At 41.5% G+C, this 72089-nt stretch overlaps 1 protein-coding gene across 1 annotated transcript; it reads right to left on the reverse strand.

The window, feature by feature from the left end:
- Positions 1–2881: 2881 nt before the first annotated feature.
- Positions 2882–56954, reverse strand: LOC117354831. Its single transcript, XM_033932804.1, has 3 exons — positions 56870–56954; positions 48343–48741; positions 2882–3233 (listed from the first exon to the last, which is right to left on the reverse strand). The coding sequence occupies exons 1-3, from the start codon at positions 56952–56954 to the stop codon at positions 3046–3048; spliced, it is 672 nt and encodes a 223-aa protein (XP_033788695.1). The 3' UTR covers positions 2882–3045.
- Positions 56955–72089: the final 15135 nt, after the last annotated feature.

Genomic DNA, 72089 nt, shown 5'->3' on the forward strand with positions numbered 1-72089 from the left:
AACAGATGCCTTAAATGTAGGCCAGCATTATGTAGGCCTACATTTAAGGTGTCTGTCTCACGTCTACAGACGAATAGGGATGGTCAAGCACGTCCAAGGCTACTTTTGGGCAAAACCACACCCACACCCTGGTCTTTGGCTTGCTTAAGCTTCTCTTCGAGTCTCTGTAGACGTGCGACACAATGTAGGCATCCTACTCCCCCCCCCCTCTTTTTTTTTTAATGTGTGTCCCAATTGGCTGAGATGACAGTAGGAAGACTACCGCCACCTACCTTCGGGATGCATGTTTGCAGAAATCATAATTTTCCCTGGTAAGGTCTCCAGCAAATTCAGAGTAATACCATGCTATACAATGAATTCACATAGTGTTCCAATTGCTGATGAAACGCCAAACTCAAGTCCAAAAAGTTTTTTAAATGGTATAGTTGATATAAGTATTATAATCCCTACATTTCTCAAACTTGAAAAGTCTTAGCTAAAGATCCCAAAGGTAAAGCCCTATTTCCCTGAATAGGTATGAAACACTGTTGGAGATCATTGGTGCAAGTTACAAAGCCACTTCCAAGACTGTTTAGCTGATTTATATGCACCAACAAAAATAAGACAAGGTGGATGTCTAAATCAACCAAGATTAGTTTTTATTGAGACAAATAAACATTAAAATAGTCCCAACAAGGATCCCTGTTATGGCGTAACGAAATAACGCCTTCCTCGGGGGACACTTATTGATAACACACTGTTCAAATAAACACTGAAGCAGAATTGCCACATCCACCTTGTCTTTTTTTTGTTGGTGGTGGTGCATCTTTCTCCTAAGACAAGGGACTTCTCCTTTTTTACTAGCTGATTTACCGTATATAGCATTAGGATGTAGTCATGAAAATGGAGCATGGAGGAAGTAGCCCAGATGATCTGGTACTCTTTCTTCCAGTGGTGTATTAGAAAATTCTGATTTACCTCCATATCAATTGTTAATGAGTCCTAGGCCACCTACATCCCTTGGAGTCATCAGCTTGGAAAGCAAGATTTATGTCTTCCTACCATGCCATATACAGTATAATGGAGTCACATATTTATTAAGTTACTTTTCATCTCTAGTAGTTAAACATAAAGGAAGCATTTGAAAAGTATAGAGCCACTTAGGAATCAAAAATCATATTATATAAATGTATCCTACCCATTAATGACAAAGAGGGGCATTTTCAATAGGATGTCTAAGGGCTCCTTTTACTAAGGTGCGCTAGCGTTTTTAGTGCATGCAGGAAATTACCACATGCTACGCTTCTAGAACTAATGCCAGCTCAATGTAGCGCGTGCTATTTTGCGCTTTAAAGCCCTAACGCGGCTTAGTAAAAGGAGCCCTAAGTCCGAGTTGGATGTTTTGAGAAAGATGTCCAGAAATCCAGTGGAAAAAATTGCTATTTTTGAAACAACAATACATTTCTTTTTTTTTTATGACCTATCTACATGTTATGGCCTTTATTGTATCTTTTTTTTTTTTCAAAAATTATGTCTACTGAGAAGCACCCCACTTCAAACCCGGTCTCAGAAAAAACTTAAGGGAGGAAAAAAAGCCTCAGATTAATGTAGCAGTATGTTACTATTAAAAGCACACTTCAACTGCTCTCAATACTCCCCCATGAAAAAAACTCACCTTTAAAAATAAGGACTTCCACTCAGGTGCACATTTTAAGACTTTTCTGAATGTGACTTCTAAAGCTCCAACGCTGTCTCATTGCTCCCAAACTCCCATCAAGAGCCCTTGTTTCCCAACTTCTTTGGCTATAACAGGGGAAAAGTTTGAAAGATCCTTAGTGCATGTCGCCACTCAAATGGCAGTCTCAAGCCCCAAAGGGTAAGTATGCCATATCCATAATTTTCATCTAGTTCTTCCAACAATGGCTCCATATTTACTACATATAAATTGAACACATTTTGGGAGTTGTTGATCCCTAAATATTTTAGGGAAGTTTTAATTTAGCTTAAAGGAAAAGCTTCCAGCCACGTCTGTCACAGAATCCTGGAAGGGAAGAACTTCAGATTTCAACAAGTTTAACTGAAGGTCGGATTACTTTCTAAAAGCTTTTATATGCTCCAAGGCTCCAGAGCTTTCACTATTGCATTAGATATATCTAAGGTGGCTGAAGCTTGCAATAGCAAGCAAGCTATGCTTTGCTCAGCCCTCATCTTGTCCTTTGTAGGCTTCAGGTGATTAGGCTAGATGAGCTTTGAGGAGCTCAGGGACATGTTCAACATTGCTCATTGCATCACGTGACTTCCACACAATTTATAAAATACTGGCATACATCTTGGTGGTGCCATTTGGGGCCATGGCAAAATACTTGAGTGCCCTTTACAGAGTTGCTCTTCATCTATGCTGCATGTCTTTCTCTCAGAGTCCCAACTTCTTTTTTGGATGAGTTTCGCTTTTTTTTTTTTTTTGCACTTTGTAACTATCAGAAAAAAATAAATCTTTGAAGCAGCAATTAGAAATCACCTTCTTTGTGTCAATGGAGAAGACAAAATGTGTTTTGTTGCTACTTTGATTTTCCTGCTTAAGGGCCTGTTTTACAAAGCCTCGCTAGCAACTGCCGTGTGGCAACAGCCCCGAAGCCCTTTAAATCTCTATGGGCTTCAGGGCCGTTACCGCGCAGCAGCCGCTAGCGCAACTTTGTAAAACAGACCCTAAATGCTGATGACATCATTAGCAATGGGCTTTGGGAGAAAGGAGAGGTTTGTATTATTGTTTGTCAACAGTATTGGAAGTGCTTTGTGTGTTTACCTTCTCCTGCCAAAGTGGGTCTGCTGTGCCTTGTCCTTGCAGTGATGCTGCAAATGATGGATTGAATGATGGAAAATAATGGTTTTATTCCACCTGCTCAGTCACTTGGTTCATTTACAAATGTACAAGGCAAAAATGCCTTCATATGTCATTGTTATCATTAGTCTGAAAATGAATGTGCATTCCTAATAAACAGAGAGAGAAAATGCAAAGAAAGAGAACCCCACCACCACCACCACTGGATGCCAATCTATGATCCTGAATCAAACGAAAGCCAGAAGCTCTTTATTGTTATGTTCTCTTAGGCTTCTGCAGCTGATATCATGATTGTTGCTGTTTTCTGTCTCTTGCTGCATCTGGGTAGGTAGATCTGATGTCTCAGCCATGATGCTGTGGCTTTTTTCAGGATGTGCTTTGAGGCCTTTAAATACTGTACAGTATAGTGGGTCCACTGACAAAAGAACAAAGGTTCATCACTTCTGTTCACTCTGTAGTCTTTCATCAAGTCTAAACTCGAACTATTACATTTTAGTTTAATGGTAGTCAGAAAAATAGCATCTGAACCAAGAATCTTAGTAATATTTTCCATATCTTCATAATAAGGTCTAACTAGCTTCTCTTCACTTTGAAACAATTGTTAGGTTGATTATCAGCTATACCCAATTGTTACAGTTCACACATTCTCTTAGCTTTCATTAGTGAAATGTTATACATTGCACATAATTAACAAAAGTGCAGATTTCTTAAGGAGAGATTTCTCTTCTATGTAAACTCTAATTAATGAGAATGACATTTTAACAACCAAACATTTTCATTAAAACAATGTTAAAAATATTCTAATCCTATAATATGACTCTTCTAAGGAGTTAAATAATCAACAGCTTCACTAAACCTTACATTTTGTTCATAAACCTTTTGTCTAGTTTATAGACCTGCCCAATCAGAGATCTTCAACACATTGTCTACAATCTCACCAGTTAGATTTTTAAAATATCTCTCTTTTCTTCTATTCTTCAGATTCACCAATAATCAATAGGTCTTTGACTCTTATCCTAAAAAGCAGTGGATTCCCCCACATTCATCTTAATATATGGCTTATGGACTTCTCATAAAGGAAGTTAATCAAACCTTTTTAAAACCCTGCTAAGCTAACTGCTTTCACCTCATTCTCTGACAGCTCAGAGTTTAATTACACGTTGAGTGAAGAAATATTTTCTCCTGTTTTAAATCTACTACTTAGTTGCTTCTTTATATGCCCCCTAATCCTAGTATTTTTGGAAAGAGTAAAATGCGACCCACATCTACCCAACTCAATATTTTATAGACCTCTATCATATCTCCCTTGAGCCATCTCTTCTCCAAGCTGAAGAACCCTAGCTGCTTTAGCCTTTCCTCATAGGAAAGCTATCCTATCCCTTTTATCATCATCACCCTTCTCTGTTCCTTTTCAAATTCTGCTATATTTTTTTTGAAATGTGACAACCAGAATTGCACTCAGTATTTGAGGTGTGGCTGTACCATAGAGTGATACAAAGGCAGTTTACTGTTGCAGAGATTAGATTACTACAATGCTCTGTATTTGGGAATATCATCAGTATGTCCAAGGACTGTCTGCTTCTCACCATTCAGACCACTGTAAATACCTTACAAAGTCTGAGTTTCATTATCAACTTCAAAAAAATCCAAGCTACTTCCAGTGCGTACCCTAACTCATCGGAGCACTTTTAGACACCAACTCTGCAAGAGCCTAACTGCCTCAAGAAAGACATCAGGCAATCAGGCAGCTGGCAATCTAAGCAAGGCAGTCAACTCCCTTACCAGCTCAGGAGATTTTATGACTGCTAGGACACATGGCAGCCTCGCTTTCATTGGTGCCACATGCCAGACTCCACATGCGTCCTCTGCAGTGGCACCTCAAGTTACACTGGAACCAGCATCTACACCCACTGTCTCAGCTGATTCCCCTGCTATCCATCATCAAAGATTCCCTTCTATACTTCAGCCAGGGTGTCCATTCCAGCTCCCACTGCCTTCTCTGACCATCACCAGCGATGCTTCCACTCAGGGATGGGGGCGCACCTCAACAATCTTTGCACTCAAGGTCTCTGGACTCCCTCCGAACAGTCCATTCACATCAATCATCTGGAACTCAGAGCAGTGCTTTATGCTCTTCAAGCTTTTCGTCACTGGATAGCAAGAACATTCTCATTCAGACCAACAATCAAGTGACCATGTTCTATATAAAAAAAGAGGGCGGTTCTGGATCCCTCAAACTCTGCAGAGAGACATGTTGCCTCTGGTCCTACGCCCGGATGCTCAAAATAGATCTTTCCCTTATCTACAATATAGTGTTAGTACCTTTGTTGCTGAAATTTCAGACTGAACTGAATGAAACAATGGAAAACCAAATAAAGTGTCCAAAGGACAAATTTTGAAATTGAAAAATGTGGTGGAACACTTGTTATGTATATAATGTGATTTTAAATCAAGGGAAAAAAAGACCTCAAAATACCCCGAGAGTGTGATCAATGAGTCACAATCTTTTTGGGGTTGGGTATCATCACTGGTCAAAAACCCTTGAATATATTATTTTTTAATTCAATTTTAAACTTTTGTGATGCTTTTGTGATTAATTCTCAAATAAATAATATAATTATGAATCAATTTTTTTCTTCTTGTAAATGAGCATTAAATGACCAGCAACTGTATAATCAAAATTTATATAATATTCTTCTGGCTTAATTGTGAAAAACTATTAAATACTTATCTTAGTCACCCGACGGAGGCCCAGTCCGTTTTGCACCATGGGCTTCTTCAAGGGTAATGATAGGGCTTATCGGTTTGCCAGTTAAACTTCAATGTTGCTCATCACATGCTCATGGAACTGATGGCAGAATGAGCAATTAAGCCAGAAGAATATTATATAAATTTTGATTATACAGTTGCTGGTCATTTAATGCTCATTTACAAGAAGAAAAAAATGATTCATAATTATATTATTTATTTGAGAATTAATCACAAAAGCATCACAAAAGTTTAAAATTGAATTAAAAAATAATACATTCAAGGGTTTTTGACCAGTGATGATACCCAACCCCAAAAAGATTGTGACTCATTGATCACACTCTCGGGGTATTTTGAGGTCTTTCTTCCCTTGATTTAAATCACATTATATACATAACAAGTGTTCCACCACATTTTTCAATTTGAAATTTCAGACTAACACAAAAATTATTGGAATGCCGTTTGGTAATAACCTTGTCAAATATTCTGCATAAGCTGATGATGTTTTGATCTACTCCATGCCCAGTTCTATTCCTACTATTTTAGAAACTATTCATTCTTATTCTAAGGGCTCATTTTACTAAGGTGCGCTAGCGTTTTTAGCGCACGCACAAAATTACTGTGCGGTACACTTCTAGAATAACGCCAGCTCAATGCTGGTGTTAAGGTCTAGCGCGTGCAGCAATTTAGCGCGCACTATTCCACACGTTAAGGCCCTAACGCACCTTAATAAAAGGAGCCCTAAGATTGCAGGCTACAAACTCAACATGTCATAGTCTGAATTAATCACAAAAAACACTTTCACCAAAAGGAAAAATTGAAGGTATAGTAAACAAAGGACACAAGCAGAGACCAGTCTTAACGGAGGAAAAAGCCTCAGACAGGGGCCCACCCACCTCCACAATGGTGGAATAAAATAATAGAAGTAGTAGATCAATAAGATAGTATAAATATATCATTCTTCTGAAATTCCAGCAAGTTTTTATCGCCTTTCCTGCATCATTTTAATGGAATTGACAAGCATGAAGCAATCACTACCGGCTTGAAAAAGCCGGCTTGTCACTTCTGGTGTTGACGCAAGTTTACGTCATAACACCGGTATGATTTAATCTGGTTCGCTAACCATGCCGCCATCTTAGGATCTTTTGAGACGCGAGTGGCGTCCGTATGAGAGGTATGTAGCCGGTTTTCTTGATATATGTAGTTACAATATACACCGGTTTTTTTCAAAATTTATCCTGATTTGAGTGTTTTATATCTATATTTTCAGTGTGATCGGACTTGTTTACACCCTGAGGCAGCTTGACAGTGAAACGCTGGCCATCGTTGGTGTTCCGATCCTTAAGGAGAAAGTTAAGTTATTATTATCTTCTTCCATATCACTCAATTCTGAAAGCAATTTTTTGACACATTGCTATGACCATTATAGTAGGAGGTTTTATGCCAGTGAAGTGATCGCCTGAACACCATTATTCCACCATTGTGGAGGTGGGTGGGCCCCTGTCTGAGGCTTTTTCCTCCATTAAGACTGGTCTCTGCTTGTGTCCTTTGTTTACTATACCTTCAATTTTTCCTTTTGGTGAAAGTGTTTTTTGTGATTATTAGTGATATTCACCATATCCGAGTTTTTGTGCTATAGTCTGAATTAATGCCATTAAACTGTTCTGGTATAGAAGTGGAAATATCTCAATATGATTTCAAATGTGTTAAAAATAAATTAAAATACTTAGGCATCTATTTTTGTTCTACTATTGATGAAACAATTCAGAAGAATGAGGAATTTATACTTCAAAAAGTTAAAGACTTATCTAAGCAGTGGTCTCCATTAAGCTTATCATGGTGGGGAAGATTAGATACTATAAAAATGATGATTGTTCCCAAAATAAATTATATCTTGAGTATGGTGCTGATATACTTATTCAACAATTTATATACCGTATAAAACTTCAACATAAAATTCTATCATAAAGTGGAAAGTTTACTCACTGCCTTCCTAAGGAATAAAAAACCACCACGTATTACTCTTAAAAAACTTAAAGCGAAAAAAGAGGCTGGTGGAGTCAATTTCCCTAGTTTTTGGAAATACCATGCTACATATAATGTCAAACTTGTTTCAAGATGTTTTTTTTATAATTCCTCATCTGACCAACCTAGCTGGATGCATGTCATAGTCCATAATTGGAACAATTATCCTCTCAATCTTTTACTATTATTTAATAATAAAGTACTAGTGTGTAAGGACAAACTACTTTGCAGTGCCTCACTTGCAGTTAAATCAATAGATTCTGCACTTCCTGTGGCTTGGCCTACTACATCATCTATGTCTGTTTGGAACAATGTCAGGTATAAGATCGAAGATAAAATGATTAGTTGGAAATTATGGCAAGAGGCTGCTATTTGGACTCTTCAGCAATTAAAATCTGATAATGAATGGATGACTTTCTCTGAAATCTAAGATAAATATCAAGTACCATATAATCAATTGTTTAAACGGATACAACTCCAACACTGTAAAAGGTCCTTTGTCAAAACTTCACAGCTCACTAGCAAGACGCCAAGTTTATTAGAAAGCATTAATAAAATATCTTTTAAGAAAGGAGCTGTATCAGCTTGGTACAAAGTGCTAAGGGACAATAAATTTCATAGATCAGTTGGTACAGAGGGTTTTTTGTTTGTTTGTTTGTTTTTTCAAGATGGTGCCGGGATAGGTAGTTGGAGAAGGTGCCTCCCTCCTTGTTTATCTTAATTTTGATTTTATTTCTAGTTTTTATCCCCATCTTAAGTTAGTTTTTATTCTTTTGTTTCTGTCCTGATTCTGATCTGTCAAGGCTGGATGGGAATTTGTAATTTTATCTCATTTCATCGGTGCCAACCATCGGTTCTAACGTCTTAATGGCAGTGGGCCCTTACCTTTGGCTGCAGGGAAGATCGTGGGCTGCAGCAAGGTGTGCTGGAAGTGGGGCGTTGCTCCCTGCGATCGGCTTGCCAGGAGGATGGCACATCAGAGGGAGCTCGAAGACTGCACTTCTGGAGAGAGGACGGCCCTTGAAGTTGGCTGGTGGGAAGTTAGAGGGCCCTGCAGTGATCGGTAACATCGCACTGCCAGAGATCCCAACGCATCGGCCCTGCTGCTGTTCCTCCTCTGGCAACGATTTGGCAGCTGTCGGTGATTGGTGGGGGGAACGGCCCAGTGGTGATGTCTGCTCATCGGGACAGAGGATGCTGAGCTGGGATGGACTGGAGCTGCGAATTGATGGAAATGAGGTGCTGCTGGCTGATGTTTGATGCCAGGTGAAGATTGGCTCTGGGGTTGCAGTTGTCTTCCTTGTCATCTGCTGCCTTCGGTTGCCTCGGTCCGGGGCTCTTCTTGCCAGTGTCGGGTGTGATGTACTGCTCCCCTGTAGTTAGAGACCTCATCTGTCTTGCTTTGGACTGCTTTGGGACTTTGAGTCTTTTTGATTTACTTTAAATTTATTCTTTTTACATTTTTTTCTCTTTTCTTTTTTAAATTTGAATTATACCCTTTCCTCACCATTTTTGGAAATTTGTTATATCTTTAATTTTTTATTAATTGTCTACTCAGGTACTTTAGCTAGTTTGTGAGCCTTCGAGACAGATAGGGAAGTTCTAAGTACCTAATTTTATTTTATTTTATTGTAACCCATTCTGAGCTTCTGGGGAGAACAAGCAATAAAAATGAATAAATAAATACATGGGCTCACAAGATCAAAATGGAAATATCTGATAAACAATGGGAGCAAGTTTGGCTTTCCATATACAAAACCTTTGAAAAAAGTATGCAGCTACACTATTTCAATAAAAATCTCTCTGCACAAAGTGGTAAATAGGTGTGGGTAGTTTTGTTCAGATAATTTTCAAAGTGAACCTACATTTAATTGTAAAAAACATGTACAGCGGATGTTAGATAAGTCATGGAAGCAGGGATGTAGACATTTATGCAAAAAAAGTGCTGAGCTTGTGACATATTTTACAATACTAGGACTGTGTATACATGCTCATAATAAAATCAATGTACCTCTGCCCCCTCCCCCACTAAAAAGTACAAGACAAAAACATAGGATATATTGTAATGGCCATATTCTATAAATGGTGCTTTATTTATTGTGACCACCTGGTGCCAGCTAAGTTCGGGATCCATTTCAAACTTAATTTCTTAATTTGCTTAATCAGCATGGTAGTTGACCATGCTAGTTTTTCAGCCAATCAAAATAAATATATAAACATTAAGCAATTTAAGAGTTTGGTGCTGAACTCTTAGGACATCCTGCGACACCTAAATGGAGGCCCCATCCGACACCTATGGATGCCTAATGATGCCTATGTTAAAAAGTAGGCGTGGTTATGGGCGGAGAATAGGCATGGTTGACTTAGATGTTGTTAGGCATCCGACATAGGCGCTGCCAAATTAGAAGAGTGAAAAACTGTCCTAATGGAGCAGCGCCTGTGTCTAGGACCCCTACCAATGCCTAAGTCTGCTTAGGTGCTGCTAGATGTGATTCTAGAAACAGCACCATTTTTTTTTTTTTTGACTGACAACCGCGCCAAGCACCCAGGGCAGGATTAACCAATAGGCCAAGTAGGCATCTGCCTAGGGCCTGAAATGGTCAGGGGGGCCCAATGAAGGAGGGCATCAACATTGTTTTTTTCCAAACGGTGATGGGCCCCTTCAGCATCGATTGGCAGCATGGAACCCCCCCCCCTGATCTGCAACACGGGCCCCACCCCAATTGGCAACGTGCCCCCCCCTCCCCATCGACAGAAAGTAAGACAAGCAAGCAACGCGGGTAAGAAAGGCAACAGGAATTGTAAATTGTCCAAGCGGTGCTGCTTGCCCAAAGCTTCCCTCTGATGCAGCTTCCTGTTTCAGCCTGGGCGCATGGTGGGGTGAGGCGGGGGTAGGGAGCCCAGTGTACTTGTGTGCCTAGGGGCCCTCGACGAATTAATCCTGCCCTGCAAGTGCCACCTACAATATAGGCACTGCTTGGTGCCATTTATAGAATCTGGCCCTAAACAGACTCACAGAATAATGCCATGGTAAAGGTTAAAATCCATAACATTATGAAAGTATACTTATGAAGCAGAAAATATTCTATAAAGGCAAATACACTTGTGTCCTAGTGGTAGAGCCACTGTCTCCGCACCCAAAGATTGTGGGATCAAATCCCAGCACTGCTCCTTGTGAATGTGGACAAGTCACCTAATCCTCCATTGTCCCAAGTACAAAATAAGTACTTGTATGTATGTAAATTGCTTTGAGTGTGGTTGTTTAACTACAAAAAGGCAGTAAACAAATCCCAATCCCTATCCCATGCATATGTTATAATTCCCTCATTGTAGAAGCTGACCATACTTGATGGAAGTACATCTGGTGGGGTTCTGGTGGTTGCACTAATCCCCAGATTCTATATATGATGCTGAAATATCGGTGACATGTCAAAACCGCGCGGGACAAAAAACAATGACAATCGCGCACCGACAATCCTACGCAGGACTTATGCACCTTAAAATAATTCCTGTTAGCGCCACTACACTGAAAACTGCCAAATACTCCAAAAAACAAAGGAAAGCGACAGTTTCCACTGTTCCACACATATCTCCAATGGAAGCACACACCCTCAGAGTGCTAAAAGGAACTGTTTTAAGGCCGCGCGCATAAGTCCTGCGCAGCATTGTTGGCACGTGATTGTCGGCACGTGATTGTCGGCACGTTTTTGTCCCACACGTTTTAGTTACTGTACCAAAATATCAGCATGAAAATTTCAGAGTGGATCCAAGATGGGTGCACAAATAAATCAGTTAACAAGCTCTCACATATGAATTAATGGTCCTTAAGAATCCATAACTGTACTTAATTTGCCCTAATTTGGATTTGCATATTCCTCTGTTTGCACGCTATTTCATAACCCTGAGTGCTTAAATTTCATAGCGTGCAGCTCAAAAAGGGGCTTGGCCGGGGAGGGGCATGAGTGGGTCAGGGGCATTCTAAACATTTGCATACAGTTTTATAAAATAGCATCATTGAAACATTGAAATGCTATGAGTTGAACATTGGGATTTACACAAGGATTCAGCTGGCACTCAACTTTAGACACGAGAATCTAAGGTCTCCTTTTACTAAGCCGCGTTAGTGTTTTTAGCGCATGCAGAATTTTAGCGCACTAAACCCACGCTACGTGGCTAGAACTAACGCCAGCTCAATGCTGGCATTAAGGTCTAGCGCGGGTGGCAATTCCGCGCATTAAAGCCCTAACGCGGCTTAGTAAAAGGAGCCCTAAGTGTTATTCTACATAGACCACTCATGGAAGAACGCCCTCTATAGAATGCTGTTTAGCACTGATTTTCTCAGGAACCAATTTTTTTGAATGCCATTTCTTGAATTCCTCCCTAAATTTGCGGCACTAAGGGACCAAGGTGCCTAACTTAATTGTAAAATACCCTTAACAGCCTCAATAATTGGTAAAAAAAAATATATAAATAAAATTAATTGGGTGATAGGTGCCTATCTGACTCTCTAAAACAGGGGTAGGGAACTCCGGTCTTCGAGAGCCGTATTCCAGTCGGGTTTTCAGGATTTCCCCAATGAATATGCATGAGATCTATTTGCATGCACTGCTTTCAATGCATATTCATTGGGGAAATCCTGAAAACCCGACTGGAATACGGCTCTCAAGGACCGGAGTTCCCTACCCCTGCTCTAAAAGATATATAAAGATCATTTTAGAAAAGTAAACATAGAATATAGATGTTTAGAAAGTGGGTACATAAGATTTCAATGATAAATGGATATACAGCATTCTGGAAAGTTACCAGTTATATGCTATCTTATAACCAGTTATCTTTGCAAATTTAGAAACATAACTAGTTATGTTCCCAACACTATCACAATGATCTCTTAATCTTTGCATTTTGGGTTTCAAAACACTGAGGATTTAAGGGGGCAAGCCATCCCCCATCCCTCCTGTGGCATGCTACTCAATAGCAGCTGTTTCCCAAATCCTAAATATGCTTGATAGCAGATGTAACTCCCAATGTGGATCTTTTAGGATTTAGATGTTTACTCCCCTTCTGAAATGGGATCTAAACGTCTATGATTGTCCCTTATCCTTGCCACACCCAAAACACACCACCTTGCCAACTGTGCATGCTCTTGGATCTAATATATGCATATCTCAGTCTTTGCAAAAAGGAGACTTAGATGTTTTTGCAGGATAAACATTTAAGTGCTGTGGTCTGTCTTATCCTACTTTCTAGCTTTCCTCCAATAATACACATATTAAATAAAACCAATACAACACAAAACATACATATTAAATAACTACTACTACTATCCATTCATTCATGTCTGACCTTTGATACTCTGTAGGCCAGTCCTTGCCTTGCTTCCCTGTTTTCCACAGTTTCTTTTATTGCTTGATGTTTATTCCCATGTCATTCTTGATGGTATCTAGCCAACGGGCCTTTGGTCTCTCCCGCTTCCTTTTTTCACTTATCATTCCAAGTAGCACCTCCTTTACTAGAGAATTTGCCCTCTATCACATGTCCAAAATAGGTCAGTTTCTGTCTGGTAATCTTGTCTTCCACGGACTTCCTGACCTTATTAGACTGATAGGCCAGCTACAACAATCTCATAAAGTCCTGAAAACTCTGCTGTTTACACAACATTTAAATGGCTTAACTATAGTATCAAAGAATTTATGATAATCCAGCTTTTTTTCTTTTATGCTCTCTTTCTTATGTGTTCTAGTCTTAATTACATGTGAACCGAGTCGAGCTCCATTGGGAGATGACCCGGTATATAAATTGAAGACTAGATTAGATTAGATTAGACAACTCTGGGTTTATATGATCAAGAACATCTTTCTTTCAAAGCAAACCCTACCACGTTGTATTCACCTTTTCCTTCACTTTCCTCCCTTTTATTACTTTATTTTACTTCAATATATTTATTAACTTACCAGTTCCCTCCTTCCCTTTTTTGTTCCAGTATGTCATGCACTCCTCTGTTATCATTTTTTTAAATAATATTTTTATTGTAAACCATTTAGGTACCTGTTTGATAAATGGTATATCAAAGAATAAAGAAACTTAGAAACTTGTTGCTGGTCCTAGCTCTCCATGGGATTCATAGAAGTCTTCTTCAGCACCACAGCTTGAAGGCATCAATTTTTCTTCTGCTTTCAGAGTTTCCATGTCTCATAGTCATGATGACTGAGACAAACTTGCACTTCCATATTTGGTCCATGCTCACTATGGCTCCAAGCCCAAATGCTAATTATCACTTGATCTCTAGTATCAAAATCACCATTGTGATCAATGAGGGATCCAAGGAAAACAAATCTGTCAACCATTTCTATTTCTTCATTGTTAATCTTTATATGAACTTTCTTATTGGTGGTAGTCATGATTTTGGTCTTCTTGATGTTCAGGTAAAATCCCATATTCTCGCTTTCTTCTTTCAGCTTCAGGCTCAACTTCTTGAGGTACTTCTCACTCTCTGCCAGCAGGATAGTATTATCTACATATCTCAGATTGCTGGTGGTTCTTCTGTCTATTTTTACCTCAAAATGAATCATTTAAATCCAGTTTCCTCATGATTATTTCTGCATAGAGATTGAAAAGAAAAGGAGAGAGCATGCATCCTTGTCATGTACCCTTTTTGATCTTGAACCATTCTGTATCTCCATACCTGGTTCACACTGAAGCTTCTTGATCATAGTAGTATGATCTGATTAACATGATCAGGTGTGCTGGCACTCCTACCTCGCTCAGTGCTTCCCAAAGCTTGCCATGCTCATCACAGTCAAAAGCCTTGATATAACAAATAAAACACAGGTAGAGTTTATTCTTGTACTCCCTAGCCTTTTCTATGATCACGGGTTCCTCTGCCCTTATGGAATCCAGCTTGGGCATCAGGAAGTTTTCGATCAAGGATGTTGCCCAAGCACCTCTGGATGATCTTTAGAAGCACCTTGCAGGTGTGGAGGATCAAGGTGATTATTCTATAGTTGGTACAGTTCCTGGTGTCACCGTTCATCAGCATTGGGATAAAAACTGATCTTTTCCAGTCTTTGGCCATGTCCAGGTCCTCTAGATTTTCTTGCGTAGTGCTATCAGTGTGGCTTTTGGGACTGGTTTGAGCAGCTCTGTGGGGCTTTCATCAATGCTAGGTGCTTTGATGTTTGGCAGCTGCCTCAGCACTCAATCCTCTTCACTTTCCAATAGGTCTGGTTCTGCTTCCTCTTGACCCACAAACTCTTCAAGGTAGTCAGTGCTGGTGCTGATGTATAATTCCTCTGTGTATTCTTTCCATCTCTGCTTGAGGTCCTATTGGTCATTAAATTCATTCCCATCACAGTCTTTGATGGTTGATTGGCATGCTGAGAAAGACTTTTTCACTTGTTTCACCATGACGAATAATTCCCTGGTATGGCCCTTATAGGCTTCTTCGAGGTTGATGCATCAAGCATTCAGGAATTTGTTCTTGTCTTTACTAGCTGTTCTTTAGAAATCAGCATTGAGTCACCTCACCTCACCTGCCCTTAGCCTTTGCCTCTCTCCTCTAATTAGTGATCTGGAGGGTAGTTGCAGTTAACCAGTTCCTACCACTTACTGGCTTCTTGTTTGGCACTTGCTTTTGAGCAGTATCGGTGATGATTCCTTTGATCTCTGCCCATAATTCATTCGGGCCCCCTCCTTCCTGCCTGAGCAAGTTGAACCTGTTATTCACTTCAATTGCATACTGCACAGGCATCTTACCGACATCAAACTTCTTCTGCATGTCTGGATGCATAGTCTGACCTTGACTTTGGCTACAAGGCATTGATGATCATATCCAAAGTCTGGCAGATAATATAGTCAATTTGGTTGCAATACTGCCCATATGGAGATATCTAGGTGTAGAGGTGCCACTTCAGCTGGGTGAAGAAGGTGTTGGTTATTCAAAGCTTGTTCCCTTGGTAGAACTGCACAAGGTGGTCCCCAGCTTCATTCTTCTCCCCTAGGTCATGCCTTCCGACTACTCCTGCATCCTCTCCTTATCCAACTTTGGCATTGAAATCACCCATAATGTAGATGATGTCCTTTCTTAGGGTTCTATCGAGTGAACTTTGGACCTGGGCATAGAAGTCATCAATGTCCTGCTCTGACATGTCTGCTGTTGGTGCATAGACATAGATGATGGGTACATTCAGAAGTTTCCATCTGATGCAGATGGACATGAATTTATTATTGATGTACTGGGGGTTCTATACACACCTTGCAAGCCTTTTGTTGGCCACAATGGCAACTCCCTTTCTCCATTCTGTCTCATTGCCTGAGTAATAAATGGTGTAGTCGTCTGAGTTGAAGTCCCCAGATCGAATCCAGTGCAGTTCAATCAATGCAATTAAAACCAATGCAATCTCCACTTCGCTGAGTAACTGACATGTAGTAGACTGCGGGTGGAGATTACATTGATTTTAATTGCATTTTAATAAACATCACATCAAGATATTGGATTCCATTGTTTCTGCTTCTTTTGTTTCAGATTTCCATTTCTAACTGTGGAACACCTAGGCATCTTCTTATTTGTCCAGCCCGGGGGGGCCCACTTTTAAGCACCATATCTGAAGCATATTGATTCTGATCCATAGAATTTCATGGTGAAAATTTTATGGGGTAGGTCACCAGGTCTTTCCCCAACTCATAGAACTTAGTCACATGACCGCCAAAGTTGACATGTCATGTGTTGCTACTTTCCTGGCCCTTTGAACTGCCTATGGGAAGAGAGGACAAATAACTATACAGTTACACAAAGCAATGCTGATTAGCCTGTAATCCAATATGAGAAGTATCAACTAGAGAATCCTTGTGACAACTACATTATAATTTAGATGCAAAGATTTGCTGAAACAAGTAAGCTCTTATTTGTTTCTATAAAAAGAGTTTGACTCAGGGTACACACATTAAGAGGCAATGAATTCTGCAGAACTGGCCCAGCAATAGAGAATCCTCAATCTCAGATCTCAGCAAGATGCTACATTTTACATTACATTAGTGACTTCTATTCCACCCGTACCTTGCAGTTCTAGGCGGATTATAAAAGAAGCTAACTGGAACATATCCAGGAAAGTTACAATTATGGATTTAGGATTACAAAAAGATAAATGGACATTTCCAGGAGAATTACAATTTAGGGAGCTGTTTACATGGTTGAGACTTTGAAGAGAAAAATTGTAAGAGTAGAAGAGACTTTGAGGGGGAATTTACAAGGGGGGGAATGACAAGGGGAAGCGTTAAGATATCTGGATAAATTTTTTTTGAATAGCAGAGTTTTGATTTCTTTTTGAAAAGATTTGAAGTCGCTCGTTGATGTCAGGAAGTTGGAGATGGAGTGGTCTAGTTTCGCTGCTTGCGTCGCTAGTAGGTGGTCAAACATCTTCTTACACTGAGTGCCTTTGAATGGGGGGTAGGTAAATGGGGTCTGAGTTCTCCTTTGTCTAGTAGTAAGGTTCTGATATAGGCGGTTGTTTAGGTAAGTGGGGGCAGTGCCATTTATTGCTTTGAATAAAAGACAGTATAATTTGAATTGAATTTGTGCTTGTATAGGTAACCAGTGTGAGTCTAGGTGATGTGGTCAAATTTTCTTAGCGAGTAGATCAATCTGAGAGCTGTGTTTTGTACAGTCTGTAATTGTTTTATCATGTTTGCAGGGCATGGTAGGTAGAGGATGTTGCAATAGTCCACTAGACCCAAGATAAGGGATTGGACTATGAGCCTATATTGCTCTTTGTCGAAGAATTTTCTTATTTTTTGTAAGTTGCGCATGATTAAAAATGCTTTCTGGGTAGTCTTGTTGATTTGGATTTGCATTGTGCAACATCTATCTATCATCACTCCTAGGAATTTAAGAGCGGACTGTATAGGGTAATTGGTGGCATTCATTTCTAATTCTGTAATGGATGGGGTTTTGTCCTTTTCGAGTAATAGAAATTTTGTTTTGTCTGAGTTCAGCTTCAATTTGTGGTCTATCATCCATTTTTTCACTGCTTCTAGTGTTTTTTTCAGTTTTTCTGTTGACGTGGGGTCTGGTGAATCAAAGGGGAGGAGTATGGTGATGTCGTCTGCATAGCTGAATGATGTTACATCTAGGTTATCAAGAGTGGTCCCAAGGGAGGATATAAAGAGGATGAAGAGCGTAGGCGACTGTGGTGACCCTTATGGAACTCCACAGAGATTAGACCAGGGTTCTGATTTGAGATCATTTGACTTTACTCTGTATGTTCTTGATTTAAGGAATCCTTGGAACTAGTTGTGAACCCTGCCTGAGATCCCTATGGCTTCGAGTATCTGTAGCAGCTGAGAGATCAAGTTGAATTATCAACATCCTTCTGCCTTTGCTAAGGTGCTGTCGGGCTGTGTCTAGTAGGGTTACTAGTAGTGTCTCCATACTATGGTTGGTTCTGAACCCTGATTGAGAGGGATGAAGTAGGTTATGGTCTTCCAGGTAGTTAGTGAGGTATTGTGCAACTAGTCCTTCTATTAGTTTAACGTATATTGGTATTGAGGCGATGGGTCTGTAATTGGAGGGGGTATCTATTGGGCCTTTATGATCTTTCACAATTGGGGTGATATCCAGAAAGATTCATCTGCTGCGTCTAAAGGAAAGAAAATTAACAGGTAAGAACATAATTTTTCCTTCCTTAGTAACAGCAGCAGATGAATCCAGAGACCAATGGGATGTAGCAAAGCAATCCTCAATCTGGGTGGGAAGCAAATGCTGCCTCCGCAAGAACCAAAGCACCAAATGCATCCTCCGCATGCGCCCCCATATCCAACCGGTAATGCTAAGAGAAACCACTCTCGGAAGACCAAGTAGCCATGTGACAAAACCCCTCCAAGGACAAAACCTCTGGACTGAGACCAAGTAGCCGCCATTGCTCTGGCTGAAGGTATAAGAAGTCCTTCTGTCAACCGCTTCCCTGCCATCAAGTAAGCGTAAAGAATGTCCTCCTGGACTCATCGAGCGATGGAGGCATTGGACGCTGCCCTACGTGGGACGCGTCCCTGGAAGAATACAAAAAGGTGAAGTAAAGCTCGCCTCCCCATTCCCCTTCCCAGGAAGAAGGAAAGAAAAGAGAAAGCGGCATAACAGAAAGGATGACACCACCGAGAAAGAAATCATGGCACTGTCCGAACTGACACCCCAGAATGTTTAAATCAGAAATCAGAACCCCTGCCATACAAGGCCAGCAACTCAGAAAACTGCCGAGCTGAAGCCATAGCCACAAAAAACACCATGCTCAAAGTCTCAGCCTTTTAGAGTCTCAAAAGACAAGTTTGAAACGGAGCCTTCCGTAAACTGCAAAGAAGTACCTTAAGACTGCCCTCCAGACAGGACTTCTCAATAGACGTATGAGTATACTGTACTCCGTTTAGGAACTGAGCTAGAAGTAAGCAAAGAGCGAGATATCCAGCCCTTGTACAAGATAAGATTGCCACTTGAAGCTGAAGGGAATTGAACGCTAAGCCAAAAAAGAAAGAATATAAATCAATGAACTCTGGAAGGGTGACAATGTTGAGAAGTACCCAAGAAAGGAAAAACCTCCAAACGGAATCATAAGCCACAGGTGAAGACGTCTGTATCGCATAGGGAAGGGACGAAATAACCAGCTTCGCATAACCCTTACACGTCAGCCATGACTATTCAAAAGCTCGGTCGTAATACCAAATTAGGATGAATATCCATGTTGATCGGACCCTAGGTGAGTAAATCCAGAGATACCAGGAATCTCAGCAGTTTGGCCGTCGAAAGACTCATCGGATCCGCACAGCAAGGATGGCGCAACCAATCTGGAGATTCTCTAATGACGTGCCGTGAAAGAGAGCTTGAGATGGGAAATCCATCCAATCATCAGCCAGGGGAAAACACTGAAAAAGAGAAACCAGAGGCGAGAAAGAAGCAACGTTGCTATCCCCTGCGTATGCCGAATAAACTAGGAAGCAATGGATTTTGAGACGAAGCCAAGAGGTCTAGTTCTAGGAGAGCTCACCTTAAAACAAAGAGCTGGAACGCCAGAGCAAATAGGACCTAATGTTCAGGATGTAGAAGATTTTACCACAACTACAACGCAATATTTCCAAAGCGCAGAAAGGCATACAGAGCACTGTACATGTGAACATACAATGTCCATGCTCAGAGTTTTGAGGTGAACAAGGCTTTCTAAATCCAATAACTGTCCTGTAAAATGATGCACAGACATAAGAGGAAGACTTGAAGTAGAACCATTACTTTACTCTCCAACTGAGTACGTACTGTAGGGACATCACGAAGTCTCTGCTCTTCAGAATATATTGATACGGCGAGGAGGAGGGAGGAGTAGCTGATAGATCTTCAACTGAACAAATCCTCACTGGGGTCTTCTTAGATATGTGTATGTTGGCTTTGACTGGTTTTAAATAGGATTATGACAGCATATTTATGTAGATTGTCACACAGTTATCTCAAAATGTCAAAAAGCAAAGAAGGTGACAGCCAGTGGCGTACCTAGGGTATGTGGCACCCGGGGCCCATCATTTTTTGACACCCCCCCCCCCCCCTCATGTAAAATTTTTTTTTTTTTTTTTTTGCAATAACCATGAAATGGAATAAATGGTCAGAATAGAAACAGGCAGTGAAAATTTTCTTTTTTTTTTTTTTTTTTTTTTCCAAAGTATTTTTATTGAGAATGGCAAAAGGTCCAGACAAGCAACCATGGTCTGTACAGAAACTTATACATTATCAAAAAGAACACAGAATGAGAGTAACAGCAACAACAAGCATGAACAAGCCTCTCCCAAGAGAAAATTGCCAATGAGAGGCATAGCAATACACAACAAAAGGCCAAAACTTGGGGCAAGCAAACAAATCCCACCCCAGAACCCACAAGAATAATAAGCCGGACTAGACCCTCAGCCATATTTTATAATGAAAAAAACCCCCACAAGCAACAACACCCAGACCGCTCACCAGACACACCAATCCGCACAACAAGCACCCAAGAAACACCCAGCCACCACCCAGACAAAACTACCAGACACACCTACCCCACCAAGCCCAGACCCAACCCCCCCTCCCCAGAGAGTGCAAGCGCAAAGTGGACCGTGAAAAGGGCAGCTGCAGAAGTGGAAAGCCCCAGATAAGTAGGTTAGCTAAAGAAAGCCCACAGAGAGAAGAAATCAGGATAACAGAAGTTCCAACAAATGCTCCCACAGAAAATTTTCTTTTATTGAACCTCATTTATGTAACCATTATTCCAAACATAACATAACATAAATTATGTCTGAATTGTCATGACATCAGAAGTACATATGGAGTAGTTGCAGGTGATGCTTGGGACAGTTCTGATTATGTTAGTTTGGTTTTATGTGTTTTTTTAATAGAAGGGTTTTTATTTCTTTTTTTAAGGTTTTGTAGTTTGTGGTCGAGGTCAATAGGTTGTAGAGTTGGGGGTCAAGTGTTGCAGCTCGAATGGCTAGGAGGTTGTCGAACAGTTTTTTTCTTTTGACGTTTTTGGTTGGAGGGTGTGTGAATGGTGCGTGAGTTCTCCTATGTCTGTTTGAAGTGGATTGAATTATTTAGCTGAAGAAATTAGTTACCCCCCCCCATTCCACACACATTAATTCTCTTCCATTTTTGTTCCCATTATAAAAAAAACACTGATAAGTTCCCAGGAAAAAAATACATTAAAATAAGAAGTGAAAACAAAGGCCCCTACAGATGAGAACATAACATAAGAATAGCCTAACTGGGTCACACCAATGGTCCATCATGCCCAGTAGCCCATTCTCATGGTAGCCAATAGTGCTGCCCGATTCAGAGAAAAATATTTCATTCGATCCGATTCACCCTGTTGAATCGATTTTTCGATTAGATTCACTGTTAATGACACCGCTTTTTAAGTTTAAACAAAGTATAACAATAAATTTCACAACAACAATAAATTTCACAAAGTACTTAAAAAAAAAAAAAATCACATTTTTCCATTAAAGCAGTTCTGGAGACATTTGCTTGAACAGTCTTTTTTCCCAGTCCATAAGCAAGCAATATGAAAAAGATTTCCTTAATTATCTACTCAAACATTTTTGCTATTTACTTTCATTGTACCTATACTATTATTCAGTAGAAAAAATGGACTTAACTGTGCAGGAAATGAATCTCCTCATACACCCACCATATAGTGCAAAAATGTGCAAAGGTCTGTTTTTTTCTTTCGATCACTACATAGCCTAATGCCACACAAGCAGCGCTGTTACAAACATATTCTGAAGGTCAATGCTAAGGTTGACAAAGTTTCCTTCCTTGGACCAGAAGGAGATACTGACAAACCACTGGAAGAGATTCTAAAACAACTACCCAGAAATAACACCCAAAGACCCACTCAGTGTGTGAACCAGTTGAGTGGAGTGGACTAACTGGGGGTGGAAATGGGCCCAGAGTTTGCTCAGCAGAATTTCCCAGACTACCTCTTCCTCTCAACACACTGACATGCTACCACCACCACCAACACTAGGAACACCTCACCGAGTATGCCAGCAATGCTTATAAACTTTATAAAACACATTATTATATTTTCTTATAAAGCATATATTTTAACTGAACTCAGCCTTGCCATTCACAAAAATAGAAAAGTTCCCATTTCAAGCTGTCTCATGTACACTTTTCAAATCTAACATATTGTAATCACAAAACAGAAAATAAAATTATTTTTTCTACCTTTTGTTCTCTGATCAATATTCAAATCTTGTTGGTCCCAGGCTCTTGTTGTCTTGCTTGCCAGGGTCTCCTTTCTCCGTGCTAACCATCCGTCTGCCATCTCTGTTCTCCCCTTCCGTTTCCCTTCCCTCTCCCGGAGATCTGGCATCTTTCCTTTTTTTTGTCTCCATCCACAGATTCACCTTTTCTCAACTCCCCACCACCCCAGGATCCACCATCTCTCCCTTTCTGTTCCCAACTATCCTCCTATCCAGTATCTCTATCCCCCCTCCACACCATCCCCTGTTTCCAAGTTCTCTCCCTTTCTGTTCCTTCCCTCCCTAAATCCCATTATGCACCATCTCTCTCCCACTCCTCTGTTTTTAGACCCATTATTTCTAACCCCCAAAGTCTGGCATATGCATGTATCTTTGAACCCCCCCTTCCCTCTCTCCCTCTGTGTATTTTTACACCAGGACCCCCCTCCCCCGAAGGTCTGTCCCCCCTCCGAAGGGCTACACCCCACCCCTGAAGACCTGCACCCCCCGAAGGACTTTACCTCCCACCCGAAGGTCTGTCCCCCTCTGAAGGCCTAAACCCCACCCCTGAAGGACTGCACCCCCCCCCCCGAAGGCCTGCACTCCCTTGAAGGTCTGCACCCCCCCGAAGGCCTGTCCCCCCCTTGAAGGCCTGTCCCACCCCCTTGTAGGCCTGTCCCCCCTTTAAGGCCTGCCTGCCTGCCTTTCCCCCCCTTGAAGGCCTGTCTCCCCCTTGAAGGCCTGCACCCCCCTTGAAGGCCTGCACCCCCCCTTGAAGGCCTGCACCCCCCCTTGAAGGCCTGTCCCCCCCCTTGTAGGCCTGTCCCCCCCCCTTGTAGGCCTGTCCCCCCCCTTGTAGGCCTGTCCCCCCCTTGAAGGCCTGCCTGCCTTTCCCCCCTTGAAGGCCTGCACCCCCCCTTGAAGGCCTGCACCCCCCCTTGAAGGCCTGTCCCCCCCCTTGTAGGCCTGTCCCCCCCCTTGTAGGCCTGTCCCCCCCCTTGTAGGCCTGTCCCCCCCTTGAAGGCCTGCCTGCCTTTCCCCCCTTGAAGGCCTGCACCCCCTTGAAGGTCTGCACCCCCCCAAAGGCCTACACCCCCCCCCGAAGGTCTGCACCCCCCTGAAGGCCTGCCTGCCCCCCTTGAAGGCCTGCACCCCTTGAATGTCTGCACCCCCCCCCCGAAGGCCTGTCCCCCCTTGAAGGCCTGCCTGCCTGCCTGTCACCCCCTCCCCCTTGAAAGCCTGCTTGCCTGCCCGCCCGCCCCACCCTGAAGGCCTGATGCCTCGACCCACCCCGAAGGACCGCTCGCCCCCCTGGCCTCCCCGCACCACCTATGAACAGCCGCAGCAGGATCGCGAAGTCAGCGTCGGGTACCAGCCCTAAGGGGGTGTTCCCGGCCTTGCCGTTCAGTCCCCCGCCACCCCCGAAGGACCGCTCGCCCCCCTGGCCTCCCCGCACCACCTATGAACAGCCGCAGCAGGATCGCGAAGTCAGCGTCAGCGATCCCTGCTGCTTCCTGCGCCACGGTCCCGCCCCTCCTCTGACGTCAGAGGAGGGGCGGGATCGCGTCGTAGGAAGCAGCGCAGGGATGCTGACGCTGACTTCGCGATCCTGCTGCGGCTGTTCATAGGTGGTGCGGGGAGGCCAGGGGGGCGAGCGGTCCTTCGGGGGTGGCGGGGGACTGAACGGCAAGGCCGGGAACACCCCCTTAGGGCTGGTACCCGGGGCGGCCCGCCCCCCCCGCCCCCCCCTAGGTACGCCACTGGTGACAGCTTCAAAGAAACAGGGAAAAAGAAGTCCTAGGTTCTAAAATTTGGAGTTAAGAAACTGGCATGTTAAAAGAGTATGGATTAATTTGGCCACAGAGCACCCCCACCACCACCACCCCTAAATACACCCAGAAGGAAAATAGTTTCTATATGGCAAATCGAGTACTTTTTCATTCAAAGATTTCTTTCATTTCCAGCAGAGTCATATTCAAAAGAAGGATGAGAGGAATGAAACGGAAGAGATCAGAGACAGCAGACTAGAATGGCCACAGGTTTCCAAAAGCCTCCACTAATCGTCTCTTTTACTTTAGTGCAAAGAGGTTTATGACCTTCTATTGTAACATTGCCCAGAACACTGCCATGAAGCTGATTCATGGGGCAAAGAAATTGGGCAGAGTTACTCCATTTCTAATTTATGAACATTGGCTTCCAACGTTCTTCCATACAAGAGCTTTTAAAATTTTGATTCACCACATCAAATATACTGACATTTTCCCTTTTTTGTTCAACTTTCTTAATTCACATACTCAAACTTGTGCTTTCCATTCAGCTCTATATCCCACATTTTTTTGTTCTTATTATTCTTTGTAAACTGCTTCCCCGACTCCAAACTGTGCAAGAGGTTTTTAGCACCTGCCAGCGAGCTGAATGCTCTGTGCTGCTCTGACCCTCATAGGAACTCTATGATCACAGAGCAGTGCAGAGCATTCAGCATGCCAGCCGGTGCTAAATACCTCTTGTGTGGTTTTGTAAGAGTATATATGTGTGTGTGTGGGGGGGGGGGGTTAGATATTTGTTATTATTTGTGATACATCAAATATAGGTGAGTTATGAATTGTGATGCTACCTGACTCAAATGATTAGTTGAAAGTAAATAAGATTATTCAAACCTGTATTTTAATACAGCACAGTAGTACAGCATTAAGCATTGGAAGGGAGGAATATTCATTCAATTGTCTTGGTGGGGGGGTTTGTTCTTGGCAATTCTTAAGTTCCTAAAATCTATACTTCTGCTAGAAGGAATGCAATGCTTATTTAATGAGAAGGCATCTCTAGATATTCACAAAGCAATATTAAAAAAAAAGAAGTATATTTCAATATAATGAAATTGTATAATAAAGGATTAAAATATTCTGTTTATATTTCTACAGCCCCTGAGATATAGCAGACTACTAATTCAGCTCAAGGGATATGTCGATCAAATTGAAAGACTCGCCCACATCTCATGCCTTCTTGTGAGAAGGTCTTAGGAATTGATTACTTTCAATTGATTGAGCAAGGTTGCTTAATAGCAAATAGAATGTGAATTTTTTCTAGCTGTAGTACCCTGATATGTAATTAGTTTTGACTGGAGAGATTTTATTTATGCTGTTATGGTTAAATGCATATCTTAGTATGCCTGCTATTGTGACCATTCTCTTTGTAGCTGTGTAGGGTACCCTCCTCTTTTGTATCCCTTGATTGCTTGTTTTTATGCTAGAAAGAAAACCATGGGGTCCTTTTATCAAGCTACGGTAGGGGATTTAACGCGCGTTAAACTGCCTGCCGCACCAGCCGCTAGCGCCTGCATTGAGCAGGCATTAGTTTTTAGCCGGTCGTGGGGGTTAGCGCGTGATGAAATGTCCGATGGGCTAACCCCACTAGCGTGGCTTGATAAAAGGACCCCCATATGATGGGACTTAGGGCTCCTTTTACTAAGGTGCGCTAGCGTTTTTAGCGCACGCTAAAGATTAGCGCGCATAACCATGCACTAAACAAAAAATACTAATGCAAGCTCTATGGAGGCGTTAGCACTTAGCGCTTGAGGTATTGTAGTGCGCGCTAAGGGTACACTAAAACCGCTAGCACACCTTAGTAAAAGGAGCCCTTAGGATATTTTGCTGGGAAAAGGGGAAATAATCTAATGAAGGGGTAATGTTACAAAGCTGTGGTAAAGCATTGCACTTTAATACAGCTTAATCTACCAAATGGACTTAGTAATACAGGTTAGCAATTCCAGTAGTAAACGAAAACATTACTTTTGATCAGCCTGTTCTATGCTTCTGATCTTCTCTGTTAGTTCAGAGCAGCGGCATGAAAGAAGTTATTGAGAAAACAATTAATATGATATGAAAGAAATGAATGTGAGAACAACTAATGCCAAACCCTGATGCAGATTTTGTGAAACATGCACCTCATGGGTCAAGATTCAAATAAAGATGTGGTTTTTTTTATGCATTCTAGTAATAAAGTGAAGAAAAGTAGAAGGAAAAACACTATATAAAAATAAGTAAAATTCTTAAGTATTTAAATATGGGTTATGAAAAATCTTAGGGCTTCTCTTACTAAGGTGCGCTAGCGTTTTTAGCGCACGCTGAAGATAAGCACGCACAAACCACGCGCTAAACGAAAAATACTAATGCAAGCTCTATGGAGGCATTAGTGTCTAGCGCGTGCGACATTGTAGTGCGCGCTAAGCATGCGCTAAAGCTGCTAGTGCACCTTAGTAAAAAGAGCCCTTAGTGGTGGAAACTCAAGATATATAATGCTATTATCATGAGTACCGCTTCTGAAGACTGAAAAACTTTTTGAAATTATAGGGAAAATGAGAATAAGTTGTTTCTATAAATAGTGATGTATTGATAATTGCTTTTAGTCATTTATTTCTGGCTTCTTTATGGTTAATGCATTCTTCTGTCCCAGACCTTTCCTAGGGGAGCCCCAGACAGTCAAGTTTTCAGGATATCCAGAATGAATATGCATGACATTGTTCACATATACTGCCTCCTCAGTATGTAAATCTAACTCATGCATATTCATTTTGAATATCCTAAAAACCTGATTGGCTGGGGTTTCCCCAGAACAGGTTGGGGAAATCACTGCCCAAGGGCATAGAGCAGCTGACTGGAGTCCTTATGTTCCCAAGGACATTTCAAAGGGGCAGGTGCATATGTAACTGTAAGACCCTCCAATCCTCAGGAAAGATCGTCACCCCCTTTATATCCTCTACACTCTTGGAGAACACTCCTATAGACCACTACTAAGGAGTGTGTGGCGCAGTGGTTGGATCTACAGCCTCAGCACCCTGGGGTTGTGGGTTCAAACCCCGTGCTGCTCCTTGTGACCCTGGGCAAGTCACTTAATCCTCCATAGCCCCAGGTACATTAGATAGATTGTGAGCCCACCGGGACAGACAGGGAAAATACTTGAGTACCTGATTGTAAAAACCGCTTAGATAACCTTGATAGGCAGTATATAAAATCCTAATAAACTTGAAACTACTACAGATAGGTACAGATCACAGCTCCTTGAAAACACCACTTCAGAACAGACCCCCGACTTCCTAAAGAAATAGAATGGGAACCCCTACCTCTGAAGACCCATATGACCCCAAGGGCTTTTTAAAGTTCAGGGAAATCTGCTTCATTCCTTTTAAATAATGAGTAGTATGCATTACAGTAAAATAAGTCATGATTTTGCTGTTTAAGATGTATTATGAGGTAAATATGTGCTATTCTCTTATCACAGATTAATAAATACTAGTGCTGCCCGATTTGCCGATTTTGAATCGATTCACTGATTCACTTTAGTGAATCAATTCAAATCGATTCATTTTCTTAAAAAATAGGGTTCACTGATTCAGTGACCAACCCTCCTCCCCGCATGCCTACAGGCTTCCTAAAGCAGGAGCAGCAGCGCTCTGACAGTAAAAAGCCTGTCCTAAACTCTGCCTCTTGCTGGCCGTCCACTGCTACTGCTGCTTCTGCTCTAGGAGACCTGATATCAGAGTTCAAAGTGTGTAGGGGGGTATAAGAACATAAAAATTGCCACTTCTGGGTCAGACCAGTGGTCCATCGTGCCCCAGTCTGCTCACGCAGCGGCCCTTAGGTCAAAGACCAGTGCTCTAAATGAGTCCAGTCTCACCTGCGTACGTTCCAGTTTAGCAGGAACTTGTCCAACTTTGTCTTCAATACCTGGAGGGTGTTTCACTCTCAATTCCATGGCTTGCAATTTTCCGAAGTAGTCGTTCACATGGAACCTTGTCAAACGCCCTCTGAAAATCCAGATATACAATATCGACCAGGTAACCCTTGTCTATCCGCTTGTTTGCTCCCTCGAAGAAGTACAGCAAGTTTGTCAAACAAGATCTGCCTTTGCTGAAACTGTGCTGGCTGGTCCTCAGACCAGCCAAGGTGATCAATGATGTGGTCCTTTATCAGCACCTCTACCATCTTTCCCGGTACCAAGGTCAGATTCACCGGTCTGTAAATTCCTGGATCTCCCCTCGAACCTTTTTTGAAGATCGGCGTAACATTCGCTACCTTCCAGTCTTCCGGAATCGTTCCCAATTTGATCGATAGATTGGCTATTAGTTGGAGCAATTCAGCTATGGTTCCTTTCAGTTCCTTGATGGCCCTCGGATGAATGCCATCTGGTCCCGGGGATTTATCGCTCATAAGCCTATCAATCTGCCCGCATACCTCTTCTAGACTGACCGTCAACCCTGGCATTTTCCCGTCTTCGTTTCCAGCATATAGCCTGGTGGGTTCCGGTATGCTGTGTATATCCTCTTCGGTAAATACAAATGCAAAAAATGTGTTCAGTTTGTCGGCGATTGCTTTGTCCTTCTTTAGCACTCCCTTTATTCCATGGTCATCCAACGGTCCCACTGCTTCCTTCGGGGGTCATTTCCTCTTAATATATCGATAAACGACTTGAAGTTTTTCGCCTCCTTGGCTATTTTTTCTCATAGTCTCTTTTGGCCCCTTTTACCACCTTATGGCACCTGTGTTGATGTTGTTTGTGCTTATTCCTGTTTTCGTCCGTTTTTGATCTTTTCCATTCCTTAAACAAATTTTTCTTGTCTCTGATCACTTCTTTCACCTCTACAGGGAGCCACGCCGGTTCTTTGTTCTTTTTCCTCTTGGAACCTTTGTTGATACGTGGTATATAGAGATTTTGCGCCTCGGTGACTGTGTCCTTAAAAAGGGACCAACCTTGCTCTAGCGTTTTTACAGTGCTTATCCTCTTCTTAATCTTCTTCCCTACCATGAGTCTCATCCCTTCGTAATTCCCTTTTCGGAAGTTCATTGCCATGGCCGTCGATCAGGGCCGATGTTTCGCCTCTGCATCCAGGTTGAAGCGGATCATATTGTGATCGCTGTTTCTCAGCATCCTTCTACTTCTACACCTTGTACCGGTCCTCGCAGTCTATTTAAAATTAAGTCCAGAATTGTATTTCCTCTTGTATTTTCCTTGACAAGTTGTTCCAGGAAGCAATCGCCTACAACATCCAGGAACTTGGTCTCCTTAGCGCAGTTGGAGGTGCCTAGGTTCCAGTCTATCCCATAGGGGCATAGGTGCCAGTACTGTGGGTGCCCAAGCACCCCCAATATTTTGGGGACCTCACATGACATGCTACCTTCAGCCCCGCAGCTTTATGGGGCTCACCAAAGGCCAGCATGTTTTCTCCTACTTTCCACCATTGTCTGACTTCCCCCTAGCCAGGGGTATGATGGTGGAGAGAAGGGGGAAACATGCCAACTTTCAAAGGGAGAGGGTCTAAAGAGAGGGATATATACTGGACTGAGGGGGGAGAATGGGAAAAAAATAATGGGTCTGAAAACAGAGGAGAGGGAAAAGAAAGGGAGAGAAGTTGAACTCAAGGGGTGGTGTGGAGGGAGGGGGGATAGGAATACTGGATAGGAGGGTAGTTGGGAAGAGATAGGGAGATATGATGGACCTTGGGGTGGTGGGGAAGGAAGGAGAGATACAGGATGAAAGGGTAGTTGATAAAAGGAGGTGGTTCTGGGGATGGTGGGATCTATCATTGCAGCTGCTCTTTCATTCTTCGGGCCACCGACAGCATAAGTGAATACGCTGCCTTCCGTGGCTGGAAGCTTTCTCTTCTACTGCTTCCTGGTCTCACTTATGCGTGAAGCAGTAGCACTCTGTAGATGATTTATTAGTTTTACATAGTTTGAAATAATTGTTTTCCTGCACTTCATGTTAATAATGTTTTTCTCGTATATATAACAAAGTAATGCCTATTGTTTAGTTATTAAATTTTAACACATTATAGGACATATTTTATGTTTTGTTTGCATTTACAAGATCTTTTAAATGTGGGATGGCAAAAAAAAAAATCCTGTGGGGATGGTGAGATAACGTTACCAGTATGATGGGGTGGGGACAGAGAGAACTGATTGGGGATGGAGACCAGATTATGTCCCCTTGCATACCTCTAGTGGGCTCCCAAGAGGCCAAAATAATGCATAATTTATGAATGTTAAGTGCATTTGTTGCTTTAATTCCCCAGCCCAAGCATATCCTTTAGATTAGAATGTCTCTATTTAATCCAGATAAAAGTGAAAAGCCACACCTATTTTTGAAGGACAATTTTCAAAAGGGATTCTCCACAGATGAGAAGCCATTGGAAAAAAAAAATGTGGCCTCTCCCCTATAAAGGGAAACCTTTCCACATCATAAACAGCTTAATCCTTAACCTCGCAGTCATCTCTGGTGCCAAAATCATGACACTGATTGCGCTTCCATGCGGATCACACCAAAACTGATGCCCTTTTATTAAATGACACTTTTTGGGTTCCAATAAATGCTGCTTGCTATTAAATGATGGTTCAGGGCTGGTGCATAACTTCTGCGCATGCACACGTGAATGGTCACCCCACGCCTGTGACATCGTGCATCTGCACAGCAGTTTTCTTTAGCCCGGCTCAGGTCTCAGCATAGCCTGGGCCTTTCCTTTGAAAATCCAAAGCCCTAGGAACAGGAAATTTTTATAAAATTATTTTTAGTAATCTCTGGTTACACAAACCACATATGGTGGATACTTAATTTTTTAAAAAGAGCATCAAAGATACTCATTTCAAATGACAGCTCTTCATCAATAATGTTGCATAGGCTGACTCTCTTCTGCAATATCCAATATCCAAGTGGTCCCCAGAGCATCACTTCAGCCATCCTTTTATTGATATTTCTCACATGTCAGCATATCCATATTTCTACCATAGTGATATCAGTGATATGAAAAAGCTTTTCACTGGGTTTATCTGAAGCTCCTTTGGGTTCTCAATATGGTTGTTTTTAAGCATATTTCACGCAAGCAATAGTGCCTATAAGAAAGTTTCCATATGTCTGTCTGTCTCTACCCAGAGGTACAAAGCTACTCTCTCTCCCTACCTCTTTCCCTATCTCCCTCCCACATACAAAGACACAAACATTCCTTGTACAGCCCTTGCCAACCTAGTGAGAGACACACCTTATTATGTATTTTCACATCCAGACTCTGAACAACAAAGGAAGGGAAATAAAGGAAGAGAAAATAAAGGAAGGGAAAACGTACCGTTTTATCATACTATAAGTGTGCTCATTTCAACTTGTTCATCATTAACACCTGATTTAACAACAAGGCAAAATTTCCCTAAGGAAAATTAAACTAACTAAGCTATGAGTAATTAAAGGAGCAATCTTTTAAATCATTGAAGGAAACTGTGGCCTCGCAGAAAATAATTCTCCAATTCCATTAAAGCTTTTGATATTAAGATGAACAAAATAAAACTATGTTATATCTGCAAGGCTAATGCAACACACTAACCCCCTCTTTTACATAGATGTGCTATGCTTTTTAGCGCACGCTAAAACGCTTAGCGCACCTTTGTAAAAGAGGGCCTAAGTGGGGTAAGAATGGTAGAGGGCACCGACATTCAAGGAGGCATCAAAAGCTGCCAATGTTTACCTGCTGTGCCGATCTTTCATCAAGACACACTAGCTTTAGTTCTCCCCCTATGCCTTTCTCTTTGGAGTCCTTGGCAGAGGGATGGGAATATCACTTTAACTGCCACCACTCTGTCTCTAGTCAAAAGGGTCTGCTACGCTGACCCCAGTGCTCCCTTGAGTCACAAGTTAACTACTTCCTGTTTCACAAAACCAGAAGTACTTAATGTGTGGCTTGGAGAAGCACATAGTGCTGGCATGCCAGACCTATTTGACTGCAGGCAGAGAAGCAGCAGCGAAAAAGATGCTCTTCTCAGGCACAGCCCTATCATGAGGCCAACTAAGCTTGGGGGTCTCAGGCAGCATTCTTCATAAAGCTGCATCTTGCAAGCAGGTAGACCAGCTGGCCAGCGGTGATGGCATCTTCTTCCCATCCTCTTTCTACTGGGACAGTATCTCTCCTTTTCTTCCCTACCCCCCAGGTCAAGATGGGGGCATCTCCCTCTTTCTTCATCAACCCCTTTCCCTGAGTCTACCTTCCATCTTTTTCATTTTTTAAAAGTCAGCAGCAGCGGCAATTCCCATATGCTACCCTGCCGCCAATTCAAGTATTCATGTATCCCCCCACCCCCACAAGACTGATGTGTCCCTGTCCCTATTCTCACACATGTTGGAACATCTCCCCTCTTTCTGACCCTAGTCTTTTGTGTCTCTATCTTCTCCCCTCCCCCAGACCAGCAATTCTCCCAGTCAGGAATCAAAAAAAGATGACACTTGACCCTGCCCACACTCCATACATAAGCCGGCACCGAGTGTGGGCTGGCCTGTGGGTGCAGTGTGGGCGGGGTCACGTGTCTTCTTTTTTTGTTTCCCAACTTGGAGAATTGCTGGTCTGGGGGAGGGGAGAAGATATTGTTTCTACTGGTGCTTAATGCTATAGGCGTGGCTAATGCCAGAAGTCGTGTTAGGTGCTGGTAGGCACCTCTGGCGGTGCAATTCACGTCAAAGGTATGCACCGGAAATGTAGGCCTTGAAAACCCCGGCCTATATTTTCGGTGCCTATCTTTGTCAGAGGTGCTATTCTCTAAACAGCGCCATCATGCGATGGGCATGTGATCGGTGACCACTTTTAAGGCAGCTGCCAACAATGGCGCCATTTAGAGAATCCGAGCCTGTATTTTATCAGTGCCTAATTTGGGGTGCCATTTGTAGAACTTACCCCCTATATGTGCATAAGTGCTAGTGTTCTATAATATAGGTACAGAAATAGCGGCTAATTTTAGCTGGGGTATATGAATGTAAATTGGTGAGGAAACTGGAGGTGGAGCTGAGGCAAAGCTTGAGTTCCTCCAAACTAAAGGTGTTCTGCTGCCCCTTGGAGAGGATAGAGAGATGGGGAATGCTAGGTGAAAGGGGAGGGGGTTGGGAGGAGGGAGAAGAAAGAGGAAATGCTGGACAGGGGTAGGTGGGGGGCACCAACTGATAATTTGCAGAGGATCTCCAGAAACTCGAGCACTGTCCCTGACACAGCCAACCAATAAGCTGCAAGGGGAAGAAAAAATGCTGCTTTCTGTCCTCCCCTATGGACCTACACCTAAGAGCTTCTCAGCTCCATATTGAAGAGAATATATGGGAATATTGTGGGTGCTCAAGCACTTATATGATACACAGAACTGACACTTCGATTTTCAAGCAAAAGATTTTGATTCCTGCTTATGGTGATCTTCTGCCTCTGTTGTTTTTCTGTTCCGGATGCATGTCTTTGAATTTTCTGTTTTTGTTTTATCTTAGGGCTCCTTTTACTAAGGTGCACTAGCATTTTTAGCGCATGCAGGAAATTACTGCATGCTACACCGTGCGCTACGTGGCTAGAACTAACACCAGCTCAAGGTCTAGCGCGCACGGCAATGTAGTGCGCGCTATTCCGCGTGTTAAAGCCCTAACGCAGCTTAGTAAAAGGAGCCCTTAATATTTCAGATCAATGAATATTTTCCAGCCCATCACAGAAGTGCTGCAAAAATATGCCTCAGAGAGGTAATTTGTTTTTTTTCTTACTAGTGTTCATTGCAAGTGAACCAATGATACTTTGTGAATAAGCATTCTGCTTAGATCTCTAAATCTAGTAAATCATCAATTACTGCTATCAAGTTGTTCCCTCCTGGATTCTGGTTACTTAAAGCATCAAATAAAAGTAGATGTTCAATGAGAGGGTATCTTAAGGGTCAGTTTTCATTAGTTATCATTGATGATTTATCACAGTATTGTGCTTTGTTCTAAACTAGGCTAAGATCCTTAGAAAAAGCATGCAGGGAGGTAGCTCAATTGCTCTCAACTATGCATTGCTATCAATGAATATTTAAACTGGTCACTTGCCTGCCTGTTGTGGAGGTAGCGGACCTCAGCATCACCTAGATAGGATTTTAGATAGTGCTGAGGAGAAGCCAGCTGTCTTGGTACGTGTAGGTACCAATGAGATAGAAAAATGTGGGAGGGAGTTTCTGGAAGCCAAATTTAGGCTGAGGTAGAAAGCTGAAATCTAGATCCTCCAGAGTAGCATTTTCAAAAATGTTCCCATTCCACGCGTAGGACCCAACAGACAGGCAGAGCTCTGAAGTCTCAGTCTGTGGTTGAGATGATGGTACAGCGATGAGGGATTTAGATTTGTTAGGAACTGGGCAACGCTCTGGGAAATAGAGAATCTATTACAAAAGATGGACTCCACCTTAACTGGATGGAACCAGACTGCTGGCACTAACATTTAAAAAGGAGAGAGAGCAGGTTTTTAAAAAAAAACTAAAATGGAAGGGGGATGCCATCAGTCACCCAGGAGCAAATGGTTTGGTATGGAGTGTCCTTGAAGGATCCGACTGAAACAGGACATTTAGGGAATCACAATAAAGAGGATTATTTAAGGGGAAAGCTGAGTAAAGGATGCAAATTATCCCTGTCATCTTCTAAGCAGCCTGTAGATGCAGGGAAGAAACACAATTTGAAGTGTCTGTATATAAGTGCTAGAAGCCTAAAAATTAAGATAGGAGAGTTAGAGTATATAGTGTTACACAAAGAGTTAGATATAATAGGCTGTCTCTTCCTCTACTCTAGATTCCTTCATTCCTCCCACCTCACATTCTGTGAGCATACCAAACCCCAGCCCTGGCAGAACTCTAAAATCTGCTACTTACGCTCCTATGCCCCACATGCTGAATGTCTTTGGCTAAAATTGCATACTCATGCTAACTTAATGCATTTCAAATTCCTACAGATCTCCTTCGAGTCTGCTTTTCCACTTACAGAAAAAAAAGACTACTACACCTGTTTGATTCTTTTGTATCCAATCCTTGCCGTCTCTTTGCCACACTGAACTTCCTACTCAAAGTGCCCTCACCTCCAAACCACCACCACCCCTTCACTCTTTCCCTAGACTATAGCCGACTATTTCCATGACAAGGCTCATAAGATTAGTCTCAAGTTTTCAACTGGCTTATCTTCACCTCTCCCTCCCCCAGATCATTCTCTCAACCTCCTTTTAATCTTTGCCACCTTTTTCTTCCTTTTCTGAAATTACTAAAAACTGCACATTTTTTCCACCTCCAAACCTGCTACTTTTTCCTCTGACCCTATTCCCATCTACTTAGCACAATCTCTCCTACTGTCATCCCACCTATTTGTCATATCCTTTTCCATTTCAAGTGTTCCTGATGCCTTCAAACATAAGATAGTGATGGCACTCCTTAAAAACCTACCTGCCCTTCCAACTATCGCTCCCATCTCTTTCCTCCCTTTCTTATCCAAGCTATTTGAATGTGATGTTCACTGCTGTTGTCTTGACTTTCTTTCATCTCAAGCTACCCTTGACCATCTTCAATTGGGCTTTTGTACTCTTCAACTCTACAGAAACCGTCCTTGCTAAAGTCTCCAATGACCTGCTCCTGGCCAGATCCAAAGACCTCTATTCCATCCTCATCCTTCATGATCTCTCTGCTGCTTTTGACACTGTTGATCACCACCTACTCCTCAATACCCTGTCTCTCTTGGATTTCAGGGCTCTCTTATTTCTTGGTTTTCTTATCTTTCCCATCGCACTTTTAGTGTATGCTTTGTGGATTCTCCTCCGCTGCTATCATAAGAACTTAAGAATTGCCATACTGGGACAGACTGAAGGTCTAGCAAACCCAGTACTTAGCTAGATCCCAAGTAGTAAAACAGCTTTTATGCTGCTTATCCTAGGAATAAGCAGTGGATTTCCCCAAGCCATCTAAATAATAGCCTATGGACTTCTCTTTTAGGAAATTATCCAAGCATTTTTTTTAAACCCCACTAAGCTAACTGATTTCGCCACATTCTCCAGCAGTTGGTATACCTCAGAGCTCTGTCTTAGGACCTCTTCTTTTTTCCATCTACACTTATTCTCTGATATTTCTACAGGAATCCAGGCTCGAGTCTAAACCTGCCTGTCCAACATGCTGCCTGGATGTTTTGCTGCCATTTAAAACTAAACATGGCCAAGATTGAACTTCTTATCTTTCTTCCTAAATCCACCTCTCCTCTTCCCCATTCTAAACTAAACTAAACTAAATCTTGGGTTTATATACCGCATCATCTCCACAAGTGGAGCTCGACACGGTTTACATGGTTGGGAAAGAACGGAACTCCAATGGATTTATATAAGTAAGTAAGAAGAGGAGTTAGGTGTAAGAGTACCAGGGAGGGGACGGGGTTACATTTTGGAGAAGAGCCAGGTCTTCAGATGCTTACGGAATAGTAGAAGAGAGCTCAAGTTGCGGAGAGGGGAAGAGAGACTATTCCAGAGCTGAGCGATTCTGAAGGGGAAGGAGGACCCAAGTTTACCAACGAGGGAGATGCCTTTTAAGGAGGGGTAGGATAATATAATAATGGAGTCATCTTTGACTCAACTCTCTCCTTTTCTGCATAAATCCAACAGACTACCAAAGCCTATCATTCATTTCTCTATAATATCACCAAAATCTGATCCAAAAGCCTTATACACACTCATTTCTCTGTAATATTACCAAAATCCAAAAGCCTTTTACACACTCTTATCACCTTGAGCGACTGGTCCTCAGCAGTCGCTTGTTTGTGATAGGCCAGTCCAGTCAGTGTTGCAGGGTTTTGGTGAATCACGTCCCGGCCTACTTTGCATGCTGTTCCCCTCATTTGCATGCACGGATCGTAGGATGGTCGGCAGAGAGGTAAGTGAATCGGGCCAGAGTAAAATCGGATCGCAAACCGATCGGTACACAATCAGTTTGCTTACTGAATCTAGCCCTTTGGGTTTTTGCCAGGTACTGGTGACCTGGATTGACCACCGTGAGAATGGACTACTGGGCTTGATGGATCTTTGGTCTGACCCACTAAGGCTATTCTTATGTTCTTAATTGTCCTGATCGTCTTTCTGATTAGATTGTAAGCTCTGTCTATCAAGGATCATTTCATACATGGTTACTGTAATATACAGCGCTGCATGCAGCTTGCAGCATTATAGAAATGATAAGTAGTAGTAGGAATAGGAATAAGGAGGACAATCAGTCGGACTCTATTACCAGAGTACAAATTAAATTACAATAATAGAGTAGATCAAATTGGAGGGAAGTTGCATTATATGTTATTTTATTTTTGCAAAGTGTCAATTTGCAGAATCGTAATGCTATGCTCTGACATTGTTTCAGATTATTGATTGAACCATGTCAATCTAAAATGTGGAATTTTCAAGTGTGGAACTCCGAGCCATCATGAAGTTCCTATTGCTGCAGAAGGAAATCCATGATTGTATGATTGAGTGACAAATGCCTATCATGCTCCACAGTGAAGAAATGGTGTGCAAACTTTCAGTGTGGAGATTTTGAGAGCGAGGATTCACGAGAAACTTTAATGCTTTTTCTAATCAATGTTTAATTGATTTTTAATAACACTTTCAATTAAAATGCCAATTAAGCTCAATTAAAACAAATTAACTTCTGTGCAAATTTAAGTTAGGCATCACTAGGCACTGCCAATCTAGGCACCTAGTTGCACCTAACTTAGGCACTATTTAGAGAATCTGGCCCTAACTGGGTTTGTTTGGGTTGGGTTTGTTTTGTTTTTTTTGGGGGGGGTCATTTTACAAAACTACAGTAAGCACTTGTGCATGCTTACCACAGCTTAAAAGGGCTTATCTCAAGACGTTCTGCGGCAAGTCTAAGATTAATGCATGCAAACTGCATCCTAAAAAATATTTTCATTTTTAAGGCAGAGGACATGTCAAGGGTGGAGAATGGGTATGCCAGCACTGATCAGTTAATGCACTGATTAGCACAAGCTTAGTCAGTAAGGGCCTGATTCTATATACAGTCAGCAAGAATATAGGGTTCATAATCTGTCGTGCAAGAGACACCAGAACGCCGACAATCCAGCGCTGACAATTTGGCGCAAGAAAGAACTTAATTTTAAAGAGCTCTGAAGCGGCATGTGAGTGGGGAAACCCCCCCACATACACACACACTTTACTGCATAGTGTTCGCGCTGCTGTGGGGGGGGGGGGTTTGAGGGTTGGAACCCTGCATTATAGAGAAAACAGAACTTTTTCTGATTTTTTTTCGGGAAAAGTTCCGTTTTCTCTATAATGTGGGGGGTTGCACCCCCCACACCCTCCCAAAGGCAGCGTGAGCACGATGCAGTAAAGTGGGGGGGTTCCCCCCCACACACCCCTGTCGGAGCTCTTTAAAATGAAGTTTTCCCGTGGCGCGCTTCTTTCTTGCACAGAATTGTCAGCGCTGGCTTGTCGGTGCGCTGGTGTCTGGCGCGCGATTATCCCGTCACCGAATATAGGCCCTGACTACTTTAGTGCTATGCACGATTCTATAAAAGTTAGATGCATCATATAGAATCATACTTAGCGCTGCCTAAGCAGTGTTAGGCATTGCTAGGCGTCCTAACTTTAAGGTTCACCATATTTCTGCTAGGGTTTTCTTGGCTTAAATGTTTGCACCTGAGTTAAGTACACAATGGCGCTTAAGGCAAAAATAGGTGCCTATCTCCAAAACTCACCCATTATCCACACCTAACCATGCCCACTTTTAAATAAGCACTTTGGACAAGGTATCTAACTTTTATAGAATCACACCTAGCGAGTTAGGTGCCTAAATTCCAATTAAGTCCAAGTAACATCAATTATGAGGTAGGTGCCAAATTAGCCTATTAATCAATTAAGTTACGCACCTACATCAGTAGGTATGTTGATATAGGTGCCTAACTGTAAGCAGTTTTTATAGAATTTGGGGGTAAATGTTCAAGCATTAATTTGTTATAATAGCCCGTACAAATGGGACTTAGGAAGAGTCTGAGAAAGAGGGGAGATTGGTATAGTATGTGGGACATAACTTTTCATGTTGTTTCATTTCCTGTGTTGGCTTCTGTTCTTTTTTTTTTCACTAAGAGAATTATCATTAATGATGTACACTCTGCAAATAGTGCAGACTTTTTTGGAAGTAAGTGTACTATAAACAACACATGAAAAGACAGAATGTGCGGCAGCCTCAAAGAAAGCAAACCAAATGTTGGGTATTATTAAGAAGGGTATTACAACAAGGACGAAGGAAGTCATCCTGCCGCTGTATCGCGCGATGGTGCGCCCACATCTGGAATACTGTGTCCAGTATTGGTCACCGCACCTCAAGAAAGACATGGCGATACTTGAGAGGGTTCAGAGAAGAGTGACGAAAATGATAAAAGGTATGGAAAACCTTTCATACGCAGACAGGTTAGAAAGGCTGAGGCTCTTCTCCCTGGAGAAGCGGAGACTCAGAGGAGACATGATAGAGACCTTCAAGATCATGAAGGGCATAGAGAAAGTAGAAAGGGACAGATTCTTTAGCCTACTGGGAACCACTAGAACAAGGGGGCACTCAGAAAAATTGAAAGGGGACAGGTTTAGAACCAAAGCTAGGAAATTCTTTTTCGCTCAGAGGGTGGTGGACACCTGGAATGCACTTCCGGAGGTTGTGATAGGACAGAGTACACTACCGGGTTTCAAGGAAGGATTGGATAAGTTCATGAAAGAAAAGGGGATTGAGGGATACAGACAGAGGTAAAGATAGGCTATGATTGGGAATAGATAGTAGGACAGGGGGGCTTAAATGATTTAAACAAGGATCACCTTACAGGTCATGGACCTGATGGGCCGCCGCGGGAGCAGGCTGCTGGGCGCGATGGACCTCTAGTCTGACCCAGCGGAGGCAACTTCTTATGTTCTTAAGTTTCTTTTTTTTTTCTCAAGCATTCTGGCCAAAAATCACATATCATCTTTCAGTGCCAGCAACGCTTTCATTCCATGTCCTCTTATAAACTGAAATTGCTGTCAATGGGAAACTTAAGTGTCTTTCAAAAATTATATTTACGGTACTTGTTTTTACAGTAAGATCGCCTTTCACAAAGCCATGATAGCGAGTCCCGGCATGGCAAATGTGACGCAGCCCATTCAATTCCTATGGGCTGCGTCACATTTCCCGTGCCAGACTCACTACCGAGGCTTTGTAAAAGGGGCCCTAATTTTTTAATCGCTTTCACTATCATTGGACTATTTGATAATATTCTGCCATTCTAGGATCCGAATCCTGCTTTTTGTTTGCTTGTTTGTTTTTCTTTTTTTTTTTAAGACTCATTTAATTATGGCTGTCTTCAAATTTTGGGGCAAATGTTCCCTTGAGCCAACGTGGCATTGGCAGTCTGAAGGATCCAGGAAGACAGAGTGTCCATTATGGTTTTAATTAAATCTGATGGAACAGGATAAAGGCAGCAAGTGGCAGCATTTAAAGATATCATTACCCTCAGCAACTGTGTTAGCTGCACAGCTAGAATAGCTCTAAAGCAGACAGCTCTGAAAACCCAGACTATATTTTAAATCAAAACAGTAAGATGTGTGAAAGCACATTTTAGATAGTTCATGCAGGTGAGAAAATCAACATCATAAAAACATAGAAACATAATGCAGATAATGGTCAAACAGCCCATCCAGTTTACCCATTGTCAGCAATCTCTGTCTCCTCCTCTCCCTAAGAGATCCCACGTTCCTGTCCCGTGCATTCTTGAATTCAGACTGTAACAAATCCACCTGTCCTCCAAAGTATTCATATTGAGATCTTTAAGTCTGTCCCCATACACCTTATGATGAAGATCAGCAACCATTTTAGAATACAAAACAATGTTATGCCCCCATGTTATGTGATCTCAAAAATCAATACATTTTCAACACTAGAACAATTAATTTTATGGCATTGTTTTCACACCGAAGGTCGTCAGAACGCTATGTTAACTCATTTGAATAGTGTGGCAGCACTCCTCACTAGAACCCTTGTTTATCAGCATGTACTATTTTTAATTCTAAAACTTTTTTTTACTATATTTTTAGATTAGTTTTAAAGAGTCAGTGCTTATAACTTAATCAATAATCATAATCATATATAATAAAACCCTAGCTGCGCATGCACACTCTTACCTGCGTGATCTGTGATCCGTAGGTCCGTGGCTGGCAGGAGTATGCATGCGTGCATACATCGCTCCCTCTCTCCGTGAACACCAGGACTGGCCGGCAGTGCTGGACTCCCTGCTCTCCACCTCTCAAGCTGCGATGTCAGCTCCTCTCACGAGCCTGCACTAGCATCGGAGAAGGCTTCTGACGCTGGCGGGGATCGCGAGAGGAGCCGCCGCCGGCACTTTTAAACTTTTAAAAAAACCTTCGGCCGCAGCAGGGAGGGAAGGGAGGGGGGGCCGAAAAAGAACAGGACTCCAGCTACAGGAACGCAAGCTAGCCTGCGGGAAGGGAAAGGGGAGGGGTAGAACGGAGCAGGCCAGATCGCGTTAAGAGAAGGGAGGGGCCGAACGGAGCAGGACAGCTCGCGGTAAGAGAAGGGAATAGGGGGTGGGGGAAAATGCTGCTACTGCTTCACAGGGACCTGGAGGGAAGGGAAATAGCGCTGCTGCTTCTGCAAAGGAAAGTGGGGGGGGGAAGGAGGGAAATGCTGTTGCTGCTGCACAGGTAAATAGGGTAGATATGCTGCTGCACAGGGAAAAGGAGGGAAATAATGACAGACAGACAGCGGGAGGGAGGGAGACAGAAAGAAAGGAAGAAAGACACAGGGGCAGGGAGAGGGACAGAAAGACAGACAAAGGGGGCCAGGGAGAGAGAGAGAGACACACAGCGGGAGGGAAAGAGACAGAAAGACAGACAAGACATATATTCTAGCACCTGTTAATGTAACGGGCTTAATGACTAGTTTAGTATAAAGTGCAACTTAGCTTCTGAACATTAACGCACCAGTCCCCTCCCTCATGTTTCTATATGCATCTACACAAGTGTTATCAATCAACTCATTGTAGGCAAAAAAAACCCACCCTTTCATTAATCAGAAAAAATCCTCCAACATTTACCCCCCTCCCCCCTTTACAAAACCGTAGAGCAGTTTTTAGCACCGGTTGTGGTGGTAACAGCTCTGACGCTCATAGGAATTCTATAAGTGTTGGAGCTGTTACCACCTGTGCTACGGTTTTGTAAAAGGGGGTTAATTTTTTTTTAATCATTCCTGAAAACTCTTCTATCTTCTATATTTCACAATATCAAAAATGAAAAAAGTAGTGCATAAACAAAACTTATCTTTATGTCTAATCGGCAGGAATTTTCTAGTACTCAATGGAGCACCCGCTTCACATAAGCTTCATCAGGAGCTTCAACCCGCCTTGAAAATTATGTGCACAAAAAGAAAAAGGAATCATTTCTAAAAATTAAAGCAAGTGATTGGCACAAAAGCATTACTCTTTAAAAATCAATTTTATGAAAATCAATCCACATACCATAGCAAACAAATTTCCAGCACTGCCCACCACCTTATATTTATAGTTAAATGGTAGCAGACTATTTCAAGGATACTGGAAATACAGGGGCTCAATAGGTCCAAAAATCACAAATTACCAACTCGATCCAATTAAAAACCTTTTTATCAAGCTGCATAAGGTTGGGTTTTATTTTTAAATCACAGACCGCTGCAATAAATCTCCGATGCTCACAGAATTCCTATGAGCATCAGAGCTTCTACCACAGCAACCCGCGATATTAAAAAACCCTAGCACAGCCTGATAAAAAGGAGGCCTAAAGTTGTACTGCCAAAATTGCCCTATAAAAGCTTTATATTCAGAGAAAAAAATCAGTAGAATTCAGGAAAAAAAAGCTTCCTTTCCAGAGGAAAATTTAACATCTTAGGGGATAAACTCTGAAACTTATAAAACCATTGCTGTTCCACTCTTAGTAACATGCATGTATAGGTCAGTTGTAACACCCTGTCCTCAGGATTGCAACAATTAAAAAAATCCTAGTGCAGAAGATACACATGAAAGTGATAAGAAACTGATACTTCCACATGTAATCTTGTACTGCTCTAGTGGACTGCACAACCACAAGGAGCTGCATATGATTTAAAAAAGTTTGGACAAGTTTCTGGAGGAAAAGTCCATAGTTAGCAATTAAGACAGACATGGGGGAAGCATCACTTCTTACCCTACTATTTGGGTGTCTGCCAGATATTGTGACCTACAGTAGATTGGCCACTAAGGAAACAGGATTCTAGGCTAAATGGACCATTGGTCTGACCCAGTATGGCTATTCTTATGTTTCTATGCATATGATTCCCATTTGTTATAATAAAATAGCCTTGTTTGCCTAATTACCAATCGGTTTCTTTTGCTTTTGTTAAACACAGCCTGATTATACATAGACAATTAGAATTTCTTGAAAGTTGAATGAGAATATAAACATTATGTTTATTGAATTTTCCTATTTGTTATCTGTTGTCCCCTGAGATTTTGTTCGCAGATATTTGAAGGAGATATTGCTTTTGGATAAAGTTGAAGAAGTAATTATTTCTGATTGTAGGTATACTTCATTATCGAAAGCTGAGACTGTCGAGGGAAATGCAAAGGAGGGAGCTAAAGAGTCTTTGAATCTAACTGATTTCCTTGAATCCTCACAGGAGGAAATTGCTACTAGAGCAATCCTCCTTGCAACTTTCTCAACAGAACAGGAGAAAATAAATGTCTTTAAAAAATATTTCCGGAATAAGAATTCTCAGTTTTGTGGTCAGCCCATACGGATGTTTCCAGATGTGGCTAGGATCATGCAATTAGTTTGCAAGGAATTTTTTAAGTTGAAAGATAGAGTTCTATCTTTGAGAGGTAATTTTTTCCTTCAATTTCCTTGCAAATATGTATTAATGTTACAATCCAATAGATATATTTACTTTGATCCTTCTCAGCTTGAGAGATTATTGGTTGAAAATTAAGTTTCTGAAGTGGGATAGGGGATCTAAAGCAGTGTTTCTCAACACGCGGTATACATACCCTTGGGGGTACATGGACCACTTGTTGGGAGTACGTGGCATGGCCATCATGGAGAATATTTCCTGCCCGTCCATCCATTCAAGCCACGCTGCTGCTGCCAGGGATCCCTCCTTGCTGCCCACCCCACCTGCTGAAGCTGCAGCCGGGAGTTCTGGCCTGCCCCTCCCGAAGGCGACCCACAGGACTTCCCTTTGATGTCAGAGCTGATGTCAGAGGAAAGCCTTCCAGGTCAGCGAGGAAGTCTTGTGGGTAAGCCATGTGCAGCATGTGAATTGATGCCTACGCATTCCCTCCATCAAGCTGCTGAAGGCAGGTGGAGTGAGTACGGCTCAAACAAATAAGAAGACACAACCTTTCTGGGAAAAAGGAGGTGGAAAGGAGTGCGTTGGGGCATTGAAGGGGCACGATTCTGGGATAACAGCTGGAAGGCAGGGGCACAAACTCGACTCAGAAGGAAGGGAGATGGCATGAACATGGGACACAGAAGGTACAGAGGAAGGAGCACTAACTTTGGACATAGAAGGAAGGGAGTAGAAAGGGAGAACCGTTGGGCATGAGTGTGAATGAGAGGGAAAGAGTTAGTGGCACATGGGGAAAGGAAGAAAGAGGTAAACCGAGTATAGAGAGAGGAGAGAAGTAGAGATGCATGGGGAAGGAAGGATGAGAGGGAGAAATGTTGGATATGGTGGTGGAGAGGGAACAGAGGGATAGATTGAAAGGGATGCAAGGGAGAAGAATATTGGACATAGTGATTGAGGAAGAGATGTGGCATGGTTCTGGAGAGGGATGTTAGAAGAAGAAATGGGCATGGGGCTGGTGGTCAGTGGTCAAAAATTCTGCATATGATCCGGGGGATGAGAGAGGGAGAAATGTTGGACTCATGGAAGGACAGAGAGAGAGATGTTGGTTGGGGAAAGGAATGAGGTCCGGAGGAGAAGAAGCGTGCAGGAAGCAGAAAGAAAGAAATATTAGATGGACAGTCAGAAGGAAGTGCAACCAGAGACTCATGAAATCACCAGCCAACAAAGGTAGGAAAAATGAATTTATTTTTAATTTAGTGATCGAAATGTGTCCATTTTGAGAATTTATATCTGCTGTCTATATTTTGCAATATATTTTTCTGTTTTTCTATAGTTGCTACTGAGATGACATTGCATATTTTAAAGTCATCTGCCTTGACTTCTTGGGAAAAAAAAAAAACCCTCAAATATAAATGATAATTAACATTTTCTCTGCATAGAGTGTACTTTGGGTTTTTTAAAATTTTGTGGTTGTCATTATGTATTAATAAGATTATATTGTATGTGTACATGAAAAATGGATGGAAGAAATTGCATTACAATTAGTACTATTATTATGGGGGTGGGGTCTGGGCAGGTCTGGGGTGGAGTTTGGATGGGGGTACTCGGTTGATATCTGTTAGACTTAGGGGGCACTCAGCTTGAAGTTGAGAAACAGTGATCTAAAGGAGGAATTAGTATAGACTATAGGACGGGTGGTGATAAAAGGTTAGGGTCCATATTTCTGATTATGTATTAACAATTGTGAATTAATTTCTTGTACCTTTTCTCATTGATGTGGGCTATGTATTACATTTGAAATATGTAATTTACAAAAATTATATTTAAAAAATGGCCTTGTGATTTTAAAAAAGTATTTCATATTAATACAGAGGAGTGGCCTAGTGATTAGGGCTGCAGCCTCAGCACCCTGAAGTTGCAGGTTCAAGTTTAGCCTGTTCCCTGTGACCATGGGTAAATCATTTAACACTACCTTGCCCCAGGTACATTAGTCAGATTGTGAGTCCACCGGGGCAGATAGGGAGTATCTGAATATAAACTCGTGAAGCTATAAACAATGTATAAAAATAAAATAAATAATATAGGTGTGTATCATATCTGCTCATCCCTCCTTTCCTCTAGGGCAGGGGTCTCAAAGTCCCTTCTTGAGGGCCGCAATCCAGTCGGGTTTTCAGGATTTCCCCAATGAATATGCATGAGATCTATGTGCATGCACTGCTTTCAATGCATATTCATTGGGGAAATCCTGAAAACCCAACTGGATTGCGGCCCTCAAGGAGGGACTTTGAGATCCCTGCTCTAGGGTATACATGTTCAGGTCTTCAAGTCTTTTTCATATGCCTTTTGGCATAAGTGTCACATCTTTTTGTCACCTTCCTCTTCCAAAATATCAGTTAAATCGGTTACAATTAGTTCAAAACACTATGATCAGACTGTTTTACCGTTGTTCAAAATTTGATCATATTACACCTCTTTTAAAAGCTGCCAGGAGGGAACATATCAACATTGTGATGGGAAAAAAAAGAGAATTTATTCAGGCCAAGTGGTCAAAAACCAAAACATGTTGCAGACAGAACTGTCTAGAAAAGATTTTGGATAGTCCTGGTAAGGTTAGCCTGAACATGAGCCTCTATGTCCCAAACTCCCTCATCTACCTGAAGCCTGTTAGTGAAGGGAAGCCATCTAGGAGGCAGAACATATATACAGCAAACAATTGCCACCCTGCATAAGACCTCTCCCCAAACTGCATATAGTGCCATGGTATGACAGGGTCAGAAACTTTGCTGCAAATGACTGCTATGGACTAAAATAATCTGGAAAACAGTTTTCGTACACACTACTACTATTAAGCCCAAAATGATTAATCTATGTGGCTTGGTCACTAAAGGTGACAAGGTTGGCAGCCAGAATGCATTAAGACCCCCCCCCCTCGCAAAATAAATAAATATACACCCCTGGTGGTGTGGATAACATGAAGAAGGACCTAGCAAAGCTTGATAAATGGTCTGGAATATGGCATCTAAGATTTAAAGCTAAGAAATTCAGGGCCCAGCTGACAGAGTTCCACCTAAGGAAGATAAGTGCTTTAGCGAACAATGGGTTTAATAATTAAGTTAATTAAATAAACTAAAATAAAAATAGAAAAGAAACTAAAAGATTGATGACGATTTAAGTAGTCTTTCTGTAAAAGGATGTGAAAGATTATTTTTGCATTCTGTACCCCATTATCATAGACACTTGAGACACTGCTGCTATCCTTTTTGGCTGGTGCCTCAACTTCAGGCATTTATTTATATACTCATTCATTCAGTGTTCTATACCAGTCTCCCAGGGGAGCTCAAAATGGTTCACATGAATTTATTCAGGTACTCAAGCATTTTCCCTGTTTGTCCCAGCGAGCTTACAATCTATCTGATGTATTGTGGTGGGGAGAAGGGACAGCAGGTAGCTGGACCCTAATCCTCCGCACTGCATCAGCCAAGCAGTTAACTGGAATGGCCAAGTGGATTGCAATCTCAAAAAAGAAAAAAACAAAGCACACGTGCATAAATTAAAGACTTTTATTTCCCCATATTCAGTGCTTTCACCTTGCACTGATTAATTCAAGCAACAGTCTTAAAACAAAGGCATAAAAGTCTTTTCACAAATGAGAGGCAAGTTGCTTCAAACACAGTCTGTAATTCAGACACAGGTTTATTTTTCCTCTTAAATCTACTTTCAATTCAGCAACTTGACCACAACTCCCATGAGTCTTAGGTCCATCACATATGGTGGCTTTCTGCCAAACTTTATTCACTGGTGCTGTTCAGACAGTTCATTATAAGCTTTGCTAATTATACTTGAATTAGGCTTACATCATTTTGCCTCTGCACTAAAGCTCTTCTAGTCTTGATAAAGAACTGGCTACTGAGCCCTTTACTGGGATTGCCTGAACTCTAAGAGAGGGCAAACCTGCCTGGCTGTATCCCTCATGCTAAACAAAACCCCTTGGTGTGCTTCAGTTAAGATTAGGGTTTTATCTGTAGGCTCTAGTACTGCTGCAGCCATGCTTGTCAATTAGAGAGGGACAGAGTTAAGGATTCCCTTTCCTCACAGTAAATCTTCATATGGGAACTGAAACTGCTCTGAAATGTGTCAGCTTTACTCTTCAGCGTTTCTTACTGTAACACACATTCAAACTAACACCCCACTCATTCCTTATGTTTTAGTCCCCTGGCTCCCACTGCATTTCTTCATCCCCCAACAAGCTTATTGTATGATATTCCCCTTCAATCATGCACATCTCACACTCTGGCTAAATATCACTTTCCCCAGATAAAGAAACTATGTCTATATCTTGCTTACCTGTTGCTTGAGTTAAATCCTGACCAGACCTTTCTATAGAGCGGGTTTGGGAAAGTTTCCTTGCCAGAAGTCCTGGGTTAGCTTTGGTTCCTCCAGTAGCTTGACCTCCTGAGGACAATAGGCTTCTGCTCTGTGACTTCAGTGCTGTATCAGGAATGAAGCTTTGGTTGGGATTGGATCCATTCCTCCTTAGCTTCTGTTCTCTCATCTGTTTATTTACACCTGCAGGGACAGCTAGAGTTCTCATTGGCTGTTCCTTAACTAGCCTGCTTGCTATGAATAAAGCTTTCCCCCGTGTGTTCTTAGGTGTAATTTTTTCTACCCCACATCCTCTCTGGGCTTTCCCTTTACCAGGAGAAGTGGGCTTTGGAATAAACTGCTGACTCACAGGCTTTTCACCTGAAGGCAAATAAGTTTTAGTTACAGGGACATCTCTAACTTTTGAAGCTTCCTGTTTAACCTGAGTGACATTCTTACTGGACTTCTCTTTAGTGACAGGGCTTGTCTCAGCCTATACCTAAGGCAATTTGCTGACTGTGTGCTTTTCTCTGTCTCAGTCTATAGCATATCACATCACCAAACAGGCTACTAACTATATACAGATATTGTTTACAAGTCTGACTGATGATATTTCCATGTATAAATCCTGAATATAGGATATCCAAAATGACCACCACGGTGTTAAATATATCTCACAGAAATGTTTTACATAAACAGTTATCTAGGCCAAATACAGCGCTGCCAGCATGGTTGTCACATTTCTATAGGAGTGTGGATTTTTCACTAAGGGAAACAACTGCTAATTAGGAATTAGTTTTGCAGTACTTACCAGAGATCTAGCATACTGAGGTTTTCATCCACAGTTATAATAAATAGTTAAATTACTCTGCAGGCATTAACTGCAAATCTGCAACAGGTCTGTCCATATTCCTGACACAGTAAGGGAAATGATCCTGTCACTGAAGTAATGAAATCATTAGCTGCTGGTATCTTATACTATTAAGTAACTAAGGAGTCAGTATACTAAACTATGTTAAAAATATCCATTCACAGACAATATAATTTTGATATTATCTGTTTCAAAACACATTAAGGGTCTGATTTTTCTTTTTAAACAGGACACCTATGCTTATTTTAACCTTATTTTTAAAAGACAAATAGAATTCCAGAACCAACTCCAATTGTGTACAAATGTTGATGTACAGCTTAGCTGCTTCAGCACTCTGTGGTTGTGAGTTCAATTCCTACTCCAGCTCCTTATGACTCTGGGCAAGTCACTTCACACTTCATTGCTCCAGGCAGAAAATAAGTACTTGTCTAAAATATGTAAACAGCTTTGATTGTAACCACACAAAAAAGCAGTATATCAAACTGAAAATTTAAATTCAAATAGCTTCAGAATTCAGGGTCCAGCCCATTGGCATGCTGAACTTATACAGATTCGAATGCAAGAGAGCTAATGCTCTTGCAGTTCATGAGCCCTGAGGAAACGATTATGAAACATCGTGAAACACTGGCCATCGTCTTACTCGACAGAAATGGCAGCTGTGATCAGCAGCACTAAAGCTATTGAAAGATAAGTTCTGCTTGTTCTCCATTATAGTTATTTGAACAAATGAATTTCAAACTGCATTATTCTTTACTAAAAAAAAAAAAAGGGGGGGAGGGTTCTGGCTGAAGATCGAAGCATAAGGGGGAGCCGATAAATGTATCTAGCTCTCTCTCATAGCCTTGGTGCAAAATAGTACCTCATGGCTTCTGAGGCCTTTTTCCTTTTAATATCTTTTCTTTTCAAGAATTTTTGTGGGTGAATTTCTGGCATTATACTCAGCATTCTTATAACTGGAGGTTGTTTTGAATGTTTATGGCTTTATATACTGTAGTGTTCAACATCTCTTCTGTTCAGAATGAACATGCTTGTTATAGCTGGTAGAAATTTCATCTCTGAAGTTAATGTTTTGTCACCCAAATTTTAGGTAACACTGTACCTTGGTATGCCTTTGGGTTGGAGATCCCACTGTATGAATTTTCAGCAATTAATATGATTCCAGATATGCAACAACACAACCAGAAAATGACAATCACACACACCAGTTAGTGAGAATCCTAAATTAACTCTTCCACTGATTAAAATAGTTAACCAAAGGCAGTAGCTTCCACCCCTCAAGGAATGCGTGCATTAAACAAACATTGAAAAGTTTGTCAAATATCAAAGCAAAGGAGCAAATAATTCTTTAGCATGTCAGTTGCTGATCTGCTTGATGGCTTTGATTTCAGTGCACTAGGAATGCCCTCTATATTGTTCTCTTATAAAACGTTACAGATTTTTGTTGTTCCCCACTCCCATGAGACTGAAATTCTAACAATGAACCTACCAGTTAAAAAATGTGTACTTTGGCATCATTACAGAAGTGCCAGAGAAGGCCGAGTTTTCTTTGACTATGAAGAAGATAGATGTTTTTCTGTCATGATGCTCTATTGTTGGCAGTGGCTCATCATTCATATCACTTTAGCTGTTCTGCTCTTCCAATTACATCTTATCATTCCTGACCCATTTTTAAAGTTTCTTATAATGTGAAAAGTTTGAAATCCTTTTCTCTGTACAGAAAATTCTTTCTGTTTTAAAAAGTGTAAACATTTTAAGTGCTGGAAGATTATGCTTCAGAAAGAGAACCCAGACTCTGTAACATGGCTTTCTTTCTGACATCCACTTTTTACTGACCCTTTAATTGCATTTTTCTGAAGTAGATAAATATTAATCAAAGATATAGCTGCAGGGTCTGTGGGTACTATGTGTAACACTGGTCTCACAATGTCTTTGGGCACTAGCTAGCTCTTTGGGACAAACACCTGGACCAGGATCTACAAAACAGCCTGTTTGGGGTTTTTTTGGTTTTTTTAGCTGGGCATAGGTTTAGCTGGGCCACTTTCAAAACTATTTACAAAGTATTTCAAAACAATTCTTCAGTCACATTTCCAGACTTTAGTCAATACTTCTCTATGTTCCCAATCTCTTTACAACAAATCTTTTTTATACCTGTGATAACCAACCAGTTTCCGCCCTTGTTCCTCAACCCAGAGCCACTTCTTCCCCACCAAGCTGAAACTCTGTCTGGTCTCTGCTGTAAGTACAGTCACAATCACTCTATTTTTGCCCAGTTGAGATCAATGGCCATATAGTCTTAGACCATAAGAATAGCCTTACTGGGTCAGACCAATGGTCCATCAAGCCCAGTAGCCCGTTCTTACAGTGGCCAATCCAGGTCACTAGTACCCAGCCAAACCCCAAGGAGTAGCACCATTCCATGCTACCGATCCAGGGCAAGCAGTGGCTTCTCCCCATGAATGTCTCAATAACAGACTTAAAGACTTTTCCTCTAAAGTCCCCTCGATTCTTCTCCTGGTGAGCTGTTCTGGGTCTCACCCTTTTCCCTCATCCCAGAGCCACTTTTTCCCCCCAAGCTGAATTAAACCCGCCACAGTATTGCACTCTGGCAATTCAACTCAGATCTTTACCTCCATAGCCTACTGACACTCCAAGGCATCTCCTTGGGCTCTGACAGGACATCAGGATAGCGAAAATCCCAGTTCTCTCTCAGCACACACGTTTTATTTCTCTTTCCACCCCACCTTCTCCAGGCTAGGTCCTCCAGCACTATCCAGTTAAACAGTCATGTACATTAATTGCTCAGTGACTCCCAGAAGAATCTCTCACCTTCTGCTCTGTAGCAGAGACATTTTTGTTTGGGGGGGAGGGCACAAAATACATCAAAGTGTGTTAACTATTTTGTCACTTCACCACACAAAATATATTCAGAAAACCCCACTGCACCAGAGGTTATCCAAGACAGTTTCCTATCATTAACGGAGAAAAGACCTCAGTTCTGTCCAGGGATAGTTGTCACCTGGAAAAACTCTATGTTAGCTGTGCTCTGCCTTACAGCTAGCTACATAGGAAAAAACATCATTGGTCTATAAAAATTCCACTAAAATCCTTAAGGTTAGGCTATCATACAAGTCTGTAAATTCAATAATGCATAGTCTAGAGACGAACCAGGAATCTCAAGCGCTCACAATCAAGAGCCTGATGTTATTCTCAAGGCTGGTGACTTATTCGGTGAGCTATCATCGACCCAGTTATGTTCTCTAAACTTTTTTAATATAATTATTAATTTATTATTTTCTAATTATTTTTAAATATTTTTTCTCATTTTTTTCTTTTTATTTAAAACAACTGATAAAGTAGTCTAGTGTTCTAAATATCTATTCCTCTCCCATATTTTATTAGAGGTTACTTAGCTTTCATATTCTTTAGCTGAAAGTGCTTATTTCAATTTTTTCCCCAAATGCTTTACTTCAATGTCTTCTCTCGACGGAAGATCTCCGTTTCGCTCTTATTAATTAAATAAGAGCTTCATCAGGGCAAACGCCAAAGGTAGCACTACAAATAAAGCATAAACACTTTGATCTTAGAAAAATACTAGCATACTCAGTCAAACTTAAAAGCATTAACTGCTTGCACTGAAAAGGGCTCCACGGCAACACTAATGGACAAACTATTTCAAACTTCTAAACCTAGACTTTAGTAAATTCAAACATTCCCAACCCTTCTTTATTAAAAGTTCTTTAGAGAATGAGAATATATATTTTTAAGGATAATTTGTAACCACATAACTCTAATCCTGAAACACATACAGATCTTAACAATAATAATAATAATGACAGCCAAACAAACAGCGAACGAGCCTACCACCCGGCGTACCTGATAACACCACCGGCGCCACAACGATAAATTAACGGGAGTTATGAAGAGACTGCTCCTTGCAGTGACCCGAACATTTTCAAGAGTCAATGATCATTTCAACGCCATCCTATGAAGCTTAAATTAAGGAAGAGCGTCTGACGTCACTTCCGGAAAATGAACTAACCAGCCGGCAAAAAAATGCCGACATAGCCATGCATACGCACCCTCATACATGTTAATTAGCAATCCCAAAATACCAAAGGAAAGCTATAAACACCGCTTTATAAAAGGAAACTACTGAATGAAAAGGAATTTCCTAAGCTGACCCAAGTCCTATATAATGATAACAAGATCAAAAAAAGACCTGCCAATTAATAGCCACGTTCAAACCCTGAGGTTGAAGGCTATGTAGACTCAACAACTGTCTGACAAAGGCACCTATAAAGTATTGGATGTTGATCCTACGTGTCAGTTGAAAACCCAAATTTTGGCCTTAACCCAAGAAGGTTTCGATGAGGGTTATGTTACAAAACGAGAGTTTCAATTTTTGAATAAAGAATTCAGTACCATTCCATGGATGTACTTAACTCCTAAAATTCACAAAAGACTACATAGTCCCCCCTGGGAGGCCAATCATATCCTCAATAAATTCTATCCTTGAGCCCCACTCTAAATACATAGAAACATAGAAACATAGAAATAGACGAGGGCCACGGCCCATCAAGTCTGCCCACTCCAATGACCCTCCCTATCTATCTTTGCGGATAGATCCCACATGTTTGTCCCATTTGGCCTTAAAATCTGGCACGCTTCTGGCCTCAATAACCTGAAGTGGAAGACTATTCCAGCGATCAACCACCCTTTCGGTGAAGAAGAACTTCCTAGTGACACCGTGCAGTTTCCCGCCCCTGATTTTCCACTGATGTCCCCTTGTTGCCGCGGGACCCTTGAAAAAGAATATATCCTCTTCCACTTCGATGCGACCCGTGAGGTACTTGAAAGTCTCTATCATATCTCCCCTCTCTCTACATTCCTCGAGTGTGTAGAGCTGCAACTTCCCTAACCGCTCCTCGTATGGGAGCTCCTTGAGTCCCGAGACCATCCTGGTGGCCATTCTCTGGACCGATTCCAGTCTCAGTACATCCTTGCGGTAATGTGGCTTCCAAAATTGCACACAGTACTCCAGGTGCGGTCTCACCATGGATCTATATAGTGGCATAATGACTTCAGGTTTACGGCTGACGAAACTCCTGCGTATGCAACCTATGATTTGCCTTGCTTTGGATGAAGCTTGCTCAACTTGGTTTGCAGACTTCATGTCATCCCTGACAATCACCCCTAAGTCTCTTTCTGCTTCAGTTTTTGTCAATATCTCGCCATTTAGGGTGTAAATCTTGCATGGATTTCGGCTTCCCAGGTGCATGACTTTGCATTTTTTGGCATTGAAACTGAGTTGCCAGGACCTAGACCAGCGCTCCAGTAGAAGTAGATCATGCATCATATCATCTACCATCGAATTATTGTCTGTTGTGCTCTTGTTCACTACATTGCTTAGCTTGGCATCATCGGCGAATAATGTTATTCTTCCTCGGAGCCCTTCTGTCAAGTCTCTTATGTAGATGTTGAACAAGATTGGGCCCAGGACGGAGCCCTGTGGCACTCCACTTATCACCTCCGACATTTCGGAGGGGGTGCCATTCACCACCACCCTCTGAAGCCTACCTCCAAGCCAGTTCCCAACCCAATTTGTCAATGTGTCGCCCAAACCTAAAGAACTCATCTTGCTTAGCAACCTGCGGTGTGGTACGCTATCAAATGCCTTGCTGAAATCTAGGTAGACAATGTCCAGGGACTCACCAGCATCCAGCTTCCTCGTCACCCAGTCAAAGAAGCTGATCAGGTTGGATTGGCAGGATCTCCCCTTAGTAAATCCATGTTGGCGGGGATCCCGTAGTTTCTCCTCGTCCATGATTCTATCCAATTGGTGTTTGATTAGGGTTTCCATTAGTTTGCTCACTATCGATGTGAGACTCACTGGTCTGTAATTTGCCATCTCCATCTTGGAGCCTTTCTTGTGGAGTGGGATGACGTTAGCTGTCTTCCAGTCCATCGGGACGTTACCTGTACTAAGGGAGAGATTGAAGAGCGCGGACAGCGGTTCCGCTAGGACATCACCCAACTCCCTGAGCACCCTAGGGTGTAGGTTGTCAGGCCCCATTGCCTTGTTGACCTTGATTTTTGACAGCTCGCAATAGACGCTGCTGGGTGTAAACTTGAAATTACTAAACGGGTCAACTGATTTAACCCTTGTTTGTGGCTGAGGGCCGATTCCCGGCGCCTCGCGGGTGAAGACTGAGCAGAAGTATTCATTTAACAGTTGGGCTTTTTCCGAGTCCGTTTCTACATAGTCTCCGTCTGGTTTTCTGAGACGTACTATCCCTCCCAAGTTCTTATTTCTGTCACTGATATACCTAAAGAAAGATTTATCTCCTTTCTGGATGTTCTTTGCTAGGGACTCCTCCATGCGGAATTTGGCCTCCCTAACTGCTGCTTTGATGGCCCTTGACTTGGCCAGATATTTTACTCTAGAGTCCTGTGTCCCTGATTGTTTGTAAGAGATGAATGCTTTTTTCTTCTCTTTGATGATGTCCGAGATCTCCGTAGAGAACCACTGTGGCTTGTTGTTCCTATTCCGTTTGCTTACTGATTTAACATAGCGGGTTGTTGCTTCCTGTATGGTGGCTTTCAGAGTTGACCACATTTCTTCCACGCTGTCAGTGTCTGCTTGGCTTTGTAGCGCCTGGTGAACGAAGTCTCCCATGTCTTGGAAGTTTGTGTCTTTGAATTTGAGAACCTTGGTCATTGAGGTAGATTTTGTGAAACCTTTCCTGAGATTGAACCAATCCATAAATATGTGGATTATTTTTTGAAACCGATAGTAAGTCAAAGCAGCTCATATATAAAAGATACTAGTCAATTTCTACTGTGGTTAAAAACAATTGATTTATTAAATAAACCTACTATTTTGGTTACTTTGGACATAGTGTCACTGTATACTTCTCTCCCCCAGGACAAATGTTTGGAAGTTGCACAAAATGCATTGGACAGTCGTGCTTGTCCTCATCAAAGCCCTACCAAATTTATTATGGCCTTATTAGAACTGGCCTTAACGAATAACTTTTTTACTGATGGTCAAAATTTATATGTACAAAAAAAGGGGATGGCGATGGGAGCCACATGTGCCCCCTCGATTGCCTGCCTGTACATGAAAGATTATGAAGAAATGTATTTAGTTACTCATCAATGGTATCAACATATTGTAGGCTGGAAAAGATACATTGACGACGTTTTCATGATATGGCAAGGTTCTAATGACCAACTGTTAGAATTTTTTGATTGGCTCAACACCAAGGATAGTAACATCCAGTTTACAATGAATTGTTCCACTTTGGGGATAAATTTTTTAGACACTTGGGTTAGTATTGTAGATAATCATCTTGAATCCAAGCTCTACACTAAACCTACTGACACTACTAGTTTGCTGCAGTATGATAGCTGTCATCCAACCTCTCTTAAAAATAGTTTGCCTTTGGCCCAATTTCTACTGTTTAGGCATATTTGTACTCATACAGCTGATTTTAAAGCGTCAGCCAATAAGTTAACAAAAAACCTAAGGAATAGAGGTTACCCTGAAAAAGTATTGAAAAAATCTTACCGTAGGGCAAAATACAATCATCCTGAGTGGCTTTTACAGCCATCTACTGTAAGAAGTGAAAGTAATACCCAAAGTTGGGATGATACGAATGAGCTTAGTAATGTTGAAGAGTTTCAAACATTCATACTCAGACATAATGCGGAATCTGACCATATAGCTAGTATAGTTCGTAATCATTGGAGAGTAGTCCAGAGTAGCCCTTGCTTTGAAGAGTCTAAATTACGTTTGACTTATTCTAGAGCTCGTAATCTCAGAGAACATCTAAGATTAAGACCTGATCCAGTATTAGTAGAAGGTAATAATAAAGGGTTCCATTCACAATGCGGCAAATGTCAAGTTTGTCCTTTAACGATTCAGGGAGATGTATTTGAAAATCCTGTAAATCTTAAACAATATCAATTGCGACACATTACTACATGTAGATCAGATTTTGTTATATATGTTATTAAGTGTCCATGCCAAAAGATTTATGTAGGTAAAACCATTAGACAATTTAATATCCGAATGGCGGAGCACAAATCTTGTTTAAATCTTCAGAGAAAGGAAGCTCCGCTTGTAGCTCATTGTATTCAATACAAACACACATTTGACCAACTAAAATGTATGGTAATTGACAGAGTAGAGGTGTCCGTAAGGGGAGGGGATAGAGGGAAAAATCTTTTACAAACTGAACAGAGGTGGATTGATCGCCTACATAGCCTTCAACCTCAGGGTTTGAACGTGGCTATTAATTGGCAGGTCTTTTTTTGATCTTGTTATCATTATATAGGACTTGGGTCAGCTTAGGAAATTCCTTTTCATTCAGTAGTTTCCTTTTATAAAGCGGTGTTTATAGCTTTCCTTTGGTATTTTGGGATTGCTAATTAACATGTATGAGGGTGCGTATGCATGGCTATGTCGGCATTTTTTTGCCGGCTGGTTAGTTCATTTTCCGGAAGTGACGTCAGACGCTCTTCCTTAATTTAAGCTTCGTAGGATGGCGTTGAAATGATCATTGACTCTTGAAAATGTTCGGGTCACTGCAAGGAGCAGTTTCTTCATAACTCCCGTTAATTTATCGTTGAGGCGCCGGTGGTGTTATCAGGTACGCCGGGTGGTAGGCTCGTTCGCTGTTTGTTTGGCTGTCCTTATTATTATTATTATTGTTAAGATCTGTATGTGTTTCAGGTTTAGAGTTATGTGGTTAGAAATTATCCTTAAAAATATATATTCTCATTCTCTAAAGAACTTTTAATAAAGAAGGGTTGGGAATGTTTGAATTTACTAAAGTCTAGGTTTAGAAGTTTGAAATAGTTTGTCCATTAGTGTTGCCGTGGAGCCCTTTTCAGTGCAAGCAGTTAATGCTTTTAAGTTTGACTGAGTATGCTAGTATTTTTCTAAGATCAAAGTGTTTATGCTTTATTTGTAGTGCTACCTTTGGCGTTTGCCCTGATGAAGCTCTTGTTTAATTAATAAGAGCAAAACGGAGATCTTCCGTCGAGAGAAGACATTGAAGTAAAGCATTTGGGGAAAAAATTGAAATAAAGAATATGAAAGCTAAAGAATATGAAAGCTAAGTAACCTCTAATAAAATATTGGAGAGGAATAGATATTTAGAACACTAGACTACTTTATCAGTTGTTTTAAATAAAAAGAAAAAAATGAGAAAAAATATTTAAAAATAATTAGAAAATAATAAATTAATAATTATATTAAAAAAGTTTAGAGAACATAACTGGGTCGATGATAGCTCACCGAATAAGTCACCAGCCTTGAGAATAACATCAGGCTCTTGATTGTGAGCGCTTGAGATTCCTGGTTCTTCTCTAGACTATGCATTATTGAATTTACAAACTTGTATGATAGCCTAACCTTAAGGATTTTAGTGAGATTCACAAAAAACTTGGAAAGTGGTATCTATAAAAACTCCATACAGTATTCAAAAGTTTTGACAGTTCATATCTTTTAACTGATATTTCATAGAAAAATAGGTAACAATTGGTAAGGAAACTTATCTTCAAATATGCTTTATCCTCTGGGTGTGATTCAAATCTTAGCAGTCCACGTTATTCTCCCAGTGCTGCTGTCACTATATTTCACGGGAGAAAAAGCTATAGAATTCCCAACAGGCCCTGTTTCGCATTTCCTGCTGCATCAGGGGAAATTCTAGAAAAAGACAAAAATAATCTTTCAGATATTCATTTCCAGTAGAGTTTCTTCTACATACAACTAGTAAAGTATTACTACATCACTCACATTGAACAAACGAGCTGCTGTTTCAATGGTTCTCTTCCAGGAAATGGCGGCTCAGCGTCTGGCTAGGTTTCAAATAGAGGCAAGAAGGCGTCAACTTCAGCCAATGAAACACAGGAACACATCAGCCTATCAAAAGCAAGGCTTCAAAAATTTGAAAAAAAGGTGTGCAATTCTATCCTAGCATTCAGGCCATTAGGAGTGCACGAATCTAATCTAAAAAATCCATTTTTGTTCCTGTTGCCTTAAAAAAGTTTGATTATTTTTGTACCATGTACAGAGAGTGAGTTTTCCCTCTTTACCAGGCCATTGCTTTATAGTTAGCATGTGCTAACTGGTTAATGCAGGAGCACCTAGCATCTGCTAAATAGTAGTTGATAAGTGTTCCTGCATTCATTTTTTAAGTGTTGCCCACTAATAGGAAAGTTAACACACAATCTGAAAAAAAGGTGGAATTGAATCTGGTTTGCATGTGGGAATGTCCCATGTAAAAAAACACACTAAGCACTAATTTTTAACCACACTTCTGTAAAAGGATCCCTTAAGAAGCTGAGATGAACAACTCAATCTGAAGAACACAATTTTCTAATTATTTTTGCATAAGAGGTAAGAGTACAGGAATGGTAACCATGGTGGTCTTCTCTCACTTCTAAGTGCATGCACAATCACTTGACTCCTTCCATGAATCATGGAAGGAGACATGAACTCAACTCCCCCTCTCTCTCTCATCCACAGTCCAGTAATCATGGAAAGATATTCCACAAAGAGCTAAATTAACTACCTGATCTCTAAGGGAGAGGAGGGGAATAGTAGATGGCTTGGTCAGGTACTCAGCCCAACCAAGAAGAGAATGTCGTGCAGCTACATATTCACATATTCCACATATTCACCCCAAAGTTCAACACACTTGGCACATCATGTCTGAAGTTTCTGTAACCCTTTCAAAGAATACTCTGATGTCTGGTCACTGAAATACTGCTCCGCTGCTGCAATCACCTCCAAATTACTCAAAAATTATTGCCCTTTCGGACTCTTTTTGAATGTTTGGAAACAGAAAATATTAGGATGGAGCAAGATCTGATGAGTAGGGTGGATGGTCTATGCAATGAAACCCCCAATTGCATCAAAACATTTATTGTTTTGCCAGCCTTGAACGTGGTCACTTTTAGGATCCCCAGTGGAAGCACAGGGGTAGAGAACTTCTTCCTGGCTGGACTTGGATAGATTGAGATCCAGGGATAGAGTGCCGCTGCTGCAGGCTGGAGTGTCATTCATCAGTATACTACTGATACATATCTTCCTTAGGAGTGAAAAACATAGCAATTGTTGTTGGGATTGTCTTGCTTCAGCAACCAAAGAGGCTAAGTGTTAAGCCCTTGTCAAGGCAGAGGGCCCCTATCTATCATAATAAAGCCCTTAGCGCACATGCACACTTCAAACTCCATGATCCCTGCCTCCTTAATCCGTGATTCCGTGTCACACTTGCGCAGTAGAAGGAGCCAGCAGCAGTTTCCCCATCGACCTCCCTCGGAGACACTAGCTCCTTCTACTGCGCATGCGGAGGCACCTTACGTATGGACGCACAGAGGCGGCGACCATGACGACAACTCCCCCCTCCCTCCTTCACTCCGTCTAACAGGACCAAGGAGAGCACAAAAATAACGGAAGCAGGCATACCGACGCTCAGCATCCGGACTGTGGTTGGCAGTTGTTCAGGCTGGGGAGGAAGCAAAAGGAGTGATTTAAGGGTAGGTGGGAGAAGAGGGCTGGAGCTGAAACATCTCAGCGCATGAGAACGAAAGACAGACACACAGAAAGACAGCGGGCAGGGAGAGAGACAGACAAAAAGAAAGACAGAAAGACAGGGGGCCAGGGAGAGAGACAGAAAGAAAGACAGACAGACAAAGGCGGCCAGGGAGAGAGACAGACAGAAAGTCAGACAGACAGGAGGCCAGGGAGAGAGACAGAAAGAAAGACAGACAGACAGGTGGCCAGGGGAGAGAGATAGACAGACAGAAAGACAGACAGTGGGCCTAAAGAAAGATAGACAGACAGAGGGCCAGGGAGAGAGACAGACAGAAAGAAAGATAGACAGGGGGTCAAGGAGAAAGACAGACAGACAGCGGGCAGGGAGAGAGACAGACAGAAAGAAAGACAGACAGTGGGAAGGAGAGATAGAAAGAAAGATAGACAGCGGCAGGGAGAGAGACAAAAAAAAAGAAAGACAGACAGACATATATTCTAGCACCCGTTAATGTAACGGGCTTAAACACTAGTGTATCTATAATGAAACACTTCACAGGCTTATCCCAGCCCAAGAACCAGCTGGGCAGGATGAAAGAAAACTCCTAATTTCTTTGCAGGCTTTTCTCCAGTTGTGGAAGTATATAGGTTAAGCCTGTATGGTTATATTAGATGCCATTTGGATAGCCATCCTCAATGACCAATGCAGTGTGTGAGTTGTTCACTTTTTCCTCTCAATTACATTCTTCAGTTCATGACCCCCATTATATCTAATTTGAAGGTAGTTCAACCATATTATTTATCTGACCTTATGGAACTTTGACCTTTGTATGGACATATGCTTAAACTGAAGATTTTTTTGGGGGGGCCCTGCTGTGACAGTTACAGCAGATAGAAGAACTTGGTGGAGGTGATTCTCTTTGACACTGTTTTGACTCTGATGTGAACCTATTATGACAGATGACACTTTCTTATAATGTGTACATAGAGTCAGATGGTTTTGTATTACACACGTTTTATGCAGTCTTGAGTGCTTGACATCTCCTTGATTCTTGATGTACAATTTCTGGTTTTGGACCTTGGGGTTTTTTTTTTTCTTTTTTAAATCATTTACAAATCTATGCCAGTAAAGATCGTTAGATGTCAGTTTTTATCCTGTGCTATTTTTACTGCCAATTGAAGACAAGTTTGGATGCCATAAACAGGAAGTAGGGCCCAGCTCCTGGATGTTTGTTTTTTAGGTCAGTTTTAAAACTTTCTTTTTAGTATAGCATTTGGTGATAACCTATGAATTCATGTTGTAGATGATAATACTGTAGTATATGCAAATAGAATGTACTCTTTCAGAATGACTGAGCATTGTTTCTCACAAACCAATGTGCATATGCAAATAGTGTGCATACGCATGCACTATCAGGCAAGAATATGCTCTTTTCAAATAGTTTGTACTCTTTGTGAAAAATGTGCAGTCTTTCAAAAGAGTGCACACTGGTAATGATAGTGTACCCGTAACAAGAAATAGGGGAAAAACCAAGACCAAAATGAAAATTCTCAGAAACAACATGGAAAATGACACAACAATAAAAGTTTCAGCCGAACGCCCCTAGTAAATAACTCATGAGATGATCTGAAGACAAATAACAGAACAAATAAGCAGGTTCCACCACTTGCATGCCATTTTTTTAATGCACTGGTTGCTCTCTTTTATGGTAGTAGATGGTTGAGAATATCCAACGAGCTGCTTTTTGACTTTTGGAGGTCCAGACATGTAGGGTTCAATTGAGTCTTGTATGGATTCATTGATTTTTAGTTCACTCTCTTTTTAAACAGCTCTGCGGCTAAAAAAGCAAAGGCATGAGGTGCAAAACAGCAGAAATGTGGACCTTATCTTACCGAGGCCTTCCTCTTATAGCCCTTCACCTTTCACAGAGATATGTGGCCTAGCTCATGCCTATTTATCAGCCCACTTCAAATTCAAGATTACAAAATAGAATGACTAATGCAGCTCAGGATATTTTGGTCCGCTTTTATTTGACCTTCAAGGTCCATATTAGGTTTAGCATGGTTTTCTGTCATTCATTTTCTATAGAGGGAAAAAAAAAATCTTTAGTAAGTCTGTTACTAAATTCTACTTTGCATTCCTGTGCAGATAAGGTTAAAGGCCTGGATAATGGCTTAGCGAGAATATATCTGTTGCCAGAGATAGCAAGAATTTGAACTTCCATCACAGACATTCTACTACCCCCTAGGTCAATGCTCTAATTGTTAGCCCAATCTATCCGTTCCCAGCCTTTTATTTATATGTAGATGTTATAGGATGCCATACCAAGAGTGATGTACTACAGAGGCTTAAGAAAAGTGCAAAAACTAGATATTACAGGAAATAGTGAAAGGACAAACATTGTAAAATGAAGTGCTGAATAAGGAAACTGAAAGCGATCATTTCTAAGTTTGGTCCAGACTGTATGATCTCTACTGCTGTTCTGATTAGAGACTGTTATAACATAACATAACATAAAAATTTATTTAGATACCATAATACACCATGATGTTCGATGTGGTTAACAGGAATTAAGTAGAAGACCATACATAAGAGATTAGGATACAAGTACAAATAATATAGGATCAAGCCAAAGGTCAGAGCCACATACAGTTATGGTATAGTAATACGATAATAGATCAAGTAGCTTTTGAATACCAGTGCAGATAGATACAGGGACCCAAAAGAGGGTGGTGAGAGAGGCGGGGGGGGGGGGGGGGAGCAAGTAAGAGTTGAATGAGTCTGTGCATAGAGCTTTTTCCATCATCTTGAGGAGCATGTGAGACACGCAAAAAGGGCACAGGGTTTAATGCTTTAATAGGAATTTGTTGAACAAGTATATTTTCAATGCTCGACTGAAATACATGTATGACGAAGAAGACCCTATAATAGGGAGTAGTTCCCGACTGAGATGAGCTGCTTGATAGGATAGTAGTTGTATATTTATTTTGTACACTGCTCAGCAATTGAGAGAGGAAAATAATTTGAGTCATTTTAATAGTAATTTAAAAAGCTTTCTTTTTAAAGACGCTTTTAATCTATAAATTATGTTCAAAAATTTTACATTACCCTCAAGGTTTTCACCTTCCCCCTCCTAATGTTTTTTTCCATTTATGGTTTCTTCTGTACCCTAAAAATATTGAATTGTAGTTCTGCCCTGTTTTTATCTAGTGTCTCGGTTGGTCTGTATGGGGTTCATAATCAAAAAAAAAAAAATCTAAAAAGTGGCCTAAATGGCTACTTGGATGATCAAAAAGCCTGATCGTCCAAGTACTCATAATCAAAGCTAGTTTTAGACGTATCTAAAACCAGCTTAGGCCTTTCCCCAGCCTCTAAACGCACAGAGAGAAAAGAGGCGTTTTTAGAGGAGGGGAAAGGGCGGGCGGTAGGTGGGCCGAGCTAGACCTAGGCGTGCAGCAGGTATAATCAAACCTTTAGGCAGGTTGCCTAGTCGGCACTTAAACGTTTTGACTTAGACGAAATCAAAAGGGGCCGCTGAGCTGATCATGGCTGTTGCGATCAGCTCAGCGGCCCCAGCAACCTGCCTACCCCCTACAGCAATGATCGCGGCAGGAGGGCCTATTCTGGTTGGCCCAGGCGCCTCAGGCCCCACCTGTGGGTGGGGTTTCAGCCGCCTGGGCCAATCCGGCCCCAATCCGGCCCTATTCCGGAGCCGGCTGGCCTGCCGGACGGGTGGGCTTGGCACCCGTCTGTCCGGCCAACATTTAACAGGTATGGGGGGTGGGATTGGGGGGGTCATGGGGTCAGAGGGGGTGTCACGGGTCAGCGGGGGGCCGATCAGGGGTTTGGGGGGGCGGTCGTTGGGGGGGGTTGTGTCGAGGGCAGGAGGGCCTGGGATCCCTCCTGCCTGTATTATAGTGGGGGGTGGGGGGTAGGGGGTCTGCCTGGGCAGGAGGGGTTGGGCTCCCTCCTGCCCGATCTTGTAGGGGGTGGGGGACGAGAGGCCAGGAGGGCTTGGGATCCCTCCTGGCCAGATCGGACTCGGGGGGGGGGGGGGTTGGGGATCACGGGGCAGGAGGGCTTGGATTCCCTCCTGCCCTGAACGTAATCGGGGGGTTTGGGATCGCGGGGCAGGAGGGCTTGGACTCCTCTTGCCCCGATGTCGTGGGGGGGGGAGTGGATTCTGTAACTGGTGTTGTTTTTGACAGACACCGGTTACAGAATCCAGCTTTTAGGCGAAGGACTAGCTCCTCCTTTGCCTAAAAGCCCTTGTGTTGGACGTTTGGGGCTTAGGCATTTTTTAGGTTCATTATGGGGTATAAGTTTAGATGTAGTGTGGTGGTCTGGGCATTTAAACAGCCAAACGTAGAGGCAGGCCATTATAAAAAAAAATCCTCCTTTTGGACTTTTTTTTGATTATGGACATTTTCCCTGCTTCTACTTTCAACGTTTAAGGCCTTAGGCCAAAAGGGGACTTAGACGTTTTTTTTTATTATCCCCCTCCATGTCTGTTGGGCTTAACTATTGTTTAAAAATTTTTTAAACATTATGTTAAAATAAATGTTATTTTTTTTTCTATGTTGTAACTCGCTTAGTAAAAATTAAATTAAGCGACTCATCAAATTAAAATAAAACTTGAAACTTGAAACTTGTATGTCAAGATAAATAAATCCAATCCAAATTTTGAGGAAGGAAGCGTGTAGAATATCAGAAAGTAATCTGTTCCAGAAGGATGTTGCCTAAAAAATAAAATATAATCTGTTTCAAATAAGGCGTTCAGAGAAGATTGTGAGATGCAAAACCAAGAGATCAGGGTGAATGCAGTAAAGAATGTCAGAGAAAGATCAGCCGACCCAGTTATTCCTACCTGCTCTGTCAAGGATATAGGGCTCTTTTTACTAAGGTGCGCTAGTGGTTTCAGTGCACGCTTAGTGCGCGCTACAATGCCCCACGCGCTAAAACGCTAATGTCTCCATAGAGCTTGCATTAGTATTTTTCATTTAGCATGTGGTTAGTGCATGATAATCTTTAGCGCGCTAAAAAACGCTAGCGCACCTTAGTAAAAGGAGCCCATAGTCTAGCGTAATCCTACACATAGCTGATGGGTCAACAGATAATGGATCAAATCGTTCAACATTACTGGATGGGTCATATGGGACACCTGGCAGTGTCCATTACTCATGATAAAATTATATTTATATATTTACCTGCTTCCTTGAGTTTGCCTTGCTCTCTGGAAGTTAGTTAATATTTAGCATTGTGTTATGTTTAACTGGGTTTGTTGAATAAACTGTGCCTAACTTTAGGTGTGTTTCATAGAATAGCACTAAGTGGGCTTTTTTCTACTCTTGGTTTTTTTTTGGGGGGGATGCCATATATAGAATTTTCCGCTACGTATGTAAAGTCTTTCTTCCCTCTTCCCAGACTCCATCCCTGTACAAACCTAATTTATATCTGTGGAAGGACCATTTCATACTGGAAGGAAACACAACATTTTTTTGTTCCTGCTTTCTAACCCCAGGACTACGTTTAAACAGCTATCTGTTCAGATAAGTGACTTTTATGACACTACTCATGAAAAATTATTTAAAAAGTTTATAAAATGAGATGTGTGACTCTGAATGTGCCAATAGAGTTTGAAGGAGTTTTTTGACCAAGGATGTGTCTGCCAGTTTCAAACTTTGTCTGAGACTGGCTTGTCTATTTTGGAAGCTTTTTAGAGCCCCTGTTAGACACTGAGGTCTTTTCTCCTTTTTGTTGGGATAAATTCTGAGACGTAGCCCTGGTTTTTGAGGGGTGTTTTTGTGAATTTGAGATTTTTTGGACATCCTTTCTTGTATATTTGGATTTTTAGGAAATATAACATAACATACAAATTTATTTCTATACCGCAATACCATCTTCTTGTAATTCTCCTGGAAATGTCCAGATGTCTCTTTTGTAATCCGCCCAGAACTGCAAGATACAGGCGGAATAGAAGTCAGTAATGTAATGTAATGTAATTAAGTTCTATGTGGTTTACAAAATAGAATTTTTGAAAACCTGCACATATATAGTTGAATGTAATACATTAATTTCCTAAGAATCTTGTAAACAAATATGTTTTCAATTGTCTCCTAAAATGCTGATATGAGCAAGAGGTCGCTATTAGAGAATTCAGATCTTTATCCCATATTGCAGCTTGAAATGACAGAAGACGTGGAGGGGCATAATCATAAGTCAGTTTTCGTCCAAGTTGCAAGTTGTCCAAAGTAAAAAGCAGCTTAGGACACATTTTCAAAAAATACGTCCAAATTATTTTCCGTTTCAAAAATCGTCTAACTATACGTCCTGCCGATCTGATCGTCTAAGCTGCTAAATTGTCTATCTTTATACCACATTTTCGTCCAACTTTTCGACCAAAGCAAAAATGCCTAGAAACAGACCTTTTGGATGTGGGAGGGGTCTACAAAGTGATGGACTGGACAACAAGACATGGCACCTAAATAGTGGGGTACCTTACAGGGCACTGCTGTGAACTTCACAAAAAGGATGCCATGTCTTCATCTCATTACAGCTCCATTATAGATAATGGTGGGCCCCCCAAACCACCTCCAAAAGCCCCTGGACCCACCTACCTACTACCCCAATAGCCCTTATGGCTGCAGAAGCTACTTATAGGGCAGTACAAAAGGGTTTGGGTTTTTTTTAGGGGAGTGCACATGTTTAACAAGCAATACTGTGATTACAGTGGGCATGGGTCCACCTCTCCATGGGTTCCTAACCAACCCCCAAGATGACTTAAGTCGCCTTTGTGCAGGTCGACTAGGCTTTCCTATGCCAGGCTGCCAGGTGATGATGGTCTGGAGGCTGAATTTTAAAGGTGTGATTACAATTTTTATGGGGTTGGGGGGACTCAGTGATCACTGGGGTAGTGTGTGGGGTCTGTAGTTTGTGTCTGCAGTGCTTATCTAGTGACTTTAGGTGGGTTTTTGTGACTTAGACTGTGTTTTAAATGGTCTAAGTCACAACATCCAAGTTCCGTCTATGCTGTGCTGTATAACTTTCAGTTATACATGCAGTACGACTAAGTCTAAGCCTGCCCACATCCTGCCCAAATCCCACCCTCGACACTCCTCCTGAAATGCCCCGTTTAGTTATGGTCATTCAGCGGCACTGTGAAGGCCTAGGTCATTTTTAAATATGTCCAAAACACGGTTTTATTATCGGCACTTGGACGTTTTTGACTTATGATCGTCCAAATGCCAACTTAGGCCGGGTTTTGGACGTTTTTCTTTTTCGATTATGAGCCCCATAGTAACATAGTAAATGACAGCAGATAAAGACCTGAATGGTCCATTCAGTCTGCCAATTATACCCATTAAAAATACATGATTAAATTATGCGCATTAAAATACATGCCAATTATAGCCATTAAAAATACATGATTAAATTAACTTGTCTCTTCATTGATATTTCTGGGTCATAGACTGTAAAGTTGATAATATTTTTTATATTGACAACCATTGACTGAAGGAAAGGTAAATACAGCATGCGTGCATTGAGAGTGCTTTGAATTTACAAATGTGAATAAATCCGCAAGATAATTAGGTGCAAGGCCGAACAATACCTTATAACAAATGCAACCAAATTTAAGTTTCACACGAGCCTTGACTGGTAACCAACGCAATTCATGAAAAAAAGGGGTGACGTGATCAAACTTTTTCATATTAAAGATTAGTCGAATGGCAGCATTCTGAATAATGCACAATCTACATAGATTTTTGGGGTAACACAAATGACTGCTGGCTTTTGCATGACAGTCTACAATCAGACCTAAGTTGGCAGGATTTCCATGTAAGAGTGCAGAATGATAACAGCAGAAGCAGAACAAATAAAACGGGAGTAAGAAATTTGATTACACTCAGCAAACTTGTAAATGAATAAGATGGCACTCAAATCGTTACCTCAAAATCATCATCTGAATTGCTAATTTAAAAAGGGAGGGGTCATCAACAAAAAAGGAAGAAAGCATTTAACAGATGATAAAAGAGAGGCAAATGTAAATGTCAAATAAAATACAGGAGTCTCATTTTAAAGGAGATGCTTTAAAGTACGGGAAAGCAGGAGTAACTCTATGGTATGCCTTTGAGGCAAAATTCAGCAATTCAATTTTTCTAGCACAGAAGTATGATCTGGACCAAGTGCCTTACTGGGGAGCATGTATAAATCATAAGGATATGATGTAACCATTGTTACAGAGGCACCAGTCCTCTCTGATTAATGATGGTAACAGGAGGGATAGAATAGGCCTTGTCTTTAATCCTATCTACCAAAGATTATCAATTAAAGTCTTTTCATCTGTGTACACATCCAAGAAAGGGAGGGGAGGGGGGCTATTTCTGTCCTAATTTTGACCTTTGAGCATTTGGGTGGGTGGGAGGATAATTTGATCTTTGAATATTTACACTTGGGTTGGGTGGGAGGACGGGAAGATATGACTAATTTGAATAGGGTAAGGTTATTGGGGGAATCTATGCTTCTGTGTTTTACTGAATAATCTTTGGGTGGATGGGTGGGAGGGTGGGAGAAAATGGCTGGTTATGTATATTTGTAAGTTAAATGTGCTTATATTGACTTATATGTGATATATTTATGTATTGCACTATTGAAGTTTGGAAAATCAATAAAGATTTTTTTTTAAAAAGTCTCTTCATCTGATTCTTCTCTAAGAGGCATGCTTGCATTCTGTGATAGCATATTAAATAAGCCAAAACTCTACAAAGAACATCAGCCCCCTATTTTTTTTTCTTACGTATGAGTCATAAATTGCAAATCTGAAAGAAAAATGTTTTTTCTATTACCCTGTTCACTAAATCAGGTACACAAGTGATGAAGGAAACAAATTAAACTCCATCCTCTAGCTCCAATTCTATATTTAATCAAGACAAACTTTAATTACTGGGTGAAAGCAATATTTTGCACAGAGACAGCAATAAGGCTATTTTTTATTAGTAGGTTATTATTGCTGTGAAAATGGGCACATTCAGTTTTACAGCAGACCCACTTATTTCTCTGTATTCCTTCTGTCCTTCTATAACAAAGGGTGAGTGGACCTGTTTGTAGGTCAGTTTCCTCCTACAACAGCTGCAAGACTACAAGACAATTCAAAAGTTGCATCCTTCTGGATGTTACTGGTGGTAAGTTTATGATTTTGAGACCCCTTGTGATGGGCTGAGTGGTCACCTCCCATCACTTTACCATAACCAGACTCCTCTTGTCTTTTTTTCCCTTCCACCACCAGGTTCTTCCAGAAACACTTTACTACTAGGCTCTTCTACAACCATAACCAGGCTCCTCCGAGCTCACTTGCCTAGTTAATCTGGCCACCAAAGATTTCTCTAGTCTCCACCGGTCCCTCTAGTTGCCATTGAGTCCTCTTCAACCTTCACAGGACTTCTGGGTGCTTCTGATACCATTACTAGTCTTTCTGCTGGTTGTCACCGATTTCTCTGGTCCCTTCGCCGGTCATTTGCCAGTCACTATCAGTCAAGGGTCTCTATTTCTTCTGGATGTTTCCCTCTGGGTCTTCTGACAGGTTCTGGTACCATTGCTAGTCTCTCCGCTGGTTGCCACTGGTCCTTTCTGAATCCTCCGCTGATCACTAGAAGCTAAAACAATGAAGTTACAACTGTCTTATTTTTGGTCACACCATCAGAAGAGAGAGGTCACTGGAGAAGGACATTATGTTTGGGACGATTGAAGGAACCAGGAGAAGAGGGCTACCTGGAATCAGATGGCTGGACACATTGAGAACAACCATGGGGTTGACGCTGGAGGACTTTTCTGGACTAGCACAAAACCGACTTCTTTTTAGATCTGTAATTCTTCAAGTCTGTAGGACTCAAACACGAGTTGATAGTACTTAACAACGACTAACTAGACTAACTGGCAAATTGCAGTTGAGATCTCACATAATCCACCCCAAAATTGCTAATTTGTGGATATATTCACAGTTTTTCCTTGTGATAAATATATACTAATACTTATAATATATTAATATTATACGAGTATATTATTAATATATATATAATATATTAATATTATATGAGTCTATGTGTTTGTAAATTATTAATTTATTGAGATTTCGCTCACATCTTATACAGTACTAACCCAAAGTTGACCAAAATTATAATGAGAAAGAGCAGGATTTGAACCAGGCTTCCTTGGTTGTCAGTCCAGCGCTCTCACTACTAGGCTAATTTAGGAGAAGGGAGTGACTGCAACAGAATATGTTTATCCATGTTTTTGCACCACAGATGCCATTCCTGGGTAGCTTTTCCAGTGGAATCCTAATTTGGATTACATATGGTCTTTTTTAAGATCTAGGACTTTATTCATGTTTGTATCTATGCTTTTATTTGTAGTTCAATAAATGTAACTATTTAGCTGTGTTCGACATCTCTCTAGCCTCTTGGTTTTGCACTATCTGAGGTTAACCAGTGATATTCAGCAGCAATTATCCAGATAGCACTGCTGAAAATGCCCGGTTAGCACTCAAACTGAAATTAGCTCTTTTAGGGGTGTTCTGGGGGTAGAGTTACCACTTAACTAGTTATGTGCCAATATTCAGCACTTAATCAGATATGAACAATTTGTAAAATAGGACCGTATAATAAGCAGTCCTACTTTTATGCACTTTACCATAGCTGGTTAGGTTTTTGCCAGCTCTATATACCCAGAAATTCAATGTCTGAGTCTAGACATAGTATGCAATTGAATTTCCAGGTATAACACTGGTGTAGGTCAGCAAAATGCTAATCGCCACCTGCTGAATATCAGACCCAATGAATTTTGAAGGAAATTTTTAAAATACAATGTTTTGTAACATCATTCTCTTTTAATTACATTGAGCTTATGAATTCCGAGTGACAGGGTTAAAGTAAGGATTGCAACAAGGCATGCACTCTTACATTGTCAAAATTACAGATGATGCTTTACCTCAGAAAATAAATAAGCACAAAAAAAGCAGACATGTGCCTGGCAGTACTTTTTCACTAATACAATTTTGAAAGTCATGGTTTCAAAGTAAAGAATGAACAGTAAACCAGCAGAGAACAGAGCCAGAGGTAGGGCAATAACACCCTAATCAATCTGGGCAGGTCTCTACTGAGCCCGAAGGAATGGTATAGTTTAGGGGGTGAAGAACTTATGTGCACAACAGAAGAGCGGGACTTGGGTGTGATTCTATGTGATGGTCTTAAGGTGGCCAAACAGGTTGAAAAGGTGACCGTGAAAGCTAGAAGGATATTAGGGTGCATAGGAAGAGGTAT

This window comes from Geotrypetes seraphini, chromosome 2, assembly GCF_902459505.1.
Source record: "Geotrypetes seraphini chromosome 2, aGeoSer1.1, whole genome shotgun sequence".
In the NCBI taxonomy this organism is placed as follows: Eukaryota; Metazoa; Chordata; class Amphibia; order Gymnophiona; family Dermophiidae; genus Geotrypetes; species Geotrypetes seraphini.

Coding starts and splice junctions, on each gene's coding strand:
- LOC117354831 (XM_033932804.1), bottom strand. CDS start 56,954: ATGGTCAGATTCCGCATTATGTCTGAGTATGAATGTTTGAAACTCTTC. Junction 48,742..56,869: donor TCGTATCATCCCAACTTTGG/GTATTACTTTCA, acceptor ATTTGCCTTCAG/GTGAAAAGCCTGTGAGTCAG. Junction 3,234..48,342: donor GGATTTAACTCAAGCAACAG/GTAAGCAAGATA, acceptor TTCTTTTGTCAG/TGGACCCACTATACTGTACA.